This window comes from Paramormyrops kingsleyae, chromosome 12, assembly GCF_048594095.1.
Source record: "Paramormyrops kingsleyae isolate MSU_618 chromosome 12, PKINGS_0.4, whole genome shotgun sequence".
Lineage (NCBI taxonomy): Eukaryota > Metazoa > Chordata > Actinopteri > Osteoglossiformes > Mormyridae > Paramormyrops > Paramormyrops kingsleyae.
The window spans coordinates 13257136-13314193 of NC_132808.1; the positions used below are offsets into that span (position 1 = coordinate 13257136).

General features: G+C 43.5%; 1 long non-coding RNA gene and 1 pseudogene across 1 annotated transcript; both read left to right on the forward strand.

Annotated features, from left to right (window-relative positions):
• The first annotated feature begins 17211 nt into the window (after nt 1–17211).
• Nucleotides 17212–18571, forward strand: LOC140593509 (cilia- and flagella-associated protein 184-like; annotated as a pseudogene).
• A 3745-nt stretch (nt 18572–22316) lies between these two features.
• On the forward strand, nt 22317–29296 carry LOC140593650 (uncharacterized). Its single transcript, XR_011994070.1, has 4 exons — nt 22317–22448; nt 26531–26688; nt 27293–27404; nt 27571–29296. It is a non-coding gene; the product is annotated as an uncharacterized lncRNA (long non-coding RNA).
• The last annotated feature ends 27762 nt before the right edge of the window (nt 29297–57058 follow it).

The window sequence follows — 57058 nt, forward strand, 5'->3', positions numbered from 1 at the left end:
CAAATGGTGTTGGATTAATGCAAATAAGTGCATGAATCTGTTCAACTCTGCTGCATGGTATTACTTTCAGAGGTGGAAAGTTCAGGTCCAGAAAGTGCAAATCCAGACTAGGTTTCAGGGCCGTGCAGAGACGTTTAAAGGGGCGGGTGCTCAAAGTTAAAAAAGATAGAACAGGCTGAATAACAATAACTCACATTCATGACGAATCTAATATGGAATTATGTGGATATCCATATTAGATCGTTTTTAGTTAAATAAAAGCCCTCCAGAAAAGAAGGGAAAAGTCCTGTAACTTACTTTAAAACAAAACATGTTCCCTAAAACGGTGGACAGAGCTACAGACCCCCTTGTAACACCCTTACCCAGTTAGCTAGCAGTTAATGACCACCACTACTTGTGCAGTTCATAAAAGGACAGGTAATGTTTGTCGCGCTGTTGCACAAACAGCACGCTCATTTATTTAAATTCATTTGTTGTTATAGACTATAGTGTGCGCTGTACACCCTATTTACTGTTTTGTTGCAGTCTGCACCTTCCAATTAATTTGCCTGCTTCTCCTCCAGCTCCGCACCACCCAGCCTGCAGAAAATGCGCGTGCACTTTGCGAGCTCGTACCCGGCTCGTAACGAGCGCGCTCTGCCTTCAAGGGCGAGCATTGGTTAATGGCAGTCATGTGACTGATGCAAGCCAGATCCTATTATTTAGCAAAATTGAGATTAATAGTTACATTTTATTGTTGAGGGGCAAAGACAGGGCTCCATACGCACATACACATTAAAAAAAAAAAACAACAACAACAACAACAAAAAAAAAAAACAAGAAAAGGGCACTAGCGGCATCCTGGAGGAAAGGGGCGGTGCTCAAGCACCCTCCGCCCGCCCCCCCTATGCACGTGCCTGCAAGGTTTTATTTCAACCATCCAGTTGAGCATTAAGGCTCCTACAGTCACAGAGTACTGTACTGGTTTGGGTGGAAAAAAACTTGTACTTTTTGGACCTGAACTCTCCACCTCTGATTACTTTTTAAGAACCCTTTGAATAACAGTGGAGGGCACATACACTGGTAGAACCTCTCTGCTTTCAATGTTTCAGGTGGATCAAGTAAGTCAAGGTGAACAAAACGTAGCTCTATTACGTTCTCTTCTATATCATCTGTTCATCTAAGCAGCAGCAGACAAAGCAGTGTGGCACTGACAGCGAAAACGTCACCCACGCCCCCCATTTTTAAGCTAAGGCCCAAATAAACATAATACCACAATTGATTTGTCATTTACCTGAATTATTCTGTTATGTCTGTTATGTCATTTGCCTGAATTATTCTATTGGGAGGTGTGGTTATTTTTTACCTGCTAAGCATCTCATAGCCAGCAGAGGGCGCGCTGGGCCGCGTAGTACAGCAGCAGTGGCTGACGGCAGTAGAGCAGAAGTTGTCAGCACGTGATCGTTGAATGCGTGAGGAAGACAGCGTTTCTGATTTAAAGTGTATTCCGACACCCCAACAGGTAAAGTGACTATAAACAGAACTCTGATAACAGATAATAGTAGTACCTTATTGCATAATCTCAGTTCTAAACCGTAATATGCCGAGTAATGGGATTTGATTGTTGTGTGAAAGGAAGTTTTGTCTAGTTGTGTTCGTTAGAATAACGGGCACTGATCTAAAGGATTCGGCCTGCAAAGTTAAAAGATCATCTGATACCTTTATGTGAGAACTAAACTCAGTTAAACGATCAAACTCAGTGAACGATTGTTTTACAGAAGTAATGTGGACTGTTTAATGTACTGTGTGAAGTAGGTAATAGTTATTATGTTTAGCTATTTAATAGTGCGCCAGTACCAAGTTACAGAAGATGTTATAAATATGCAATCCAAGGTCTTCCGAGAAATAAAAAGTTGTTTTGAAATTTAAGTTAAAAAAAAATTCACTCAGAATTCTGGGTTGATGTTTTTATAGTCGTTTTGTGAGTACACGGGGAAAAAGAAGCACAGTGACTGATGCCGTTAAATGATGTTAGTTAATATAAGCATAATTCCTAGAAGCTTAAAAGTGGTAATAAGACAATTTCATATCATTATTCATGGCTCCAGACTAACTCTTCCAGTGGTCGCACTGATTCTACCAACTTTCTCAGATGGTTGCACCAGCACATGTCCGAATTCAGGGGCTGCATCCGTCTACAGCAGGGGTGGCCAGTCGTATCCAGAAAGGGCCGCAGTGTTTGTGGGTTTTCACTGCAACTCCCTAATTAGATTAATAATTAGAGGACTGATTGGTTGAAGAGTCCTCACAGCTGGGTTTGAACAGCTGACCTAAATGTCATCCCAAAAGCCTGCATGCACAATTGCCTTTTGCGGATAAGACTGCCCACCCCCATTCTAAAGCCTAGTTCATACTCTACTTTTCCACGTGTGCTTTCGGCCTGGGGAGGGTCATCCGTGGGGCAACTTATGTTCATTCTACATTTGGCTGTGGATGCTGATGGTCGCGGTCAGTGCGTGCATTCATACAGCAGTGATATTACACCAGACCAGCAGAGGGCAGATGTACAAACACAAAAACAAGAGGTGTAGTGAAATGGATACAATTTTTATCAACAGTTTTAATGTTATTAGTCAAGAGCTGGGCAGTGTTACAGTAATAATGCATGTCTCAATATTTTGAAATCCTTACAACAAAATTAGCCGGGACCCCAATCCCCGCACCCACCTAGCAAATTTTATCTGCTTTTTTAAAATATTCTATCCCTCGGAATTAGATGTGCGGGTACCTCTGACTCTCCTCATACAGCAGCTCACCAAACTATTACAACAACCAGGGCTGTATCCCTAGTCTAAAGTCAAAAGTGTTAGTCCTTCCTAACTGTGCCCCATAATGGATCATAGTTATCGAAGTTGCAGAATAAATAATGGGGGCTTGACCTCAGTGTCCTCAATAATAAATACGGGCATTACAACAACTATTCTTCCTCTACTCTTTCGTTGTTGACTACTGATCCGTGAAATTCTACACAGCCACCTGATGGAAACACCTAATTGGTCAATGCACTAGGTTTCCACTAGACATAAAAATCTGGCCTACACGTGCACCGACCTCAGTTGTCCACAGCCAACCTTGAAGACAAAATTTGTCATGTCCCCTCTTCCGCAACTGAAAGCGAACACAGAAAATTGAAGTATCAGTTGGCCTTAAGGTTGCATTTGAAGACTGACAAGGCTGTCCCATTTTGAAGGCTTCCTCAAATGAATTAGAATTTAGTGATTAATTGTCATTGTTGACACACCACAGCACAGTGCACAACAATGAAATATGTTCTCTGCAATTAACCCATATGTGACATAGCAGGGGGCAGCTAATTCAGCGCCCGGGGAGCAGTGCTTGGGGGCGGTACCTTGCTCAGGGTACCTCAGTGGTGCCTTGCTGGTCGGGGATTCGAACCTTTTGCCGAGTGGCATGTACGCACTCAAAATAAGTTTAAGTACTGAAGCACGTGATTTGAGACCCACAGCATGTTATATGAAGGAAAAGTAAGGAAAGAGCGGGTGAGTAGGGGAGGATGGCTGTGAACGGGCTCAAATGTGTAAAAAATCAAAATAGTAATAAATTAATAGTAATTACGCATTTAATTAATTTATGAATGAAATAGTGTAGAAACAATATAAAATAAATTATATAAAAATATCATTATGCGCCAATTGCGTCGACATTGCCCAGCCCTACTCGGGACTAGTAATGGGTTTCAGTGCCCGATCTGTACCCAAAAGTACGATCCGTTCTTCACATGTGCCAACGTTGCAGAATACTCAGAATTCAATCTTTTTTTACAACACTGCTTGATCTGTTACACGCATGCATGAATATGTACATGGCTTTAAAGTTAAAGTAGCAATTCGTTGTCAGGATTTCATCTGCGAGACTGAGCTTTGTCTGAAAAAGAATAAATGACAAGTTTCAGTCAGTGTTCATGTCCCTCACTGATAATTGCATCGCAAATTCACATATTTGCGATGCATTAAACTTCAGTCGCAGCATACAGACGTTTAAAAAGAGGAATCGGAGCTGTTTGGGCAAATTAGGAACATTAGGAAAGCGATCCGCGTCGAGTGTATATGTCAGTAACATACAAACACGGGAGAAAATGAGTAAACTTGTCTGCAAACGACATTTAAATATGAATTAATATTGAACTCGACGCGTCTAGCAAATATATTGTGCATCATACAGAAAATACAAACGCACTTACATACGTAATTGGATGGTACGATAATACCGAACTAGAACATGAGCTATCGTTGCAAAAATGACGGAAACTAAAATTAGATCTAACGAAATAATAAGGAATATGTTAGTTCGGTCAGTAGAGGAAACCTATCAGTCTGTACTCTTGGTGCTGGACGGACTTGCGGCCAGTAAATAATCATTTCTCAAATGGTGTTGGATTAATGCAAATAAGTGCATGAATCTGTTCAACTCTGCTGCATGGTATTACTTTCAGAGGTGGAAAGTTCAGGTCCAGAAAGTGCAAATCCAGACTAGGTTTCAGGGCCGTGCAGAGACGTTTAAAGGGGCGGGTGCTCAAAGTTAAAAAAGATAGAACAGGCTGAATAACAATAACTCACATTCATGACGAATCTAATATGGAATTATGTGGATATCCATATTAGATCGTTTTTAGTTAAATAAAAGCCCTCCAGAAAAGAAGGGAAAAGTCCTGTAACTTACTTTAAAACAAAACATGTTCCCTAAAACGGTGGACAGAGCTACAGACCCCCTTGTAACACCCTTACCCAGTTAGCTAGCAGTTAATGACCACCACTACTTGTGCAGTTCATAAAAGGACAGGTAATGTTTGTCGCGCTGTTGCACAAACAGCACGCTCATTTATTTAAATTCATTTGTTGTTATAGACTATAGTGTGCGCTGTACACCCTATTTACTGTTTTGTTGCAGTCTGCACCTTCCAATTAATTTGCCTGCTTCTCCTCCAGCTCCGCACCACCCAGCCTGCAGAAAATGCGCGTGCACTTTGCGAGCTCGTACCCGGCTCGTAACGAGCGCGCTCTGCCTTCAAGGGCGAGCATTGGTTAATGGCAGTCATGTGACTGATGCAAGCCAGATCCTATTATTTAGCAAAATTGAGATTAATAGTTACATTTTATTGTTGAGGGGCAAAGACAGGGCTCCATACGCACATACACATTAAAAAAAAAAAACAACAACAACAACAACAAAAAAAAAAAACAAGAAAAGGGCACTAGCGGCATCCTGGAGGAAAGGGGCGGTGCTCAAGCACCCTCCGCCCGCCCCCCCTATGCACGTGCCTGCAAGGTTTTATTTCAACCATCCAGTTGAGCATTAAGGCTCCTACAGTCACAGAGTACTGTACTGGTTTGGGTGGAAAAAAACTTGTACTTTTTGGACCTGAACTCTCCACCTCTGATTACTTTTTAAGAACCCTTTGAATAACAGTGGAGGGCACATACACTGGTAGAACCTCTCTGCTTTCAATGTTTCAGGTGGATCAAGTAAGTCAAGGTGAACAAAACGTAGCTCTATTACGTTCTCTTCTATATCATCTGTTCATCTAAGCAGCAGCAGACAAAGCAGTGTGGCACTGACAGCGAAAACGTCACCCACGCCCCCCATTTTTAAGCTAAGGCCCAAATAAACATAATACCACAATTGATTTGTCATTTACCTGAATTATTCTGTTATGTCTGTTATGTCATTTGCCTGAATTATTCTATTGGGAGGTGTGGTTATTTTTTACCTGCTAAGCATCTCATAGCCAGCAGAGGGCGCGCTGGGCCGCGTAGTACAGCAGCAGTGGCTGACGGCAGTAGAGCAGAAGTTGTCAGCACGTGATCGTTGAATGCGTGAGGAAGACAGCGTTTCTGATTTAAAGTGTATTCCGACACCCCAACAGGTAAAGTGACTATAAACAGAACTCTGATAACAGATAATAGTAGTACCTTATTGCATAATCTCAGTTCTAAACCGTAATATGCCGAGTAATGGGATTTGATTGTTGTGTGAAAGGAAGTTTTGTCTAGTTGTGTTCGTTAGAATAACGGGCACTGATCTAAAGGATTCGGCCTGCAAAGTTAAAAGATCATCTGATACCTTTATGTGAGAACTAAACTCAGTTAAACGATCAAACTCAGTGAACGATTGTTTTACAGAAGTAATGTGGACTGTTTAATGTACTGTGTGAAGTAGGTAATAGTTATTATGTTTAGCTATTTAATAGTGCGCCAGTACCAAGTTACAGAAGATGTTATAAATATGCAATCCAAGGTCTTCCGAGAAATAAAAAGTTGTTTTGAAATTTAAGTTAAAAAAAAATTCACTCAGAATTCTGGGTTGATGTTTTTATAGTCGTTTTGTGAGTACACGGGGAAAAAGAAGCACAGTGACTGATGCCGTTAAATGATGTTAGTTAATATAAGCATAATTCCTAGAAGCTTAAAAGTGGTAATAAGACAATTTCATATCATTATTCATGGCTCCAGACTAACTCTTCCAGTGGTCGCACTGATTCTACCAACTTTCTCAGATGGTTGCACCAGCACATGTCCGAATTCAGGGGCTGCATCCGTCTACAGCAGGGGTGGCCAGTCGTATCCAGAAAGGGCCGCAGTGTTTGTGGGTTTTCACTGCAACTCCCTAATTAGATTAATAATTAGAGGACTGATTGGTTGAAGAGTCCTCACAGCTGGGTTTGAACAGCTGACCTAAATGTCATCCCAAAAGCCTGCATGCACAATTGCCTTTTGCGGATAAGACTGCCCACCCCCATTCTAAAGCCTAGTTCATACTCTACTTTTCCACGTGTGCTTTCGGCCTGGGGAGGGTCATCCGTGGGGCAACTTATGTTCATTCTACATTTGGCTGTGGATGCTGATGGTCGCGGTCAGTGCGTGCATTCATACAGCAGTGATATTACACCAGACCAGCAGAGGGCAGATGTACAAACACAAAAACAAGAGGTGTAGTGAAATGGATACAATTTTTATCAACAGTTTTAATGTTATTAGTCAAGAGCTGGGCAGTGTTACAGTAATAATGCATGTCTCAATATTTTGAAATCCTTACAACAAAATTAGCCGGGACCCCAATCCCCGCACCCACCTAGCAAATTTTATCTGCTTTTTTAAAATATTCTATCCCTCGGAATTAGATGTGCGGGTACCTCTGACTCTCCTCATACAGCAGCTCACCAAACTATTACAACAACCAGGGCTGTATCCCTAGTCTAAAGTCAAAAGTGTTAGTCCTTCCTAACTGTGCCCCATAATGGATCATAGTTATCGAAGTTGCAGAATAAATAATGGGGGCTTGACCTCAGTGTCCTCAATAATAAATACGGGCATTACAACAACTATTCTTCCTCTACTCTTTCGTTGTTGACTACTGATCCGTGAAATTCTACACAGCCACCTGATGGAAACACCTAATTGGTCAATGCACTAGGTTTCCACTAGACATAAAAATCTGGCCTACACGTGCACCGACCTCAGTTGTCCACAGCCAACCTTGAAGACAAAATTTGTCATGTCCCCTCTTCCGCAACTGAAAGCGAACACAGAAAATTGAAGTATCAGTTGGCCTTAAGGTTGCATTTGAAGACTGACAAGGCTGTCCCATTTTGAAGGCTTCCTCAAATGAATTAGAATTTAGTGATTAATTGTCATTGTTGACACACCACAGCACAGTGCACAACAATGAAATATGTTCTCTGCAATTAACCCATATGTGACATAGCAGGGGGCAGCTAATTCAGCGCCCGGGGAGCAGTGCTTGGGGGCGGTACCTTGCTCAGGGTACCTCAGTGGTGCCTTGCTGGTCGGGGATTCGAACCTTTTGCCGAGTGGCATGTACGCACTCAAAATAAGTTTAAGTACTGAAGCACGTGATTTGAGACCCACAGCATGTTATATGAAGGAAAAGTAAGGAAAGAGCGGGTGAGTAGGGGAGGATGGCTGTGAACGGGCTCAAATGTGTAAAAAATCAAAATAGTAATAAATTAATAGTAATTACGCATTTAATTAATTTATGAATGAAATAGTGTAGAAACAATATAAAATAAATTATATAAAAATATCATTATGCGCCAATTGCGTCGACATTGCCCAGCCCTACTCGGGACTAGTAATGGGTTTCAGTGCCCGATCTGTACCCAAAAGTACGATCCGTTCTTCACATGTGCCAACGTTGCAGAATACTCAGAATTCAATCTTTTTTTACAACACTGCTTGATCTGTTACACGCATGCATGAATATGTACATGGCTTTAAAGTTAAAGTAGCAATTCGTTGTCAGGATTTCATCTGCGAGACTGAGCTTTGTCTGAAAAAGAATAAATGACAAGTTTCAGTCAGTGTTCATGTCCCTCACTGATAATTGTGGCAATATTACCAGCATCCAACAGTAACTAGCTTTAATTTGAGGGTTGATAAGAGTGGAGCCCCACTATAGTAAAGTCCATCACAGAGGAGAGTGGGGTGAGCAGGTAGGAGGCTGCTGGGGAATGGGATGCTGAAAGGTACAAGCTGTAAGAGTGGGAGGGGCTCAGACTCCATTCACCACAGGTAAAGGCAGGTAGGAGGCTGCTGGGGAATGAGATGCTGAAAGGTACAAGATGTAAGAGTGGGAGGGGCTCAGACTCCATTCACCACAGGTAAAGGCAGGTAGGAGGCTGCTGGGGAATGGGATGCTGAAAGGTACAAGCTGTAAGAGTGGGAGGGGCTCAGACTCCATTCACCACAGGTAAAGGCAGGTAGGAGGAGGCTGCTGGGGAATGGGATGCTGAAAGGTACAAGCTGTAAGAGTGGGAGGGGCTCAGACTCCATTCACCACAGGTAAAGGCAGGTAGGAGGCTGCTGGGGAATGAGATGCTGAAAGGTACAAGCTGTAAGAGTGGGAGGGGCTCAGACTCCATTCACCACAGGTAAAGGCAGGTAGGAGGAGGCTGCTGGGGAATGGGATGCTGAAAGGTACAAGCTGTAAGAGTGGGAGGGGCTCAGACTCCATTCACCACAGGTAAAGGCAGGTAGGAGGCTGCTGGGGAATGAGATGCTGAAAGGTACAAGCTGTAAGAGTGGGAGGGGCTCAGACTCCATTCACCACAGGTAAAGGCAGGTAGGAGGCTTCAGGGGAATGGGATGCTGAAAGGTACAAGCTGTAAGAGTGGGAGGGGCTCAGACTCCATTCACCACAGGTAAAGGCAGGTAGGAGGCTGCTGGGGAATGGGATGCTGAAAGGTACAAGCTGTAAGAGTGGGAGGGGCTCAGACTCCATTCACCACAGGTAAAGGCAGGTAGGAGGCTTCAGGGGAATGGGATGCTGAAAGGTACAAGCTGTAAGAGTGGGAGGGGCTCAGACTCCATTCACCACAGGTAAAGGCAGGTAGCCTAAATGGCGGTTGTGAGATGGACAAACAAAAACGATTATTTCAGTGGCCTTGTCATCACATTCTTTTTATGTATCGATTGATCACCACTTAATTTTAGTGAAACATCGTTTCACAGTGTTAATAAAAATAGAGCAGTCGTACAACCTATCTGTGCTTTTTATTTTGGCAGATATCGGCCATGAAGAAAATACGTTTTAAACTTTTTAATTGCTTTTTGATTTACAGAGGGCTCAAAAGAGAATATGTCATGTACAATTTCCTTCTTGAAAGAAAGAAAACATGGTTTATTACGTGGAAATTCACACTTATGAAACCATGAAAATTATGAGATTTGTTATGAGATAGGAAGTTTTGCAGATTTTTAATAAGCCCAAGTAATTCATGTCCAGGAGGAAAAAAGATCACCTAGAAGCTTAAAAGTGGTAATAAGACTAGTTCATATCATTATTCAGGGCTCCAGACTAACTCTTCCAGTGGTCGCACTGATTCTACCAACTTTCTCAGATGGTTGCACCAGCACATGTCCGAATTCAGGGGCTGCATCCGTCTACAGCAGGGGTGGCCAGTCGTATCCAGAAAGGGCCGCAGTGTTTGTGGGTTTTCACTGCAACTCCCTAATTAGATTAATAATTAGAGGACTGATTGGTTGAAGAGTCCTCACAGCTGGGTTTGAACAGCTGACCTAAATGTCATCCCAAAAGCCTGCATGCACAATTGCCTTTTGCAGATAAGACTGCCCACCCCTATTCTAAAGCCTAGTTCATGCTCTACTTTTCCACGTGTGCTTTCAGCCTGGGGAGGGTCATCCGTGGGGCAACTTATGTTCATTCTACATTTGGCTGTGGATGCGGATGGTCGCGGTGAATGAAATAGGAAGTTTTGCTGATTTTTAATAAGCCCAAGTAATTCATGTCCAAGAGGAAAAAAGATCATCCACAAGATTGATAGGGATAAATTCACAGACATTTTGGCAAAAAAATTCTTAACAGAGTCTTGCTGTGGACTCCCTGTTGTTTCTGGTTATGCAAACTTGGTGCCGGCCATCAAGCGTTTGAACACCGTAATCTGGACACATGTACGGTATATGGTATATTGTATGAGTGGTGAATGATATTTAATGGCTTCTTATCATTAGTTAAATCTGGTTATAGGGTAAAACAATGGGGTACATTGGTTTATACCCTGACGGCGTAACTAATGCTGCATTCCATCTGAACTCGTAACTCGGACATTTCAAGTTCCTAGTCAGAAATATCAACTGGAACGACCCGCTTAGGTCAAAATTTTGATATGTGAACTTGGAGGAATTGACACAACCCTGAACTCAGAATCCAAGATGGCTGCCCCCTTTACCAACAGACATGGAAGCTGTAGGTTTATACTGTTTATTAGCAGTTACATCTTATTTGTGGCTCATTAAATCGGTCATACACACAATACTGTCCAACTTATCTGTGGACGAGTTTTATGCACAAAACACAGTGTAATGTGTTATCAACTGATATTGCTAACAATGGCTAACAAATAACCAGGCTAGAACTGGATTTTGTGACCAGTCTGCTGCCTCTGGCATTGCAGACACTTTCTCCTTAACTTGATGACTCAATAACTATTTGACAGATATTTCTCAAATTTGCAGACGCAGTGTAAGGGTGATGATCTGGAGCTGGTCATATTTTGAGACAGATCACACCAAAATTGAAACAATGTAGTATAGTGATATAAAAGAGAAGGACAGTTCCAGACACTTGATACCATTAGCGCAATAACTCAAAAAGTATTTGGATCTTTTCTAAGATGATGTGGTGATGCTCAGGTCATCCATGAATGCTGTGTGCCAGACTTGGTGGGGGGCCTCTGGACTCTGTCAGCTGATCTTATTATTATGTTTTATAGATGAAGATCTACATCTAGGGGTGGCACAGTGGTGCAGTGGTTAGCACCGTTGCCTCACAACTGTGGAACCTGGGTTCCAGAAGTTATTCGGAGTTACCAAACAGCCCATAATGGTGAATGGTGCATGTTTGTGTGAGTGACTGAGTGTGCATGGTGATAGGTTAGAGCCCCATTCTGGATTACTCCAGATTCCCCATAACCCTGAAGAGGACAAGTGGTTACAGATAATGGAGATCTACACCCTGTTTTTGCATTATTTTAGCTGCACTCTCTCCTGAGCAGGGTGTGCCAGTGCTTTTCCTGGGTGCTGCCTCACAAAAAAATGATCTTCACCTGATTTAATTTTGAGGCAAAATAATAATAATTAATAATAGATACTTTATTGATCCCCGTGGGGGAAATTGTTTTTACACCTCCCTCAACTTAAGCTGTCCGCAAAGGGCAGCCACCTGTAGCGGTGCCCAGGGAGCTGGGGGTTAAGGGCCTTGCTCAAGGACCTGCAGGCAGGCTGAGGCTGGGTTTGAACCGGCGACCTTGTGATTACAGCTTAGCCCACTGAATAGACAAAATATTGCCTCCTTTGTATATATAATTGCGCCTAAATGTAATCTGTCTTTCGAACATATTCACAGCAAAACTGAAGCAGTATCACTTGATGATGGCACCTGAAAGGACCACAGACACAGATCTGCTGAACCTGATTACATTGAGAAAAGTCACACAATGTTGGGCTTTAGGTGTTGCAGGTATTTTATACCTCCCTTCGTAATTAGATTGATAATCAGGTACTTTGAGGCAGCATTCAATGATTTTTCTAATCTGAGATAAGAGTTAAAACACATTAATTGTCACCCAAACCTCTGAACATGTCATTTAAGTCTGAGGTAATATTTCCAGCTAATTATTGTTCTTTATCCTGCTTCTATAAACACTGTAAGAGATCATGTCTGTGGTCAGAGTTTGTTTCACGTGCATTAAATGCTGAATGTGTGGCTGCAGTGTGACTCAGTGGGTTACGGTGCTGTGTCTGTTAGCATAAGGTTCCCTGTTTAAATCCTATGATTTCACAGTTGGGCCCTTAAGCAAAGTCCTTCCTATTGGGGTGCCCAGGGAGCTGGGGGTTAAGGGCCTTGCTCAAGGACCTGCAGACAGGCTGAGGCTGGGTTTGAACCTGCGACCTTGTGATTACAGGCACGCAGGCTTAGCCCACTGAATAGACAAAATATTGCCTCCTTTGTATATATAATTGCGCCTAAATGTAATCTGTCTTTCAAAATGCCTGTATATTGCTATATCTTGGATAGGTCCCAAACCTAATTTAAATATTGATTAATTTGTCATATTGGGGAGGGGCATGTTTTTCTGGCGGAGGGGGATACAGTTTTTGGACCATAATTGACGATCGCTTAGAAGTTTGTGTAAGTGCCCTTTTCCAGGAGGGATCTACGCTTCCAAAGATCTCGGAGTCGAAATTAAGTAGCCATTCTGTTAATTTAAAGCAGCTTCGGGTAAGACACAGTTAACGCAAACCGCGTCGCCTATAGCCTATAAATACGGGTATAATGAATAAGTTTGTTTATAAAGGCTATTTAACCAGGAGTTAATAATGAAGGCGACGCTTCGGTTTATGAGTAAATCACACGAAATAGGCAGGAATTAAAACGTATATTTTAGATACATGATCCATTAAAACAACAGTGCGAACCAGTTAAAGGAAACAAAAGTACGAGCTCGTTGCAAAATAACGGAAACTGAAAGTAGATACGCCTACCGAAAAGGGGAACATTGGTATATTATCATATTATATAAGGCTTAGCGCGGAAACAGCTTAACGCTCTGCATGAGGAGCCATTAAGGAAAAGAGGTAACAAAACGTACATACTCCACAGGGATATGTCAGCCAAAATACCAGTTTTTATTGGGTAGGAAAAAGATTCTCAGAGAACTAATGCTGTAAATTGTACAGGAGCCCTCTAACCTGATGCATTATAAAATATTCCTATATATGCATTAAGAATTTACCCTAAAGCAGCTACATTAATTAACTTTTCCTTTAACATGACCAATAAGTGCCAAGTGCTTTTAGTGGGGAGGGTGTGTACAGAGACGGTACACTCTGTCAAGTTATCAACCCTGAATATATGTATAAATCCAGTATATTAAGCAATACGTACGTATCTTCAGCCCAAGTTTAGACAACAACTTTGAATTTTAAACCGAATCTCCAGGCAGCCGGTGCAAATAAGACGTACATAATGTAAACCTCACTGGAAAACATAGTTTGCTGCGATTGTCTCACACTAAATAAAATAAACACAGGGTGTATCTGAGAAATGATTAAGATACAAGCAACCATGTATTAAAATGTAAACGACCACTGATCAGACACTGAAAAAGTCTCTGAACTGAAAAAAATAAATAAATATATATATATATATATATATATATATATATATATATATATATATATATATATATATATATATATATATTTTGAAAACCAGTTTAGTTAAACCTTTTGAGTATACATTGTAAACTGCAGAGTCTACGACACTAAAACCCCTTCAAGACTTTTTTTCTCACTTGGAGATCGTAAGATTTTTCTGTAAGGAAAGCAGCTGAAGTGCATGTTGCGGAGTGAGTATGCTGCATACAGCTTCAGCTTTAGCTTCAGGATTTTTAAATTCACATACCGATTTTTAAATCATCTTTGTATCAAATTATATACATGTACATACACAGCTACATGCACACATGGCAGAGTTGGGGACTTTAATGCAGACATTACCAGTGTGGTTGCCTTCAGTGACTTAAAAGCTTTCCCCACATCTTATATGGCCGTTACGTCACCCGTCAGAGATCGTTTTCATCTCCAGGTAGACCGCTGATTGCTGCATCTCCAGCGCCTGGTTCCATTTATTCACCATGTCGGTTATATACCAGCTTATGTGCAGCCAGCTGCTGTATCCTCTGCATCTCTTTGAGCTTGTGGCTTGCCGTAGATTTTATGACCTCCATACCAATATCACTTTATCAAAATACCGGAACTGCAAGGATACCAATGCAAAAAAATACATTTAAGTATTGGTCATGGTAAATTATGCACTTATTGATTTTAAGGAGACATTTATCTCAAAAGCATTTAAATTGTTACTCATGTTGTATATTTGCAATAATCATTATTTCTTTACTTTGAGGCTCTATTTATTCTTAAAATTCCCTTAGGATTCCCTCTAAACAGAACATGAAAAGGGTGACAAATTGAATTGACTGCAAACTGAAATCTAATTTCAATTAAAAAATCATCCATTTTTTTTTTTTTTTTTTTGTCGTCGGGAGTAACACTAGTAATATGCTGACAGTACAGATTACTGATGGGTTTTTTCTCTGACTGCCTTACTGCTCCTCACAGGGGGCGGGTTTAACCCATTGGTCCAGCGACGCTGCTTTTTCAGAAAATTATGTTCCTTTACATAAAAGCATCTGCTAGATACATATAAGGCAATTTTTTATTTATTTATTTTTTAATCTATCATCCACCCCCACCCCAGACACACAACCCCTATAAGAGGCCGTGGTTAGACTCTGCTGGCCTCAGTTTAGCTGTAGAAGCGGCGCTGATCTTCAGAGACGTCCAGTGGAATCATGAAGCCCCATCAGATCTCTGCCTTCTTCCTCCTGATGACAGTGCTGCTGTCCTCCACTCTGGCTCACAGTAAGTCTGCAGCATCTCACAGCTTTTATCAGGACTTAAGATTCTTTAAATTTCTTTTATATAAGAACCAGGTTACAGACCAAATTGTGAGTTTTTTTGGTGTGCATTATTTTTTATGTATATATTCAGAGTGGCTGTATAAATTTTGTATGTAGCCTGTTATACATTTTCTGTTCTTCATATCTCTCCAGCTGGCAATGGACCAGAGCCGTGCTGTTTTACATACTTTCCTGGAAGACTGAGGATGGACCTGATAGCTGGATATGAGGAGACCAGAGGGGACTGTCCTAAACCTGGAATTAAGTAAATATTTGCTTTATTCATGTATTGTTTTGAAGTATTACTGCTTTGGAATTTAATGTTTGTTGTGTGCAAAATGTCTATAACAGAACTGACTTGTATTTCAGGATCAGATGTATATGGAGAAGGATTCTAACAAGTGACAAACAGACTCATGTCATTTTATTTTTCATTTTCAGACTTTACACCAAAAAGGGCAAAGAAGTGTGTGTCGATCCCGGAGCTCATTGGGTTCAGGAGGTGAAGAAAAGGCTGGACCAGCGCTTCTTTCAGTAATGCCTCCTTCCTGACTGGCAAAATATGAAGAACCATTTTATGAAATTACATTTCAGCCACTTTTTATTCTCCTATAATATTTTTTCCTGTCATCTCTTGCTGCATAATATACGTCAGTATCTTTAATTTGTTATTTTTTTTTAAACAGTAGTTTAAAAAATTCTCCTGAAACTTTATTTCCTATCTTCCAAATCGTATACATTTTAACTGCATATTATTGTTTAATATCTAAAGTTTTATTTAGCTAGTAGTTAAATTTGATTGGCACATATACTGTATTGCAAGCATGTTACTAAATAAAGACTATTGAAAGGTTATGGTTCAGGTTTTTCATTGAAATCGTTTAATTTGCAAAAAATAACATTCTTGGTTGGGGAGCATATGGAAAAAACAGTAAGAGAAATATACAATGTAAGAATGAATAATGTAAATGTATGCATGGAAAACAGACACATAAACCAGTGTCCATGCTAACCCCATTCAGAGGGTCCATGCTAACCCCATTCAGAGTGTCCATGCTAACCCCATTCAGAGGGTCCATGCTAACCCTATTCAGAGGGTCCATGCTAACCTCATTCAGAGGGTCCATGCTAACCCCATTCAGAGGGTCCATGCTAACCCCATTCAGAGGGTCCATGCTAACCCCAGTTCACTGTCGAAAGAGCCTACAATGGCCATGAAAATGGATAATAATAAATACTTTATTGAACCCTGTGGGGAAATTGTCTTTACGGCTCCCTGAACTTGCACTTTGTAAATTAAGTTGTCCACAAAGGGCAGCCACCCATAGCGGTACCTCGGGAGCTGAGGTTTAAGGGCCTTGAGGTTAAGGGTTTGAACCAGCAACCTTGTGATGCAAGACATACAGGCTTAGCCCACTGAGCCACACACAGCTCCAGTTATGCTTTGAGGAATGACTTCTACTCACTTGTAACACAACATAATGACAGTATGATGAGCTGCTTAGCAGCCAGTGGTTTGATCACAGGCTCAGTCTGCTGTTTATCACACCTGAATCAGGCACCTGAGACAGGAACCAGGGCAGCCATGTGTGACTCAGCATGGAAAGATTAAGCACTCAGAGCCACTTCAGTTAGCTGTATATTTACAGAGCTTTATCTAATTAAACAGTATTTACACATCTACTGATATTTTCCCCCTTGGAAATATTATAATCACACACAGACCCAAACGGGTGCAGAACACACAGAAGCACGACACAAAAAACAAACCAACAACCATGCAAGCATTGCTAGTGTAATGAGTTGGTGCCCCATCCTGGGTTATTCCTGGTGCTTATTGTTTCTGGAATAGGATCTGGACCCCTGTGACCCGGCATAAGATTACAGGATTTGGGAAATGAATGAATGAATTAATCACCAGTGTTCGCTACATTGATGCTTCTTTCATCACCAAACTCATCATACTCATAACAGAAGGACAGACACAGCCACAGCTAATACACTGTATATATGAGGGAGTTAATTAGTAAAGTGATGGATGGGTTAAACCCTGCTGAAAATAGCAGAACAACAGATGAAGAGAGATGAAAGTCCAGAAGAGACACGAACTGCAGAGAAGTTTGATGACAAATTACCAGGCAGCAGTGGCAGTGATGACAGAATAGAAAGTGCAGCTGGCAATACAGACACAGCGGAAGGAACAGGAGATGCCATGTATGACAATGGGGACCAGGAGACAGGAGCCAGTCACAGCAACTGTGAACATGAGGAGGAGATAAGAACATCAGAGAGCGCTGAGCCAGAAACCAGGGTCACCAGTGAGGCCGAAGTCGGCCAAGAGGTTCGAGACGAGCTGCTGGACAGCAAGATGTTTGACCAGGAGGAATCAGGAGACTCCCACCTCCTAACTAGGGAGACACTATCCGGTGAGGAAGGCCGGCCGTTTACGGAAGTAGGCACTGTGACGGGGAGGGGGGCCCTTAGCGTAAACCCCAGCACACCTGAGCATAAGGGCTGCCTGGTGGAGGAGGTCCAGGGGAGCGAGCTGAGCTACGAGGAGAGCAAGAGGGAGCTGGAGGAGCTTCAGGCCGAAAGGGATCAGCTCAGCCAACTGAACGGGCAGTTTCAGGCAAAGCTGGCGGAGTATTTCCTCCAGAGGAGGGGAGAGGAGGAGCAGACTGAGAGGAGCGATGGGCACCGTTACCTCGTCTTCACCTCCCACATATAGGAGATCAGGCAGCAGCACCAGCAGCACAAAGAGCACTTTGGGAGGCAAGAGGAGGAGCTGCGGCAGCAGGTGCAGGAGAGCCTTTGCCAGGCAGAGTTGGAGTGGCAGGTCCTCCAGGCCCGGAAGCAGGAGGTGGCAGGACCAGCGTTGGCCTGGCATCTGGGTAAGGAATCTGCAAAGGCCCAGATGGAGCAGATCCAGGCAGCCGAGCAGCACAAGGAGAAGGAGCTGGCGCGTGTGCGTCTGGAGAACATCAAGCTGAAGGCGGCATCGCCAAGGGTGAGAGAGCACTGTCTGCCAAGAAGGGGCTGGCGGAGGGGCTGCACATCCTCGACTTCGAGCAGCTGAAGCTGGAGAACCAGACATACAGTGATAAGGTCGAGGAGCGAGACGAGGAGATTCTGAAGCTGCGTAACAAGATCGCGGGCGCCGTGCGCGTGCTGACGCACGTGAAGGAGAAGCTGCAGTGGGTGCAGATGGAGAACCGAACGCGGCGCTCGCAGCTGGCGGAGATGGAGGTGGCGGTGGCACGGTCACGTGACTCTCTGACACGCACCAAGCGGGCTCGGGACAGGGTGCGGGCAGACAACCTGCGGCTGCACCAACGCAGCGGGCTGCTGGGGAAGAGCGTGCTGCTGCGAGACATGGAGGAAAGGGTGGGCGATGTCATGGCGCTGGAGCTCAGGTTGGGGGCGCTGAAGAGCAGCAACTGCAGAGCTGAGAGGAAAGTGGAGCCGGTCTGGGACACACCGTAGTGGGATGAACAGGCAGGCAGACAGATAGACACACACACACACACACATGTAAACTGTCACACATGCAGGCTTTCAAATCTATTAGTGATGGACTAATATTTAGCATCATTACGGATGTCATTAGAGATTTTGGGCCCCATGAAAGCATATCATATTGGGCCCCAACCCAGCCCAATTGTATTTTAGGGCCCTTGTCACTCAGGGGCCCTTGGAATCATCCGATGCTTAAATATTAAAAAGGTGATTTGTAATTAAATGCAGTTTATTTTTAAATTTGTTTTTTGTAACAGATTGAGTGGTAGCTGAATCCTCACCAAAGATGGATTCCTTTGCAGTACATTATAGTTTAACACAATAAACAGCATGTTCCACAGTGAGATTTTCCCCAGATGTGTATAATAATTACAAGATGATATTAGAGGAATAAAAGTTTCATTTTGCTCTCTCACTCTGCATGGTTTTCCCTCGATTCCTTTGTGTGAAAGTTTCAGGTTTTATTGTCACAAGTGTGCAGAGGAACACAGTGAAATTATTATACCACAGTTACAGGGAAGGGGACAGGTGGGGGGGGGGGGGGGGACAGGTGGGGGGGGGGGGGGGACAAATAGCAGTGTGATGCACCGGTAGCGTTTCCCAGAGGACAGGATTGTTAAGGGGGTGTGAGCTGGGTGGCTGACGTCCCAGATGATGGATCCCCTTCTGTCAGTCTCACTGGACGCCAAATGCCAGAGTGGCTGATCGGCAGGATCCATGAGACACACAGACACATATATGCAGCTGAGAGTAAGCTTGAGGGGGGGGGGGGATCACAGCACAGGGTCAGACAGTGTACGTGTACAGTGTACAGTGTGCAGTGCCCCTGGAGCAGGGATGCTTTATTTTCCATTTGCGCAAGATTGGGTACAGGATCACTGGAATTCCTTAGTCCCCACATATCCTGCCTCTCTCTCTTTTTGAGGCACACACACCGAGCAGAGTTTGGTGTATGAGGGCACAGTCAGCCATTTATCTGGGGTCCCTGGAGCCTTTTGGGAGGTTAAGGGCCCAACGAAGATGCAACTATTTCTTCGAGGACGAGATCACATGCACAGCTGAGCCAACACATGATGCTGGGACCATTTTGATAGTTTTATGTTATATATGTTTAATATCCATCCATCCATTCTCCATAACTACTATCCTATTCAGGGAGCCTGTACTGGAAGCTACGGGTGCAAACAGGGAACAACCCAGGATGGAGCGCCAACCCATCGCAGGGCACAGTCACACACCACTCTCTCACACACCACTCACTCACACACCACTCACTCACACACCATTCACTCACACACCACTCACTCACACACCACTCTCTCACACACCACTCACTCACACACCATTCACTCACACACCACTCTCTCACACACCACTCTCTCACACACCATTCACTCACACACCACTCACTCACACACCATTCACTCACACACCACTCACTCACACACCATTCACTCACACACCACTCTCTCACACACCACTCTCTCACACACCATTCACTCACACACCACTCTCTCACACACACACATCTACGGGCAATTTGGTAACTCCAATGAACCTCAGCATGATTTTGCACTGGGCGGGGGGATGGGGTGGAACCAGAGTACCCAGAGGAAAGCCCACAATGACACAGGAGAACATGCAAACTCCACACACATGGAACCATGGTGGAGACTTGGACCCAGGTGCGAGGCAGCAGTGCTAACCACAGAATATTGTCTATTACCTATTATTATGCCTAAATGCAATCTGTCTGTATAGGAACGCCTGCAAATTGATATCATGTTTTGGATACGTCCCAAAACACATTTAAATAATAATTTGTCACAGTAGGAGGAACAGATCTTTCTAACTGGAGTCACACTGACGGATACAGGTTTTGGACCGCAGTTGCCGAACCCTTTGAAGTTTGTATAAGTACCCTTTTCCGTGTATAAATATTTACGTTTTCCTTAATTACGTTTTGTTGAGCAAATGTGGCTGTATATCGCAAGCGTCTGCTGGGTCTATTATTTATTCTATTTGATCGAACATCAAGACAATATTTTTTCCAAAAGGTCCCATTATACTTTCACATATTTGCGACGCATTAAACTTCAGTCGCAGCATACAGACGTTTAAAAAGAGGAATCGGAGCTGTTTGGCAAATTAGGAACATTAGGAAAGCGATCCGCGTCGAGTGTATATGTCAGTAACATATATACACGGGAGAAAATGAGTAAACTTGTCTGCAAACGACATTTAAATATGAATTAATATTGAACTCGACACGTCTAGCAAATATATTGTGCATCACACAGAAAATACAAACGTACTTACATAAGAAATTCGATGATATGGTAAATGGTAAATGGACTGCATTTATATAGCGCATTTCTACTCTTACGAGTACTTGTTAAGATGTATGAAAAATATGTGTCCTCAGTTGTCAATGATCTAAAAAATAATAAAAAAAGGGGTTATTTTCTGTTCGTATCACAAGAGGGCGCGAGAACACACAGAATGAATGTGTGTGAATATGCATTGTGCATTTTGATCAAGTTGATTTGCCGTAGCCAATTATTCTGTGTGTGCAATTTCTTCGGTACTTACCAGTGCGAGCCTTACTGTTGTGGTGAGCAGCCACATTGTTTTGTTCTTCCAATAAATAAGCCGCCAAATGGCTAAAGAAGAAAACCTTCTCCTTGTCTTCTTCTGAATGTACCGTGAGCAGCACGACTCTGTGGTGAGCTTCAACAGTACTCAAAGCGCTTTACAATTTATGCCTCACATTCACCGATCCACACGGCGGTGGTGGAGGTGCAAGGTGCCAACCTGCCATGCAAGGCGCCAACCTGCACACCGGGAGCAATTTGGGGTTCAGTGTCTTGCTCAAGGACACTTTGATGGGGTCTGGAGGAACCAGGGCTCAAACCTGCAACACTCCAGTTCCCGAACGATAGCACTACCACCTGCGCCACCATCTTCCCCGTATTATGATACGATAATACCGAACTAGAACATGAGCTATCGTTGCAAAAGTGACGAATTAAATTAGATCTAACGAAATAATAAGGAGTGTTAGTTCGGTCAGTAGAGGAAACCTAGCAGTCTGTACTCGGAATAAAGGTCTTGGTGGTGGATGGACTTGCGGCCAGTAAATAAGGGTATTATTGATTTCTCAAATGGTGTTGGATGAATGTAAACAACTGCATGAATCTGTTCAACTCTGCTGCATGGTATTACTTTCAGAGGTGGAAAGTTCAGGTCCAGAAAGTGCAAATCCAGACCAAGGTTTTATTTCAACCATCCAGTTGAGCATTAAGGCTCCTACAGTCACAGAGTACTCTACTGGTTTGGGTGGAAAAAAACTTGTACTTTTTGGACCTGAACTTTCCACCTCTGATTACTTTTTAAGAACCCTTTGAATAACAGTGGAGGGCACATACACTGGTAGAACCTCTCTGCTTTCAGTGTTTCAGGTGGATCAAGTAAGTCAAGGTGAACAAAACGTAGCTCTATTACGTTCTCTTCTATATCATCTGTTCATCTAAGCAGCAGCAGACAAAGCAGTGTGGCACTGACAGCGAAAACGTCACCCACGCCCCCCATTTTTAAGCTAAGGCCCAAATAAACATAATACCACAATTGATTTGTCATGTACCTGAATTATTCTGTTATGTCTGTTATGTCATTTGCCTGAATTATTCTATAGGGAGGCGTGGTTATTTTTTACCTGCTAAGCATCTCATAGCCAGCAGAGGGCGCGCTGGGCCGCGTAGTACAGCAGCAGTGGCTGACGGCAGTAGAGCAGAAGTTGTCAGCACGTGATCGTTGAATGCGTGAGTAAGACAGCGTTTCTGATTTAAAGTGTATTCCGACACCCCAACAGGTAAAGTGACTATAAACAGAACTCTGATAACAGATAATAGTAGTACCTTATTGCATAATCTCAGTTCTAAACCGTAATATGCCGAGTAATGGGATTTGATTGTTGTGTGAAAGGAAGTTTTGTCTAGTTGTGTTCGTTAGAATAACGGGCACTGATCTAAAGGATTCGGCCTGCAAAGTTAAAAGATCATCTGATACCTTTATGTGAGAACTAAACTCAGTTAAACGATTAAACTCAGTGAACGATTGTTTTACAGAAGTGATGTGGACTGTGTAATGTACTGTGTGAAGCAGGTAATGGTTATTATGTTTAGCTATTTAATAGTGCGCCAGTACCAAGTTACAGAAGATGTTATAAATATGCAATCCAGAGGCGGAGTCAGACATTTTATACACCCGGGGCTTAGCCCCAAATGGTAGTATGCATGTGGGATGGGGGGGGGGGGGGGGGGTCGGGGTTAGAAATGACTGAAAAACATGCTGTGAAGTTGAAGATTTATTAGGCTGTGACTCTACTAACCTATCAGAAGCTTCTTAAGCTCAGAATGGAATCGTCTGGAGTTTTCTTATTAATTAAAGACACAATAAACTTAGTGTATATATACTCCTAAATTTGATGAAAGTGATAAAAAATAGACATCTCTCTCTCTCTCTCTCTCTTTTTATTCTGACATTTAACTAATTCAAAAGATATTTCAATATTTATTTATATAAAACAAAAAAGTTTACTCTAAATTGATGTTTAACAGTAAAAAGTGTATGTAAATATTTGGTTTCAACTGTGAATATACTGCTGTGTATTGAAATTCCTCTTTTTTGCATAGAAATATATTGAACAACATACAAAGCATAATATATAAAATAACATTTACCTGAGTTTTTTTCTGTGAAAGAAGTCCATTATGTCCATTGTTGTGTACATCAGTACATAACTGAAACCGATTTAGAGTGCTTTATTTTGCCGTGGAGGGTAACAACTGAAAATATGAAATAAACACACATGTAAGCTAAGACTCTCTAAAAAAACAGCATTGTTGTTCGGCTTTTCATTTCGCCATTTCTTGATTCACTCGAAGAGCAAGTAACGTAATATGGGTCAAGTGATCAGTTTGATATCAATCTTTTCTCAGCGTCATATTTACATTATTTGTACAGTACGAATGATTTGCTTTGGTACCTGGTCAAACTTAAGCTCTCCTCTGTCTGCCTGTCTGCACTTCTCCTACAGCAAATTCGCAGGCAGCAGCTTCTCCCTCCTCGCTCACATGCGTAAGTGCTGTGCTCAGTCGCCTAGTGCCTGAGCTCGGATCATACCAAAATTTGGGGGAATTTACGACTGTGCGCTATGTGCTTCGAATATTGTGTGTAGTTTTTGTTTTATACAGTTGTCAGTCAGGCATCTAACTATGAAATAAATTACACTCCAAAAGACCCTGGGCTTCTGAAACAACAACCCGGGCTTAAGCCCAGTAAGCCACCCCCCCGCTCCGCCAATGATGCAATCCATGGTCTTCCGAGAAATAAAAAGTTGTTTTGAAATTTACGTTTAAAAAAATTTCACTCAGAATTCTGGGTTGATGTTTTTATAGTCGTTTTGTGAGTACACGGGGAAAAAGAAGCACAGTGATTGGTGCCGTTAAATGATGTTAGTTAATATAAGCATAATTCCTAGAAGCTTAAAAGTGGTAATAAGACAATTTCATGTCATTATTCATGGCTCCAGACTAACTCTTCCAGTGGTAGCACTGATGCTACCAACTTTCTCAGATGGTTGCACCAGCACATGTCCGAATTCAGGGGCTGCATCCGTCTACAGCAGGGGTGGCCAGTCGTATCCAGAAAGGGCCGCAGTGTTTGCGGGTTTTCACTGCAACTCCCTAATTAGATTAATAATTAGAGGACTGATTGGTTGAAGAGTCCTCACAGCTGGGTTTGAACAGCTGACCTAAATGTCATCCCAAAAGCCTGCATGCACAATTGCCTTTTGCAGATAAGACTGCCCACCCCTATTCTAAAGCCTAGTTCATGCTCTACTTTTCCACGTGTGCTTTCGGCCTGGGGAGGGTCATCCGTGGGGCAACTTATGTTCATTCTACATTTGGCTGTGGATGCGGATGGTCGCGGTGAATGAAATAGGAAGTTTTGCTGATTTTTAATAAGCCCAAGTAATTCATGTCCAAGAGGAAAAAAGATCATCCACAATATTGATAGGGATAAATTCACAGACATTTTGGCAAAAAGATTCTTAACAGAGTCTTGCTGTGGACTCCCTGTTGTTTCTGGTTATGCAAACTTGGTGCCGGCCATCAAGCGTTTGAACACCGTAATCTGGACACATGTACGGTATATGGTATATTGTATGAGTGGTGAATGATATTTAATGGCTTCTTATCATTAGTTAAGTCTGGTTATAGGGTAAAACAATGGGGTACACTGGTTTATACCCTGACGGCGTAACTAATGCTGCATTCCATCTGAACTCGTAACTCAGACATTTCAACAGACGTGAAAGCTGTAGTTTTATATTGTTTATTAGCAGTTACATCTTGTTTGTGGCTCATTAAATCGGTCAGACACACAATACTGTCCAACTTATCTGTGGACGAGGTTTATGCACAAAACACAGTGTAATGTGTTATCAACTGATATTGCTAACAATGGCTAACAAATAACCAGGCTAGACCTGGATTTTGTGACCAGTCCGCTGCCTCTGGCCGCTGCCTCCTTAACTTGATAACTCAATAACTATTTTACAGATATATTACAGGCCCTAAGCATGGATCCATGAATGCTGCGTGCCAGACTTGGTGGGGGGCCTCTGGACGTATTATTATGTTTTATAGATGAAGATCTACATCTGGGGGTGGCACAGTGGTGCAGTGGTTAGCACCGTTGCCTCACAACTGTGGAACCTGGGTTCCAGAAGTTATTCGGAGTTACCAAACAGCCCATAATGGTGAATGGTGCATGTTTGTGTGAGTGACTGAGTGTGCATGGTGATAGGTTGGAGCCCCATTCTGGATTACTGCAGATTCCCCATAACCCTGAAGAGGACAAGTGGTTACAGATAATGGAGATCTACACCCTGTTTTTACATTATTTTAGCTGCACTCTCTCCTGAGCAGGGTGTGCCAGTGCTTTTCCTGGGTGCTGCCTCACAAAAAGAACGATCTTCACCTGATTTCATTTTGAGGCAAATTGCCCCAAAATTGAAACAGAAGCACTAGGTGGCAACAAAGGAGAGACAGGGCGGCTATAGAAGACAATTGACCTTGTGAACACAGTAACTCTAAAAGTATTCAATAGATCTTTTCCAAACTTGCCATGAACATTGTGGGGCCCAAGATGATTTTCACCTCTCTGTGAAAGTTATCATGTGGGATCTCAGCATACAATTTATCTGTAACAATCTGTCAGAAGGTTGGAAAAAATTATCATAGGGAGGCTCAGTCGAGGTTGAGAATCACTGGTATAGGTGATGATCTGAGACATTTCCCACCAAAACTGAAGCAGTATCACTTGATGATGGCACCTGAAAGGACCACAGACACAGATCTGGTGAACCTGATTAAATTGAGAAAAGTCACACAATGTTGGGCTTTAGGTGTTACAGGTATTTTATACCTCCCTTTGTAATTAGATTGATAATCAGGTACTTTGAGGCAGCATTCAATGATTTTTCTAATCTGAGATAATAGTTAAAACATATTAATTGTCACCCAAACCTCTGAACATGTCATTTAAGTCTGAGGTAATATTTCCAGCTAATTATTGTTCTTTATCCTGCTTCTATAAACACTGTAAGAGATCATGTCTGTGGTCAGAGTTTGTTTCACGTGCATTAAATGCTGAATGTGTGGCTGCAGTGTGACTCAGTGGGTTACGGTGCTGTGTCTGTTAGCCTAAGGTTGCCTGTTTAAATCCTACGATTTCACAGTTGGGCCCTTAAGCAAAGTCCTTCTCTCCAATTGCTCCAGGGACTCTACTTTTTCAAATTAAGTATGTTGCTTTGGATAAAAGTGCCTGCTAATACATATTAGATAAATGTTTATTCCTTTTATCTATCATCCACCCCCACCTCAGACACACAACCCCTCTAAAAGGTCGTGGTTAGACTCTGCTGGCCTCAGTTTAGGTGTAGAACCGAGGCTGATCTTCGTCCAGTGGAATCATGAAGCCCCATCAGATCTCTGCCTTCTTCCTCCTGATGACAGTGCTGCTGTCCTCCACTCTGGCTCACAGTAAGTCTGCAGCATCTCACAGCTTTTATCAGGACTTTGTCAATATCTTGGATTTTAATGATTCATAAAGATTATGGACCCAGTTGTGAGATATGACTGTACTTCTGAGTAGTTTTTCTACTTTTTGTGCACTTTTCATGTATTCAGATTGGCTGTATATATTTTCTATGCAGACTGTATATTCATTTTCCATTCATCATGTCTCTCCAGATGGGGCGGCATGGTGGTGCAGTGGTTAGCACTGCTGCCTCACAGCAAGAAGGTCCTGGGTCCTTTCTGTGTGGAGTTTGCATGCTCTCCCCCATGTTTGTGTGGGTTTCTGCCGGGGGCTCCAGTTTCCTCCCACGATCCAAAAGTGTGCAGGGTAGGCTGATTGGCGAGTCTAAATTGGCCCTGTAATTGTGTGTGTGCCCTGTGGTGTGTTGGCGACTGCCCAGGGTTGGTTCCCGCCATTGCCCCTTGTTCCCAGGATAGGCTCCGGTCCCCCCCAAGACTCCAGTTGGGATTGAGTGGTTACAGTAATTTAAATGTATATGTTCAGAGTGGCTGTATGTATTTTGTATGTAGACTGTACATACATTTTCTGTTCTTCATATCTCTCCAGATATGAATGGACCAGAGCCGTGCTGTTTTAAATACTTTCCTGGAAGACTGAGGATTGATCTGATAACTGGATATGAAGAGACCAGATCAGAATGCCCTAAACCTGGAATTATGTAAATATTTACTCTTTTCATGCATTGTTTTGACCTATTACTGTTTTGTGATTTAAAGTTCGTTTTGTGCAAAATTTCTAAAATATAATTTTTACTTCAGGGATCGATACATATGAAGAAAGATTGTAATAAGTGAGAAGACCCATGTTTATTTTTCAATTTTCAGACTTTACACCAAAAAGGACAAACAACTGTGTGTCGATCCCAGCTCTTCTTGGTTTCAGCAGGTCAAGCAGAAGCTGGATCAGCAGTAACGCTTCCTGTCCAACTGGCAAAACATGAAGAATGAATTTTATTGCATTTCAGCTTCTACTTCAATCCATGTGTAAAATTATTTTCTGTCATTTTCCAAGTCATATAAAATTTTACCAGCATTTTATAATTTTATATATTCAGTTTTAATACTTCTATCAGTATTTTAATTAAAAAACAACATTCCAGTACCTGGTGGGCATCTGAAAAAGACTATTAGAGAAACATGCAATTAGCATAATATAAATGTATCCATTCTCTATGTGTGTGTCACGCCCACATCGGACCCCGACCACACCCAGCCTCACCAGAACAGCCCCGCCTACATACAGATCACCTGAAAACACTTAAGTAATCAAACTTTTAAAGTAAATTCTTGCCAAAATATATGTTCAGTTCAGCACTTAAAAGATATGAATTTGTTATATTTGAACTACACTCAAATATTATGCTCTGATGTTCTTAGCTTTTCATCTACACTCAATCCTTCAATATTTCAGCTCTTATTTGGGGGATTTTCTCCCATTCGTCCTTGCAAAGGGCTTCTGATTCTGCAAGATTCTTGGGTTGTCTTGCATGCTCTGCTTTTTTGAGATGTATCCACAGATTTTCAGTGATGTTTAGGTCGGGTGACTGAGGGCCGTGGCGAAACCTTCACCTTGAGGTATTCCATTGTAGATTTTGAGGTGTGTTTTAGATCATTATCTTATTGTAGGACCCGTCCTCTTTTTAACTTCAACTTTTTGCTGCTGGAATTTGCTGCATGATATTTATTCAAATCCATTCTTCCCTCTACCAATGACATGTTTTCTGTGCCACTGGCTGCAACACAAGCCCAAAGCATGATCGATCCACCCCCATCCTTAATAATTGGACAGGTGTTCTTTTCCTGGAATTCGGTATGTGGCCAAAAAGTTCTATTTTGACTTCTTCAGTCCACAGGTCTTGTTTCCAAAATGCATCAGGCTTGTTTAGATGCTCCTTTGCAAACTTCAGATGCAGAATTGTGTGGCCAGGATACAGGAAAGGTTTTCTCCTTCAGACTCTACCATGAAGGTCACATTTGTTCAGGTACCGCTGCACAGTAGAACGGTGAACCACCACTCCAGAGTCTGCTAAATCCTCCTGGAGGTATTTTGCGGTCAAATGGGGCTTTTTATTTGCCTTCAAAGCAATTGAATGAGCAGTTCTTTCAGAAAGTTTTCTTGACCTCCATCATTTTAAATTCATACAGTATGTTTGGAATATGTTTGTAATTCTCATGTGCTTACTTCTACATTGTAATCATACTAATAATAATAGGTTACACTTTGCACTTGTATAGATTTTGCAGGGAGGCCAGCCTAAAGGGAGTCAATACAGATGTATTCAATTACGCTTTAAAAAACGTGCTACAAAACTGTACACTTCTGGCGGCACTTTAGTCTAATTTGTGAAAATGAAATTGTTTCAGTCTTATTTAAAATGCTGTTGGCTGTACTTGGAAGTGTACAATTGTAACATTGTTCTACTGCTGAATATGTATACAGTATATACCAATTCATTTTTCATTGACTTGTCAGCCTTATGTGTGAGATCCCTCCACCTAAGGAACCTTTTGATCTTGGACATACATGCTTCCATTAAAGTACTTCAACAGAGCTCCTTTAAAAGATTCAAAGGAAAAAGTTGAGGTGGTCCACAAAGGACCCCAGTTTCTCACACTTGTCACCAAATGCACATTAAGAGATGTTCGTCTTTCTGTACAACCTTTCAAACACCATAACAAATTTCTTCAGTACTTTCTCAGCAGTGCTAATGTCAACCAGTTTAACCTTTTCCTGAAGCAGAGTATAAATTCCAAAAACAAGAAGGAAGAGGTGGTTCCAGTATTTTGTGGGAAGAACACCATACAACACTGGTAATGCATATAATCAGAGATCCCCAGTCAGATGCTTTCCAGTATTTCCGTTCTTTTACTGAACATGGGACTCCTGTTAACTCTACTGGAGGTTGGACCATACAGTTAGGTTTTATACACATATGTAACTGAAGAATGCGTTATGATTGGCTCTTTAAGTGTTTTAATAAACCACGTTACTGTACACACACACACACACACACACACCAGACAAACAATAATAGACAATAATAAATATTAAAATCCCTCTGGGTTAAGAATAAAAAGCCAATAGACAATAATCACAGTAAAAAAATCACACTGATTTATTTAAGACACATATGACAGCCAGGACAAATGAACATTTAAATTTTATGATATAAAATAAACATGATATAGCATGATATAAACACATTAAATTATTAAGCATAATTATCATTTATTGACCAGATTTGATTGATTGAACTTAAATACAAAAGAGATTAGCCCATACATAGCTAATTTTTTTTTACAAAGAACAAGACAGAACAGAACAAAACATATTCGACCCCCACCCCTCCCCACCCCACCCCACCCCACCCTCAATACACCCTGAGACAGCACCTCAAAGGAGACCAACAATGGTCACCGGCACACCCAGCCCCGAAGGGCGCAGCTCAAAACTGAGGAGAAAAGAGATAACAAACTTAAATCAGTGAAAAAAAAAGGAATACAGCTTCAGGACGTGACCCGCAGCCAGTCCTCTACCAGCTGCACGTCACAGAGCCAGCTCTGGATCGTAGAAGCAGACGAATTGTTAATCCGGGCCGCAGAGAGTTCCAGCAGAAGCAGATCAAGAAAGGTGGACTTCCAGACAGTGGGAATGGCATGATCAGGAGACTTCCAACGAGAGGCTAATAACAGCTTAGCCGCTAACGAGGCAGACATCAGGAGCCTCCGCTGGAAGCGAGATAGAGAGAGAGAAGAGAAGTCCAGGAGAAGAAGGACCACGGGAGACAGAGGGATGGGAGAGGAAAGAACTGAAGAGAGAGATCTGGCCACATAATCCCAAAGAGCAGCCGCTGGAGGACAGTCCCAGAACATATGAAGAAAGGTACCAGGGACCTGAAGGGGACAGAGGTGACATAAGGGGTCAGGCTCTAAGCCCATGAGATGGCATTTTCGGGGAGTGGGGTATAATCGGTGAACAAACTTAAATTGTGTTTGCTGGTGATTGGGATTTTTAGAGCAGTTTTTAATATTATGAAAAATAACACTCCAAAATAGGACAGGGGTGTGAGAGAGCTCCCTCTGCCAGACAGAAATTATGGGGAGAGGTTTATGAGAGGATCTGCGGAGGAGGGAATAGAGACTGGACACGGGCTTAGAAACGGGGGAAAAGGACAGAGCAAATCTGCACAGCGGGTGAAGCGGAAGAGGCGAGGAAAAAGAGATATTACAGGCCCTAAGCATGGACCTTAGCTGGAGGTAGAAAAAAAATGAGGAAGAGGGAAGATTAAATGTGACCTTAAGGGACTGGAACGATTTGAGACCAGAGCTGTCAAAAATGTCACCCAGGGTGGAGATACCCGACTGAGACCACGGCGAGGAAGAGATGGGGCGGCCTCCAATGTTCAAGACAGGATTGTGGAGCAACGGAACGCTGGGATGCCATTATGGGAAGGGGCCCAACAATTTCTCAACCCTTCTCCAGGTGTGAAGCGCCTGAGAGATAATCGGACCGGCTGAGGCAGAGATGGATTTTAATTCAACAGGGAGGAAAGGAAGCGAGGCTAGACGATGGGGGAGAGCATATTCTGCTTCGATAGGAAGCCAGGCGGGTGGATGTTGGGGAGGACTGATCCAGCTCCAAACCGGCCTCAGGGTAAAAGCAAGGTGGTAAAATTCGAAGTCCGGGAGAGAGACACCCCCATCCAACCGGTCGCGGATTAGGGTAGAGTGTCTGACGGAGGGTCTCTTGCCATCCCAAAGAAATGTGGAAATAGCAGACTTGACAGAGGCCCAGTACCCAGGTGGAGGGGAGAGAGGAAGCATGGAACTAATAAAATGAATTCTCGGGAGCACGTTTATCTTAATAACGGCCAGCCTAGCCCGAAATGAAAGGGGAAGAGAAGACCACGAGGAGATCGAGGCTTTAATGCTCTCGAGAACGCGGCGGAAGCCAGCAGCTGTGAGCTCTGGGACTGACGGATAGATGTCCAGCCCCAGGTATCTGAAAGACCTCGCCTGGGGAATAGAAGGAGGAAGTGAAGAGGTGTGGCAGGCAGGATTCAATGGAAGGAGAGAGGATTTTGCCCAGTTAATCCTATAGCCAGACAGGGATTCATATGTTTGAAATAGGTTAAGGACATGAGGAAGATCTACAGGAGCGTTGCCAAGGTAGAGGAGCAAATCATCAGCGTATAAAGAAACTGACTGAGGGACACCTTTCACTAGGATGGGGGAAATAAGGTCTGAGTGGCGGAGGGCAGCAGCCAGAGGCTCCAACGACAGATTAAAGAGCAGGGGGGAGAGGGGACAGCCCTGCCTGGCCCCCTGAAGAAGCCGAAAAGGAGGAGAGATGTTGGCATTGGTCAAAAGGACAGAAGAGGGGGAGGAGTAAAGAGTCTGGACAAGGTTGTTAAAATAAGGGCCAAAGCCCATTCTATGCAAGACTCTCCACAAAAATGACCAATTCATCCTCTCAAAAGCCTTCTCTGCGTCTAGGAGGGAATAGAGACTGGACACGGGTTTAGAAACGGCGGAAAAGGACAGAGCAAATCTGCACAGCGGGTGAAGCGGAAGAGGTGAGGAAAAAGAGATATTACAGGCCCTAAGCATGGACCTCTGCTGGAGGTAGAAAAAAAATGAGGAAGAGGGAAGATTAAATGTGACCTTAAGGGACTGGAACGATTTGAGACCAGAGCTGTCAAAAATGTCACCCAGGGTGGAGATACCCGACTGAGACCACGGCGAGGAAGAGATGGGGCGGCCTCCAATGTTCAAGACAGGATTGTGGAGCAACGGAACGCTGGGATGCCATTATGGGAAGGGGCCCAACAATTTCTCAACCCTTCTCCAGGTGTGAAGCGCCTGAGAGATAATCGGACCGGCTGAGGCAGAGATGGATTTTAATTCAACAGGGAGGAAAGGAAGCGAGGCTAGACGATGGGGGAGAGCATATTCTGCTTCGATAGGAAGCCAGGCGGGTGGATGTTGGGGAGGACTGATCCAGCTCCAAACCGGCCTCAGGGTAAAAGCAAGGTGGTAAAATTCGAAGTCCGGGAGAGAGACACCCCCATCCAACCGGTCGCGGATTAGGGTAGAGTGTCTGACGGAGGGTCTCTTGCCATCCCAAAGAAATGTGGAAATAGCAGACTTGACAGAGGCCCAGTACCCAGGTGGAGGGGAGAGAGGAAGCATGGAACTAATAAAATGAATTCTCGGGAGCACGTTTATCTTAATAACGGCCAGCCTAGCCCGAAATGAAAGGGGAAGAGAAGACCACGAGGAGATCGAGGCTTTAATGCTCTCGAGAACGCGGCGGAAGCCAGCAGCTGTGAGCTCTGGGACTGACGGATAGATGTCCAGCCCCAGGTATCTGAAAGACCTCGCCTGGGGAATAGAAGGAGGAAGTGAAGAGGTGTGGCAGGCAGGATTCAATGGAAGGAGAGAGGATTTTGCCCAGTTAATCCTATAGCCAGACAGGGATTCATATGTTTGAAATAGGTTAAGGACATGAGGAAGATCTACAGGAGCGTTGCCAAGGTAGAGGAGCAAATCATCAGCGTATAAAGAAACTGACTGAGGGACACCTTTCACTAGGATGGGGGAAATAAGGTCTGAGTGGCGGAGGGCAGCAGCCAGAGGCTCCAACGACAGATTAAAGAGCAGGGGGGAGAGGGGACAGCCCTGCCTGGCCCCCTGAAGAAGCCGAAAAGGAGGAGAGATGTTGGCATTGGTCAAAAGGACAGAAGAGGGGGAGGAGTAAAGAGTCTGGACAAGGTTGTTAAAATAAGGGCCAAAGCCCATTCTATGCAAGACTCTCCACAAAAATGACCAATTCATCCTCTCAAAAGCCTTCTCTGCGTCTAGGAGGGAATAGAGACTGGACACGGGTTTAGAAACGGCGGAAAAGGACAGAGCAAATCTGCACAGCGGGTGAAGCGGAAGAGGTGAGGAAAAAGAGATATTACAGGCCCTAAGCATGGACCTCTGCTGGAGGTAGAAAAAAAATGAGGAAGAGGGAAGATTAAATGTGACCTTAAGAGACTGGAATGATTTGAGACCAGAGCTGTCAAAAATGTCACCCAGGGTGGAGATACCCGACTGAGACCACGGCGAGGAAGAGATGGGGCGGCCTCCAATGTTCAAGACAGGATTGTGGAGCAACGGAACGCTGGGATGCCATTTTGGGAAGGGGCCCAACAATTTCTCAACCCTTCTCCAGGTGCGAAGCGCATGAGAGATAATCGGACCGACGGAGGCAGAGATGGATTTTAATTTAACAGGGAGGAAAGGAAGCGAGGCTAGACGATGGGGGAGAGCATATTCTGCTTCGATAGGAAGCCAGGCGGGTGGATGCTGGGGAGGACTGATCCAGCTCCAAACCGGCCTCAGGGTAAAAGCAAGGTGGTAAAATTCGAAGTCCGGGAGAGAGACACCCCCATCCAACCGGTCGTGGATTAGGGTAGAGTGTCTGACGGAGGGTCTCTTGCCATCCCAAAGAAATGTGGAAATAGCAGACTTGACAGAGGCCCAGTACCCAGGTGGAGGGGAGAGAGGAAGCATGGAACTAATAAAATTAATTCTCGGGAGCACGTTCATCTTAATAACGGCCAGCCTAGCCCGAAATGAAAGGGGAAGAGAAGACCACGAGGAGATCGAGGCTTTAATGCCCTCGAGAACGCGGCGGAAGCCAGCAGCTGTAAGCTCTGGGACCGACGGATAGATGTCCAGCCCCAGGTATCTGAAAGACCTCGCCTGGGGAATAGAAGGAGGAAGTGAAGAGGTGTGGCAGGCAGGATTCAATGGAAGGAGAGAGGATTTTGCCCAGTTAATCTTATAGCCAGACAGGGATTCATATGTTTGAAATAGGTTAAGGACATGAGGAAGATCTACAGGAGCGTTGCCAAGGTAGAGGAGCAAATCATCAGCGTATAAAGAAACTGACTGAGGGACACCTTTCACTAGGATGGGGGAAATAAGGTCTGAGTGGCGGAGGGCAGCAGCCAGAGGCTCCAACGACAGATTAAAGAGCAGGGGGGAGAGGGGACAGCCCTGCCTGGCCCCCTGAAGAAGCCGAAAAGGAGGAGAGATGTTGGCATTGGTCAAAAGGACAGAAGAGGGGGAGGAGTAAAGAGTCTGGACAAGGTTGTTAAAATAAGGGCCAAAGCCCATTCTATGCAAGACTCTCCACAAAAATGACCAATTCATCCTATCAAAAGCCTTCTCTGCGTCTAGGAGGGAATAGAGACTGGACACGGGTTTAGAAACGGGGGAAAAGGACAGAGCAAATCTGCACAGCGGGTGAAGCAGAAGAGGCGAGGAAAAAGAGATATTACAGGCCCTAAGCATGGACCTTAGCTGGAGGTAGAAAAAAATGAGGAAGAGGGAAGATTAAATGTGACCATAAGAGACTGGAATGATTTGAGACCAGAGCTGTCAAAAATGTCACCCAGGGTGGAGATACCCGACTGAGACCACGGCGAGGAAGAGATGGGGCGGCCTCCAATGTTCAAGACATGTATTTCAAAAGCCTTCTCTGCGTCTAGAGAGAGAAGGGCAGCAGGGAAGGGAAAGGAAGGAGCAGTGTGAAGTACATGCAGCAGGCGACGGATGTTGTCGGCCGCATGACGGGATTTAATAAAGCCAGTTTGGTCCGGGTGAATCAATTTGGAAATCACCGCCTGCAGTCGACGGGCAAGCACCTTGGCAAACAGTTTGATGTCTGAATTCATCAGGGAAAATGGGTGATAGCTGGAGCAATCTGAGGGGTCCTTACCCTGTTTGAGCAACAAAGTCATCAAGGACTGATTAAGAGAAGGATGGAGATGGGAGGCAGAAATAGCAGAATTCAGCATGTGGAAGAGCGGGGTAGAGAGCTGCTTCCAGAAGGCAGAAAGAAGTTCAGGAGGGAGGCCATCGGGCCCTGGAGACTTCCCAGGGCTCATGGAGTCCAGAGCCTCTTTAAGTTCTGTCATCGAAAGGGGAGCCTCGAGCATAGAGGCTTCTGGGCCTGAGAGACAAGAAAGAGGTACAGAATCAAGAAACAAATCAGGGTCAGAGGGTGAAGAGACAGTGGGAGGGGAGAATAAATGAGTAAAATTGAAAAAAGCTACTGTTAATTTCCTGTGGGTCAGTGGTGAGAGCTCCATCCTTGGTTCTAACAGAAGAGATTGTGGAGAAAGAGTCACATTGTCGGAGCCGAGAGCCAACAACTTACTGGGCCTAGCACCCGAGACATAATATCGAGACCTAGTGCGATGAACCAAAAACTCGGCACGGCGTGACAGAAGAACATTTAGCTCTGCCCTTGTGTTTAAGATGAGGGTCTCATGATCCGGATCAATCACTGCAGGACGAACACTCTCTAAGTGAGTTAGGCGCCTTTCGAGATCACAGATCTTCTGGCGACATTCACGAGCCAGGCCACTGGCAAAAGCAACCGTGGTGTCACGGAGAAAGCCCTTTATCGCCATCCAGCAGTAGACTGGGTCATCAGTTGAGCCTGAATTAATTGAAATTTGGAGTTTCGAAGCAAAGAAGTATTGAGCTTCCATCGTGGGGCCCGAGGAGAAAGAGAAGGTACAGCTAAGTGGAGGAGAGCACACTTGTGGTCAGATAAAGAAGAAGAGATCAGAGAAGCCGTAGAAACAGCGGGGGCAAGAGATCGAGAAACAAAGATGTAGTCTATGCGAGATTGGGAGTTGAAGCGGGGTGAGAAGAAGGAAAATTCTCTAGCGGAGGGTTAATTAGGCGGAATGAGTCGACCAAATTCAGGACCTCCACGAATTTACACAGGGAACGTGTAGAGGGGGGCAGCAAGGCTACCCACGAGAGGGGGAGATTTATCAAGGACAGGATCATGGACAGCGTTAGCATCAGTTCCAATAACAAAGTCCAAGTCTTGAAATTTAAGAAGGTGGTCAGAAAGATCCTGAAAGAATGAGGTGCGTGGGGGAGTGGGAGCGTATGCAGCAACAAAGCAGACCTTCCTGCCCCCCAGGTCGGAGAGGGCATAACAGTACCTGCCATCAGCATCACCCCCGGAATTGAGAATATGAATCTGAAGGGTCCGCCTCACCAGTATGGCCACCCCACATCTACGCGAGGAAGCTGATGAAGTGGAGACAACCCTGTAGAACCTGGAGGCCGCCCGCAGTGCATCTCGCTGGAGTAAATGGGTCTCAATTAAAAAGGCAAGGTCAGCGTGCTGCCTTTTCAGAAATTCAGTCACATTGGACAGTTGTTGTTCGGGGGTATTCAGGGCCCTAACGTTCCATGAAGCTATATTTATATTGACCATTATCAAAACAGAACAGACAGTAAGGTGTAAACAAGGAAAAAATAAAAAAATAAAAAATAAAAATAAATAAAAGTCTCAATATGCCAGGCATGCACCAGAGGCTGAATGCCCTGGTCGGTCAACCGTAACTTTAGGAAGTGTGTCTCAGGGAAAACCCCCTTCCCACCCCCCCAAACAAACACAAAAATTCCCCAAACCCATGCTCCAGACCGGCAACGCAGCAGCAACATTAAACACAATAGAAAGGTAAATGGTTCTGCTGCCAGGTCCAGAACATCTACCCTCCCGCCCCCTCCGACCGATGTCGGAAACTGCGCGCACGTGGCGCCCGAAGCCAAGCCGCAAAACACACTGACTGCGCGCACACATCCCCACCGCCTTCTGAGTAACAGCAACGGAAGTAAAATAAAACTGACCCCGTGCCACTGCTTGCTGCCCCGTGTACAGAGCAGGAAAAAACGGCAAATGGGAGAAACCGTCAGCGAACCGGGCAACAGCAGTACAGCAGACGTCCAATTAATATAGTAGTAGAAGCAAAAAAAAAAAAAAAAAAAAACATCACATAACAGTACATTAATAATAAAATAAAATAACTGGCTTATAGGGGCGAGAAGAGGTTTGGGACCGGCCGTACAGCCTGTGGGCACGGTCAATGGCTGGCTGGAAATTGGGAAGATGGGGGAAAATAGCCGGCCAGAGCTTATTAAGGAAAGACCGCATATCGCCCCCTTCGCGCCCTAGCTTAATCCCAACCACTTTAAGATTGAGGCGACGGCTGCGGTCCTCAATCTCCGTGATTTTGTTATCCAGGGAAAGCAGAGCCTTATTAAAATCAGCCAGCTCCCTGGAGTGCCGATCGGTCACAGCCTTCACTGAGGCGACTTCTTTTTGTATGGATTTAAAGTCTGCCCTCAGCCAGTTCAGGTCAGCACGGAGCTCCGAATGGTGTTGCTGAAGCGTGCCTTTTAGCGAGTTCACCTGTTCGGAAACGAAGTTCTTCATTTCCGCGAGAACGGGAGCCAGGAGAGAGGAAAGGGCCTCCTCAGTAACGCCGCCATCAGAGCGGGGTACTTTCTTCTCCGGGCTGGAAAGGGCTGGGCGAGGTCTACGCTGATTAGCAGCCATCAGGAGGAATAACAGGGCAAGCGCCGAAATCGTGCGAAATTGCGAACGGGAGAGTGACAAGGGGACAGACTAAAGGGCAAAAAGGCGGATGGGACGCGCGGACGAGCAGAGATAGGCAGCCATTAGCGACGAGCGTCCCCATACATAGCTTATATCTAGTAAGTTGGCCCAGCCCTCAGAATATTTTTCTGTATGTGGCCCTCACTAAAAAAAGTTAGGACAGCCCTGCTGTAGACGAAAGGGCCGCTGGTTTTCATTTTGAATTCACAGTGGGGCATATCTGCAAGAAAACATGGGAAAATCAGGTATCTGAGCCTGATGAACTGAGAGATACTAGACTAGCAAGGTTTGTGTTGAAGGAGCTTACTTACCTTTGGGTCTCCTTTGTCCAAATATGCGCCGGAACAGCCTGACGACGAAGTGCTTTACGCGTTTCACTGCTCTGAATCTTGGCACCTTGTGGTAGCTGTTTGATGGAATTTCCTCCGGAGTGAAGCCCTAGGGTTGTAGTTTAAGATGTTTCGGTTGAGCAAAGCAATTCCTCAGGATGCATGAATACTATTGAACTCAGCAGACCAGCAGTTTGCATGTACCTTAGTGAAGAACTTATGATTCAGGATCTGCTCCAATGTGGGCCGATCCTGTGGATTCTTTTGTAGGATCCAAGAAATCAATTTCTTGGCTGATGAGGAGAGGGACTTTGGTAGAGTGTACTCTACTTTAGTGACACGCTGCTTGATTTCTTCAGCGTCGCCATCAAAGGGGTATGCACCAACAAGCATCGTATACCTGTATCGAGAAAGTCAGCAACGGCATTCGAGCTTCATTTGCATCTAACAACATTCTGTATTGGTGCATTTCAGATATCATTCTTGACTCTGGCTCTGACTGTGAGGACGATTGAGAAGGTATACATACATGATACACCCCAGCGCCCAGACATCTGACTCTGGCCCGTGTCCCTCCATCTTCCACACTTCAGGAGCCGCATATTCTCTCGTCCCACAAAAGCGTCTACAACACACACAAAAGGAAAACAGTATACATGTGCTTCAGCCTGTTGCATGAGCAATTTGAAAGATTTGCTGGAGAATCTAAGAAAAAGAACCCACTTCTGCCTGCTTTCCAGTGGCTCCAGCTTGGTGGCCAGTCCAAAGTCGGCCACTTTTAATCCCAAGGCCTCCGTTAATAATAAGTTCTCTGAAAGACCAATGACTCAAATATTTCACCTAATAACACCAGACATTAAACAGTTGCAGAATACAACAGCAGGCAGCAATCATATAAACCACACAGGAAATGCCATGTAAAATGCCAACACTAACATGTGAAGAATTAAACAAATCACGTGTGCAGGCACACATACCTAATTTGAGGTCCCTGTGGACAATGCCTTTGCCATGGATGTGTCGTAAGGCCCCAATGAGCTGCCTCATGTAAAACCTCACTTCAGGCGTGCTCAGGATTTCTCGTTCCTGAAGGAGGTCTAGCATCGACTGGAATGGGAAAAGAAAGGATGGCGTGAGTCGACATAGAGTCTTAACCTTAACAAACTGTCTGCAAAGGCCAGAAACAGCTGGGCTCACCCCCCTACTGCACAGCTCCATGAAGATATACAAGAATTTGTCATCTTCTACATGATGGGAGAAGTTAACAACATGCTGGTGTTGCAGCAGCTTCAGCAGCACCACTTCTCGGAGACTCTGAAATGTCAGACGTGTTACCACAATGAGCATAAGGGAAATGCAGTTTAACTGTGGAGGGGGCTGACTTCAAGCAGGATTCAGACCACATACCTCTTTTATTCCATCAGAGTGCTTTATCGGAATCACCTTCACTGCAAATATCTCTCCAGTGAAAATGTCCATCATCTTGAAACATTGGGCAAAACCTCCCTAAAAACACAAGTGCATTAAGAATTTAAGAATTTCTGCCATACGTAATTGATTACCCATTTTCCGTAATCTATGAAAAATAATTTTTCATCCCGCTCCCGCAGAAATGTGTAATATTTCGACCCGCTCCCGCCCGCATCTGTTATGATTTGTCCAGCTCCCACCTGCTGAATCCCGCAAGCAAGGCTGCTGAAGTATAGGGTGTGCCAAAAATACCGGACACATTTTAAATGCTATAATATCTTGGCTTATAAAAATTAAATAAGGTACCAAATTTTTTTTTTTATCTAACTAGGCTACAGACCTGAATTACAAAATATCTAAACAGTCTCAATAGAAACATTTCACAGTCAAAATGAGAGAAATATAGGGAAACATTGAAATTTGTGGCGCGGCTCTGTGTTTATTTCAACTAGAGGTCTGCGCAGGACTGATATTTCATCCCGCTCTGGCACAAGAAACTGTCAAATGTAGACCCGCGCCGCGTCCTGCGAGTACCGCGGGCGTCCCGCCCCGTTGCAGACCTCTACTCTACAAGACAAATTGCAGCTGAATTATTTACGGTATCTTTATAGTACATACTTCTCCCAACAGTTCGAGTCTGCGGTAAAATCGCACATTTCTTGTATCAAAGATGATCTCAGGAACTTCGTGTCTCCGCTGAGGACAAGCCATGTTGCAGTAAGACAGAAACCGACGAAGTGGCGTCCAGGAACTAGGCAACGGAACAAGGTACGTTCCATAATTACGTAACGCATCGGAAATTCGAACGAAAACATGAAAAAACTTTTTTTCCCTTCATAAAATGACAGGTATTAAATAAAACGTTTCTGCAAACACACCCACTGGCATTAGTTCGACCAAAAAAAAATCAGTTTCAATAACTCACAATATACACCTCTAGTTTTCATGAGAATATTAAATCAGCCATCCGACACGCTTTTACTGTCAGGTACCCAGACCCAAGGGAAGGAAAGAAACACCACGCGCAGCGGCTGCAAATGGCGCGCGGAGAGGAAGCCGGGAATTAGCCAATGTAGCTATTGCCATGGTATTATTTTATAAAGGGGAATCTGAGTTGCATTTAGTTAAGTATATTTATAATTTAATTTAGTAATCGCACTCTTATTGTGCTGGCGTAATATACTTAGTATACGATTAATAACAAAAAAGGAAAGGTGAAAAATATATACATATATACACGATTCTTATGATAAGCAAGTCGCAAGCACGGACACATTTTAAACGCTATAATATCTTGGCTTATAAAAATTAAATAAGGTACCAATTTTTTTTTTTATCTAACTAGGCTACAGACCTGAATTACAAAATATCTAAACCCAGTCTCAATAGAAACATTTCACAGTCAAAATGAGAGAAATATAGGGAAACATTGAAATTTGTGGCGCGGCTCTGCGTTTATTTCAACTAGAGGTCTGCGCAGGACTGATTTTTCATCCCGCTCTGGCACAAGAAACTCTCAAATGTAGACCCGCGCCGCTTCCCGCGAGTCCCGCGGGCGTCCCACCCCGTTGCAGACCTCTACTCTACAAGACAAATTGTAACTTAATTATCTACGGTATCTTTATAGTACATACTTCTCCCAACAGTTCGAGTCTGCGGTAAAATCGCTCATTTCTGTGATCAAAGATGATCTCAGGAACTTCGTGTCTCCGCTGAGGACAAGCCATGTTGCAGTAAGACAGAAACCGACGAAGTGGCGTCCAGTAACTAGGCAACGGAACAAGGTACGTTACATAATTACGTAACGCATCGGAAATTCGAACGAAAACATGAAATAACTTTTTTTCCCCTCCAAGAAATCACAGGTATTACATAAAACGTTTCTGCAAACACACCCACTGGCATTAGTTAGACCAAAGAAAAATCAGTTTCAATAACTCACAATATACACCTCTAGTTTTCATGAGAATATTAAATCAGCCATCCGACACGCTTTTACTGTCAGGTACCCAAACCCAAGGGAAGGGAACAAACACCACGCGCAGCGGCTGCAAATGGCGCGCGGAGCGCTGCGCGGAGAGGAAGCCGGCAATTAGCCAATGTAGCTATTGCCACGATATTATTTTATAAAGGGGAATCTAAGTTGCATTTAGTTAAGTATATTTATAATTTAATTTAGTAATCGCACTCTTATTGTGCTGGCGTAATATATTTAATATACGATTAATAACAAAAAAAGAAAGGTGAATAATATATATATATATGCGATTCCTATGATAAGCAAATCGCAAACACGGACATCGTTGATCTCTGGAAATGAAAGTTAGTTACAATAACGTAGACCGACAATTTCCCTTTGTGGCATGCAGCGAAGGATGTATTTAATGTTTCTTTGAAGCTTGTTTTACTAAAATGTAATTACGCAAGCTGTGCATTCTATTGATTTGTGTGTGGAGTTTGCATGTTGTCCCTGTGTCATCATGGGGCTTCTTCCAGGTTTCCCAGTTTCCCCCCACAGTCCAAAAACATGTGAAGTTATTCAGAGTTACCAAACAGCCCATAGTAGTGAGTGACTGTGTGTGCTTGGTGATAGGTTGGAGCCCCATCCTGGATTGCTCCTTCCAGGGCAGGGTGTGCCAGTGCTTTTCCTGGGTGCTGCCTCACAAAAAAGATCTTGACCTGGTTTCATTTTGAGACAAATTGGCCCAAAATTGAATCAGCAGCAGTAGGTGGCAACAAAGGAAGGATTGGACGGCTATAGACGACAATTGACCTTGTGAACACAGTAACTCTAAAAGTATTCAATGGATCTTTTCCAAACTCCCCATGAACATTGTGGGGCCCAAGATGATTTTCACCTCTCTGTGAAAGTTATCATGTGGGATCTCACCATACAATTTATCTGTAACAATCTGTCAGAAGGTTGGAAAAAATTATCATGGGAAATTTAAATCTGTTTAAATCCTACGACTTCACAGTTGGGCCCTCGAGCAAAGACCTTAACTCCAATTGCTCCAGGGACTCTGCTTTTTCAAAAAGAAGTTTGTTGCTTTGGATAAAAGCGTCTGCTAATACATATTAGATAAATGTTTATTCCTTTTATCTATCATCCACCCCCACCTCAGACACACAACCCCTCTAAAAGGATGTGGTTAGACTCTGCTGGCCTCAGTTTAGCTGTAGAAGCGGCGCTGATCTTCAGAAACGTCCAGTGGAATCATGAAGTCCCATCAGATCTCTGCCTTCTTCCTCCCGACGACAGTGCTGCTGTCCTCCACTTTGGCTCAAGGTAAGTCTGCAGCATCTCACAGCTTTCATCAGGACGTTGTCAGTATCTTGGATTTTAATAAAGATCATGGACCCAATTGTGAAACATGAACACAGTTTCTCTGGGCGTATTTCTCATGTATGTATGTATGTATGTATACATGGCTGTATATACTTTGTATATAGATTGTGTATACATTTTCCGTTCTTCATGTCTGTCCAGATGGCTGCAGACCATTTAAGTCTAGGACTTATAGGATTCTTTAAATTTCTTTGATACAAGCAAGGTTACTGACCCAATTATAAGTTTTTTCGCTGTGCATTTTTCATGTATATATTCAGAGTGGCTGTATATATTTTGTATGCAGGCTGTACATATATACATTTTATGTTCTTTATGTCAATCCAGATGGCAATCTGTCGGTGTATTGCTGTTTTATGTACTTTCCTGGAATACTGTGGATGGACCAGATAGTTGGATATGTAGAGACCCGTAAGAACTGCATTAAACCTGGAATTATGTAAATATTAACTTTACTCATGTATTGTTTTGAACTATTACTGTTTTGAGATTTAATATTTGTTGTGTGCAAAAAATCTATAACAGAACTAATTTTTAGTTCACGGTAAGATGCATATGGAGACAGATTCTAACAAGTGAGAAGCAGAACCATGTCATTTTTTTTCCCTTCAGTTTTCAGACTTTACACCACAAAGGGTAAAGAAGCGTGTGCTGATCCCACAGATGACTGGGTTCAGCAGGTCAAGCAGAAGCTGGATCAGCAGTAACGCCTCCTGTCCGCCTGACAAAACATGATGAATGAATTTTATTACACTTGAGCTTCCATCCATCCATTTTCCAAACCGCTTATCCTTCTGGGTCGCCGGGTCGACTTTAATTCATTTGTAAAATTATTTTCTGTCATTTTCCAAGTCATATAAAATTTTACAGCATGTTATACTTGAATATATTGAGTTTTAATTCTTTTATCAGTATTTTAATTATAAAACAACATTCTGGTACTTGGTGGGCATCTGAAAAAGACTATTAGAGAATCATGCAATTAGCATAATATATAACGATGCTATTTTTTCTTTTTTTTTTATCAGACATCTAATTTTTTTAGGTTTTATTCACCTGACATGTTTCGACGTTCGCTGTCGTCTTCCTCAGAGTGTTACCGGATGTTATCGGTAGCTCATAAGTTATCAGCTGATGTTCTCGAAGGCGTGGCCTTCCCGTCTGGATTGACGGATCGGTCACGCCTTCAGCTGTCTGTTCGTCCCCTGTAGGATGTCACTCCAGGTGTGTGAGAGCATGTATGCTCCCTCATCCCGGTTGATGGTCCTCGGGCTTCGTTTCCGGATCTCCATGGCCTCCGTGAACATCAGCTGATAACTAATGAGCTACCGATAACATCCGGTAACACTCTGAGGAAGACGACAGCGAACGTCGAAACATGTCAGGTGAATAAAACCTAAAAAATTAGATGTCTGATAAAAAAGAAAAAATAGCATTGTTATAATTACCTCAAGACATAATGAATATAATTGAAAGAAAAAGCATAATATAAATGTATCCATTCTCTATGTGTGTGTCACGCCCACATCAGACCCCGACCACACCCAGCCTCACCAGAACAGCCCCTCCTACATACAGATCACCTGAAAACACTTAAGTAATCAAACTTTTAAAGTAAATTCTTGCCAAAATATATGTTCAGTTCAGCACTTAAAAGATATGAATTTGTTATATTTGAACTACACTCAAATATTATGCTTTGATGTTCTTAGATCTTCATCTACACTCAATCCTTCAATATTTCAGCTCTTATTTGGGGGATTTTCTCCCATTCGTCCTTGCAAAGGGCTTCTGATTCTGCAAGATTCTTGGGTTGTCTTGCATGCTCTGCTTTTTTGAGATGTATCCACAGATTTTCAGTGATGCTTAGGTCGGGTGACTGAGGGCCGTGGAAAACCTTCACCTTGAGGTATTCCACTGTAGATTTTGAGGTGTGTTTAGATCATTATCTTATTGTAGGACCCATCCTCTTTTTAACTTCAACTTTTTGCTGCTGGAATTTGCTGCATGATATTTATTCAAATCCATTCTTCCCTCTACCAATGACATGTTTTCTGTGCCACTGGCTGCAACACAAGCCCAAAGCATGATCGATCCACCCCCATGCTTAATAGTTGGACAGGTGTTCTTTTCCTGGAATTCGGTATGTGGCCAAAAAGTTCTATTTTGACTTCTTCAGTCCACAGGTCTTGTTTCCAAAATGCATCAGGCTTGTTTAGATGTTCCTTTGCAAACTTCAGATGCAGAATTGTGTGGCTAGGATACAGGAAAGGTTTTCTCCTGCAGACTCTACCATGAAGGTGACATTTGTTCAGGTGTCGCTGCACAGTAGAACGGTGAACCACCACTCCAGAGTCTGCTAAATCCTCCTGGAGGTCTTCTGCGGTCAAATGGGGCTTTTTATTTGCCTTCATAGCAATTGAATGAGCAGTTCTTTCAGAAAGTTTTCTTGACCTCCATCATGCCTGTTAACTGCCATTTCTTAATAACATCATGAACTGAGGAGACATCTATCTGGAAACGCTTTGCTATCTTCCTGTAGCCTTCTCCTGCTTGGTGAGCATTAATTATTTTAATTTTACAAGTTAAACTTAAACGTTATCTAAGGGCTGATCTTGGACTGGCCAAACTTTTGCTTCAGACCCTTTACATTTTTTGTTATTTTGTACCTGTGAACGATGGAAATAAAATTTAATCTTGCTTAAAATATGAAAGAAATGTATCATTAACTTTATGATTATACTTTTGGTGATCAGTTCATCTTCTGCTGACTTAACAGACATTTTAAGCCCAAACTTTTGCATGCCACTGTATGCTTTTGAAACAAATAACCTCAGAATTTCCTCATTTAAAATTTTTGGAAAACAAGAACAGGATGAGCTAAGAACATCAGAGAGCGCTGAGCCAGAAACCAGGGGCACCAGTGAAGCTGAGGTTGACCAAGAGGTTGGAGATGAGCTGTTGCACAGCGAGATGTTTGATCAGAAGGAAACAGGAGTCCCACCTCCTAACTAGGCAGACACTCTCGGGTGAGGAGAGCCTTCGCCAGGCAGAGTTGGAGTGGCAGGTCCTCCAGGCCCGGAAGCAGGAGGTGGCAGGACCAGCGCTGGCCTGGCAGCTGGGCAAGGAATCTGCAAAGGCCCAGATGGAGCAGATCCAGGCAGCCGAGCGGCACAAGGAGAAGGAGCTGGCGCGTGTGCGCCTGGAGAACATCAAGCTGAAGGCGGCATCGCCAAGGGTGAGAGAGCACTGTCTGCCAAGAAGGGGCTGGCGGAGGGGCTGCACATCCTCGACTTCGAGCAGCTGAAGCTGGAGAACCAGACGTACATCGGTAAGGTCGAGCGAGTCGCAGAGATTCTGTTGCTGCGCGACAAGATCGCAGGTGCGTGCACGTCACAGAGAAGCTGCGATGGGTGCAGATGGCACTTGCAGCTGACCTGGCAGAGATGGAGGTGGCGGTGGCACGGTCACGTGACTCTCTGACATGCGGCAAGCGGACTCGGGACAGGGTGCGGGCAGACAACCTGCGGCTGCGCCAATGAAGCGGGCTGCTGGGGAAGAGCGTGCTGCTGAGAGACATGGAGGAAAGGGTGGACGATGTCATGTCGCTGGAGCTCAGGCTGGGGGCGCTGAAGAGCAGGAACTGCAGAGCCGAGAGGAAGGTGGAGCCGGTCTGGGACACACCGTAGTGGGATGAACAGGCAGGCAGACAGATAGACACACACACACACACACACACACATGTAAACTGTCACACATGCAGGCTTTCAGATCTATTAGTGATGGACTAATATTTAGCATCATTACGGATGTCATTAGAGACTTTGGGCCCCTAACCCAGACCAATTGCATTTTAGGGCCCCTGTAATCATCCTAACTGCAACCCCCCCCCCACCCCCCTTTTTGGTGTCCCTGAACATCACCATGCTTAAATATGAAAAAGGCGATTTGTAATTTAATGTAGTTTATTTTAAAAATCAGTTTTTGTAACAGATTGAGTGGTAGCTGAATCCTCAGCAAAGATGGATTCCTTTGCAGTACATTGCAGTTTAACACAGCAAACAGCATGTTCAACAGTGAGATTTCCCCCAGATGTGTAAGACAGTTACAAGATGATTATAGAAGAATAAAAGACAAACTTGTTTCTCTCACTCTGCATGGTTCTCCCTCGATTCCTTTGTGTGAAAGTTTCAGGTTTTATTGTCACAAGTGTGCAGAGGAACACAGTGAAATTCTTATACCACAGTTGCAGGGGAGGGGACAGGTGGGGGGGGCGGGGGGGGGTTGAGCAGTGGGACAAATAGCAGTGTTATGCAGGACAAGACAGTGCAGTATGAGAGTGAGCAAACATGTAAGAAGTGCAATGGGGATGGAAACTGGCTACAGTGTAATAAATACTAATAAAGTGCAGAAGTGTAATTTTTACAATGTGCAGTACAATGCAGTGGAGGGGAAAGATGCAGGCCACTGTCTTGGTCACTGTATTGGGTAGAGAAGCTGTCCCTGAAACGGGGAGGGGGAGGTAATGCACCGGTAGCGTTTCCCAGAGGACAGGAGTGTTAAGGGGGTGTGAGCTGGGTGGCTGACGTCCCAGATGATGGATCCCCTTCTGTCAGTCTCACTGGACGCCAAATGCCAGAGTGGCTGATCGGCAGGATCCATGAGACACACAGACACATATATGCAGCTGAATGTAAGCTTGGGGGGTCACAGCACAGGGTCAGACAGTGTACAGTGTGCAGTGCCCCTGGAGCAGGGATACTTTATTTGCCATTTGCACAAGTACAGGATCACTGGAATTCCTTAGTCCCCACATATCCTGCCTCGCTCTCTTTTTTGAGGCACACACACTGAGCAGAGTTTGGTGTATGAGGGCACAGTCAGCATTTATCTGGGGCCCCTGGAGCCTTTTGGAAAGTTAAGGGCCCAACGAAGATGCAACAATTCCTTCGAGGACGAGATCACATGCACAGCTGAGCCAACACATGATGCTGGAACCATTTTGATAGTTTTATGTTATATATGTTTAATATCCATCCATCCATTCTCCATAACTACTCTCCTATTCAGGGAGCCTGTACTGGAGGCTACGGGTGCAAACAGGGAACAACCCAGGATGGAGCGCCAACCCCTTGCAGGGCACAGTCACACACCACTCTCTCACACACCACTCACTCACACACCACTCTCTCACACACCACTCACTCACACACCATTCACTCACACACCACTCTCTCACACATGCACATCTACAGGCAATTTGGTAACTCCAATGAACCTCAGCATGATTTTGCACTGGGGGGGGGCGGGGAACCAGAGTACCCAGAGGAAAGCCCACAATGACACAGGAGAACATCCAAACTCCACACACATGGAACCATGGTGGAGACTTGGACCCAGGTGCGAGGCAGCAGTGCTAACCACAGAATATTGTCTATTACCTATTATTATGCCTAAATGCAATCTGTCTGTATAGGAACGCCTGTAAATTGATATCATGTTTTGGATACGTCCCAAAACACATTTAAATAATAATTTGTCACAGTAGGAGGAACAAATCTTTCTAACTGGAGTCACACTGACGGATACAGGTTTTGGACCGCAGTTGCCGAACCCTTTGAAGTTTGTGTAAGTACCTTTTTCCGTGTATAAATATTTACATTTTCCTTAATTACGTTTTGTTGAGCAAATGTGGCTGTATATCGCAATCGTATGCTGGGTCTATTATTTATTCTATTTGATCGAACATAAAGACAATATTTTTTCCAAAAGGTCCCATTATCGGGCGGATACTTTCACATATTTGCGATGCATTAAACTTCAGTCGCAGCATACAGACGTTTAAAAAGAGGAATCGGAGCTGTTTGACAAATTAGGAACATTAGGAAAGCGATCCGCGTCGAGTGTATATGTCAGTAACATATAAACACGGGAGAAAATGAGTAAACTTGTCTGCAAACGACATTTAAATATGAATTAATATTGAACTCGACGCGTCTAGCAAATATATTGTGCATCACACAGAAAATACAAACGCACTTACATACGTAATTGGATGATACGATAATACCGAACTAGAACATGAGCTATCGTCGCAAAAATGACGGAAACTAAAATTAGATCTAACGAAATAATAAGGAATGTTAGTTCGGTCAGTAGAGGAAACCTAGCAGTCTGTACTCTTGGTGGTGGACGGACTTGCGGCCAGTAAATAAGGGTATTATTGATTTCTCAAATGGTGTTGGATGAATGCAAACAAGTGCATGAATCTGTTCAACTCTGCTGCATGGTATTACTTTCAGAGGTGGAAAGTTCAGGTTTTTAGTGAAATAAAAGCCCTCCAGAAAAGAAGGGAAAAGTCCTGTAACTTACTTTAAAACAAAACATGTTCCCTAAAACGGTGGGCAGAGCTACAGACCCCCTTGTAACACCCTTACCCAGTTAGCTAGCAGTTAATGACCACCACTACTTGTGCAGTTCATAAAAGGACAGGTAATGTTTGTCGCGCTGTTGCACAAGCAGCACGCTCATTTATTTCTATTCATTTGTTGTTATAGACTATAGTGTGCGCTGTACACCCTATTTGCTGTTTTGTTGCAGTCTGCACCTTCCAATTAATTTGCCTGCTTCTCCTCCAGCTCCGCACCACCCAGCCTGCAGAAAATGCGCGTGCACTTTGCGAGCTCGTACCCGGCTCGTAACGAGCGCGCTATGTCCTCAAGGGCGAGCGTTGGTGACTGATGCAAGCCAGATCCTTTTATTTAGCAAAATTGAGATTAATAGTTACATTTTATTGTTGAGGGGCAAAGACAGGGCTCCATACGCACATACACATTAAAAACAAAACAAAAACAACAACAACAAAAAAACCCAAGAAAAGGGCACTTGAGGCATCCTGGAGGAAAGGGGCGGGTGCACCCTCCGCCCCCCCCCCCTCTGCACGTGCCTGCAAGGTTTTATTTCAACCATCCAGTTGAGCATTAAGGCTCCTACAGTCACAGAGTACTCTACTGGTTTGGGTGGAAAAAAACTTGTACTTTTTGGACCTGAACTCTCCACCTCTGATTACTTTTTAAGAACCCTTTGAATAACAGTGGAGGGCACATACACTGGTAGAACCTCTCTGCTTTCAGTGTTTCAGGTGGATCAAGTAAGTCAAGGTCAACAAAACGTAGCTCTATTACGTTCTCTTCTATATCATCTGTTCATCTAAGCAGCAGCAGACAAAGCAGTGTGGCACTGACAGCGAAAACGTCACCCACGCCCCCCATTTTTAAGCTAAGGCCCAAATAAACATAATACCACAATTGATTTGTCATTTACCTGAATTATTCTATTGGGAGGTGTGGTTATTTTTTACCTGCTAAGCATCTCATAGCCAGCAGAGGGCGCGCTGGGCCGCTTAGTACAGCAGCAGTGGCTGACGGCAGTAGAGCAGAAGTTGTCAGCACGTGATCGTTGAATGCGTGAGGAAGACAGCGTTTCTGATTTAAAGTGTATTCCGACACCCCAACAGGTAAAGTGACTATAAACAGTACTCTGATAACAGATAATAGTAGTACCTTATTGCATAATCTCAGTTCTAAATATGCCGAGTAATGGGATTTGATTGTTGTGTGAAAGGAAGTTTTGTCTAGTTGTGTTCGTTAGAATAACGGGCACTGATCTAAAGGATTCGGCCTGCAAAGTTAAAAGACCATCTGATACCTTTATGTGAGAACTAAACTCAGTTAAACGATTAAACTCAGTGAACGATTGTTTTACAGAAGTGATGTGGACTGTGTAATGTACTGTGTGAAGCAGGTAATGGTTATTATGTTTAGCTATTTAATAGTGCGCCAGTACCAAGTTACAGAAGATGTTATAAATATGCAATCCAAGGTCTTCCGAGAAATAAAAAGTTGTTTTGAAATTTAAGTTTAAAAAAATTTCACTCAGAATTCTGGGTTAATGTTTTTATAGTCGTTTTGTGAGTACACGGGGAAAAAGAAGCACAGTGACTGATGCCGTTAAATGATGTTAGTTAATATAAGCATAATTCCTAGAAGCTTAAAAGTGGTAATAAGACAATTTCATATCATTATTCATGGCTCCAGACTAACTCTTCCAGTGGTAGCACTGATGCTACCAACTTTCTCAGATGGTTGCACCAGCACATGTCCGAATTCAGGGGCTGCATCCGTCTACAGCAGGGGTGGCCAGTCGTATCCAGAAAGGGCCGCAGTGTTTGCGGGTTTTCACTGCAACTCCCTAATTAGATTAATAGTTAGAGGACTGATTGGTTGGAGAGTCCTCACAGCTGGGTTTGAACAGCTGAACTAAATGTCATCCCAAAAGCCTGCATGCACAATTGCCTTTTGCGGATAAGACTGCTCACCCTATTCTAAAGCCTAGTTCATGCTCTACTTTTCCACGTGTGCTTTCGGCCTGGGGAGGGTCATCCGTGGGGCAACTTAAGTTCATTCTACATTTGGCTGTGGATGCGGATGATCGCGGTCAGTGCATGCATGCATACAGCAGTGATATTACACCAGACCAGCAGAGGGCCGATGTACAAACACAAAAACAAGAGGTGTAGTGAAATGGATACAATTTTTATCAACAGTTTTAATATTAGTCAAGGGCTGGGCAGTGTTACAGTAATAATGCATGTCTCAATATTTTGAAATCCTTACAACAAAATTAGCCGGGACCCCAATCCCCCCACCCACCTAGCAAATTTTATCTGCTTTTTTAAAATATTATATCCCTCGGAATTATATGTGCGGGTTCCTCCGACTCTCCTCATACAGCAGCTCACCATAACTATTACAACAACCAGGGCTGTATCCCGGGTCTAAAGTCGAAAGTGTTAGTCCTTCCTAACTGTGCCCCATAATGCATCGTAGTTATCGAAGTTGCAGAATAAATAATGGAGGCTTGACCTCAGTGTCCTCAATAATAAATACGGGCATTACAACAACTATTCTTCCTCTACTCTTTCATTGTTGACTACTGATCTGTGAAACTCTACACTGCCACCTACTGGAAACACCTAATTGGTCAATGCACAAGGTTTCCACTAGACATAAAAATTTGGGCTACACGTGCACCAACCTCAGTTGCCCACAGCCAACCTTGAAGACAAAATTTATGTCATGTCCCCTCTTCCGCAACTGAAAGCGCACACAGAAAATTGAAGTATCAGTTGGCCTTAAGGTTGCATTTGAAGACTGACAAGGCTGTCCCATTTTGAAGGCTTCCTCAAATGAATTAGAATTTAGTGATTAATTGTCATTGTTGTCACACCACAGCACACAGTGCACAACAATGAAATATGTTCTCTGCAAATAACCCATATGTGACATAGCAGGGGGCAGCTAATTCAGCGCCCGGGGAGCAGTGCTTGGGGGCGGTACCTTGCTCAGGGTACCTCAGTGGTGCCTTGCTGGTCGGGGATTCGAACCTTTTGCCGAGTGGCATGTACGCACTCAAAATAAGTTTAAGTACTGAAGCACGTGATTTGAGATCCACAGCATGTTTTATGAAGGAATAGTAAGGAAAGAGCGGGTGAGTAGGGGAGGATGGCTGTGAATGGGCTCAAATGTGTGAAAATAAATTAATAGTAATTATGCATTTAATGAATTTATGAAGGACATAGTGTAGAAACAATATAAAATAAATGGTATAAAAATATCATTATGTGCCAATTGCGTCGACATTGCCCAGCCCTACTCGGGACTAGTAATGGGTATCAGTGCCCGATCTGTACCCAAAAGTACGATACGTTCTTCACCATGTGCCAACGTTGCAGAATACTCAGAATTCAATCTTTTTTTACAACACTGCTTGATCTGTTACACGCATGTATGAATATGTACGTGGCTTTAAAGTTAAAGTAGCAAGTCGTTGTCAGGATTTCATCTGCGAGACTGAGCTTTGTCTGAAAAAGAATAAATGACAGGTTTCAGTCAGTGTTCATGTCCCTCACTGATAATTGTGACAATATTACCAGCATCCAACAGTAACTAGCTTTAATTTGAGGGTTGATAAGAGTGGAGCCCCACTATAGTAAAGTCCATCACAGAGGAGAGTGGGGTGAGCAGGTATTAGGCTGCTGGGGAATGGGATGCTGAAAGGTACAAGCTGTAAGAGTGGGAGGGGCTCAGACTCCATTCACCACAGGTAAAGGCAGGTAGGAGGCTGCTGGGGAATGGGATGCTGAAAGGTACAAGCTGTAAGAGTGGGAGGGGCTCAGACTCCATTCACCACAGGTAAAGGCAGGTAGGAGGCTGCTGGGGAATGGGATGCTGAAAGGTACAAGCTGTAAGAGTGGGAGGGGCTCAGACTCCATTCACCACAGGTAAAGGCAGGTAGGAGGCTGCTGGGGAATGGGATGCTGAAAGGTACAAGCTGTAAGAGTGGGAGGGGCTCAGACTCCATTCACCACAGGTAAAGGCAGGTAGGAGGCTGCTGGGGAATGGGATGCTGAAAGGTACAAGCTGTAAGAGTGGGAGGGGCTCAGACTCCATTCACCACAGGTAAAGGCAGGTAGGAGGCTGCTGGGGAATGGGATGCTGAAAGGTACAAGCTGTAAGAGTGGGAGGGGCTCAGACTCCATTCACCACAGGTAAAGGCAGGTAGCCTAAATGGCGGTTGTGAGATGGACAAACAAAAACGATTATTTCAGTGGCCTTGTCATCACATTCTTTTTATGTATTGATTGATCACCACTTAATTTTAGTGAAACATCGTTTCACAGTGTTAATAAAAATATAGCAGTGGTACAACCTATCTGTGCTTTTTATTTTGGCAGATATCGGCCATGAAGAAAATACGTTTTAAACTTTTAATTGCTTTTTGATTTACAGAGGGCTCAAAAGAGAATATGTCATGTTCAATTTCCTTCTTGAAAGAAAGAAAACATGGTTTATTACGTGGAAATTCACACTTATGAAACCATGAAAATTATGAGATTTGTTGGATATTTATGAGATAGGAAGTTTTTCTGATTTTTAATAAGCCCAAGTAATTCATGTCCAGGAGGAAAAAAGATCATCCACAATATTGATAGGCATAAATTCACAGACATTTTGGCAAAAAAATTCTTAACAGAGTCTTGCTGTGGACTCCCTGTTCTTTCTGGTTATGCAGACTTGGTGCCGGCCATCAAGCGTTTGAACACCGTAATCTGGACACTTGTACGGTATAAATTAGGCAAGAATGTGTTTTCTGTTACTGTGTCCAAATTCAGGGGCTGCATCCTTCGAAGGCTGCATTCTAAGATCTTATGCATCACAGCTGTCCCATTTCGAGGGCTCCTTCAGATGCAGTGTAGGAATGTGTCCTTTTGCCGAGTCACAAGGGATGCACCCACTGGATCCCAAGATTCATTGCATGGACCTTCAAAGAATGCAGCCTACAAAGGTTACGTAAACAGTGTCCTTCAAAGGATACAGCCCCTGAATTTGAATACAGCCTGTGTCTGAATTCAGGGGCTGCATCCTTCGAAGGCCGCGGCCTACATACCATTTGTAGACTGCGCCCTTCAACAGTCCATGCAGTGAATCTTGGGATATGTCAGCAAAAGAAGGATTCTAGACTGCATTAGAAGGAGCCTTTGAAATGGGACAGCCTGTGACCAATTTGGTCTCTGAATGCTAGATGTGGCCCCTGAATTCGGACACAGCTGTTGTGTTTCCAAGTGCAGAAACGCGTGCATGTTACTGTTAAATATTTACTGTTTGTTAAACACTTATAGTTTCATAGAAACCAGTGGTCTGCATTGCCTGATTGTTACTTACATGTAATCCCTGTAAAAGGAATAAATTTGGGCCCTTACAGTGGATATCTATGTGGGAAATAATGGCTTCTTATTAATGGCTTCTTATCATTAGTTAAATCTGGTTATATGGTAAAACAATGGGGTACATTGGTTTATACCCTGACGGAGTTACAACTAATGCTGCATTCCATTTGAACTCGTAACTCGGACATTTCAAGTTCCTAGTCAGAAATATCAACTGGAACGCCCGCTTAGGTCAAAATTTTGATATGTGAACTTGGAGGAATTGACACAACCCTGAACTCAGAATCCAAGATGGCTGCACCCTTTACCAACAGACGTGAAAGCTGTAGTTTTATATTGTTTATTAGCAGTTACATCTTATTTGTGGCTCATTAAATCGGTCATACACACAACACTGTCCAACTTATCTGTGGACGAGTTTTATGCACAAAACACAGTGTAATGTGTTATCAACTGATATTGCTAACAATGGCTAACAAATAACCAGGCTAGAACTGGATTTTGTGACCAGTCCGCTGCCTCTGGCATTGCAGACACTTTCTCCTTAACTTGACAACTCAATAACTATTTGACAGATATTTCTCAAATTTGCAGACGCAGTGTAAGGGTGATGATCTGGAGCTGATCATATTTTGAGACAGATCACACCAAAATTGAAACAATGTAGCATAGCGATATAAAAGAGAAGGACAGTTTCAGACACTTGATACCATTAGCGCAATAACTCAAAAAGTATTTGGATCTTTTCTAAGATGACGTTGTGATGCTGAGGTCATCCATGAATGTGCGTGCCAGATTTGGTGGGGGGCCTCTGGACTCTGTCAGCTGATCTTATTATTATGTTTTATAGATGAAGATCTACATCTGGGGGTGGCACAGTGGTGCAGTGGTTAGCACCGTTGCCTCACAACTGTGGAACCTGGGTTCCAGAAGTTATTCGGAGTTACCAAACAGCCCATAATGGTGAATGGTGCATGTTTGTGTGAGTGACTAAGTGTGCATGGTGATAGGTTAGAGCCCTGTAGTGGAAAAACAGGCTAAATTTTCTTTGATCGTGATCCACTACCTGGTGGTAGAAGGTGCAAAAGTCTGACGCGTAAATGATGAGGATACGACACCAAGTTCTGTTCCTGATGGGTAGATTTATTCTTATTTTAACCCACAATATACTTTGATCTAGTTTGGCCGACTTGCAGACACCATCACACACGGCAAATACGGTCAATGACTGTTTCGCGTTGCACCTTCACACCTGGGCCACGTCATCTTAGCTGCTTTTGTAACCATCGCCTCCCTATAGGTGGGAATACACTCAGGCAATAATAAAAATCATTACATCTCATTACAATTATTACAATAATAAATATATATATTATATAATAAATAAATACAAATGAATATAAACATTAAATAAATAAATATCAACAATATTTATAAATAATTCCAATATAAATACAAACTAAATTATGTTTAATAAACAAATGAAAGAATGGCTCCTACACACCGGCCCCTAATTGTGTATCTAAGTAAACAATTATTAACAGGAATGTTATATAAGGAGCCATATATCTATATCTATAAATATGATAGACAATTTATTGCCCTACGTGTTAAATAAGATATCAATATAAATGCTTATAAAGGTATACTTATCTCATACAACAAACAGTTACACGTTCAGTCCTCATTCCATGTTTCCTGAAGTTTCTAGAAGCAGGCAAAGTTTTGTCACTGGCCTCATCAACACTCCAGACTTGGTCCTCAGTGTAACAGTTCTTGTTAGACCCTTCGAGTCAGGATGGACTTCAAGCAATTTTCCAAGAGGCCAGAATCCACGAGGGGCTGTTCTGTCAACTACCATTACAACATCCCCTTTCTGAAGTCCTCTTTTTACA